The 72,089-nt window shown below is 33.9% G+C and overlaps 1 protein-coding gene and 1 long non-coding RNA gene across 2 annotated transcripts; one reads left to right on the forward strand and one right to left on the reverse strand.

Moving 5' to 3' along the window:
- Positions 1–17,611: 17,611 nt before the first annotated feature.
- On the reverse strand, positions 17,612–21,383 carry LOC140955116 (uncharacterized). The gene is made up of 2 exons (XR_012168850.1): positions 19,498–21,383; positions 17,612–17,811 (listed from the first exon to the last, which is right to left on the reverse strand). It is a non-coding gene; the product is annotated as an uncharacterized lncRNA (long non-coding RNA).
- Positions 21,384–50,910: 29,527 nt separating this feature from the next.
- Positions 50,911–55,166, forward strand: LOC118037021 (protein VASCULATURE COMPLEXITY AND CONNECTIVITY). Its single transcript, XM_035042899.2, has 3 exons — positions 50,911–51,172; positions 52,089–52,291; positions 54,578–55,166. Exons 1-3 carry the CDS (start codon positions 51,077–51,079, stop codon positions 54,909–54,911), a joined length of 633 nt encoding a protein of 210 aa, XP_034898790.1. The 5' UTR covers positions 50,911–51,076; the 3' UTR covers positions 54,912–55,166.
- The last annotated feature ends 16,923 nt before the right edge of the window (positions 55,167–72,089 follow it).

A 72,089-nucleotide genomic window follows, 5' to 3' on the forward strand; every position in this document is an offset into this window, starting at 1 on the left:
AAGCTGGTTAATATTGACATTACCAGTACGTGGGAAGAGAAATATAAACCTTGATTAACTATTCAGGTTCAAAATAGTTAATGATATCGGTGGGTGACGTCAATATCAGCAAAATTTATAGACTTGATTATCTTTCCAAGGTGAAAGCTAATGATGTCAAGAATTCTTGACATCAGCATACTTGAGAACCTCCCAAGGTAATATGGAACAATGATTAACTATTTTAGTTTTAAAAATAGTTAATGACACGAACAGTTATGTTCGTGTCGGCATTTTCATGAAACAAATTAATTGTTCCCAGGACGGGCAACTAAAGACACTAATGGAGGTCATTGGTGTTGACAATAGTCTTTCCGATGTGGAGGGGGAGAAGTAGTCAACAGAAACAAAAAATTTTATAAAACCATTAAAAGGGGTTTATGGTTGTATTTAGAATCTCATATGATTTAAGTAGATAGATATATTGTTTAATTTTTCTTCTATAAATTGCTTGTATTTTAATCATTTGTTTTTAATTATATGGAAAATTTATATTTTGCAGGTCCCTCCCATTCATGTCAGGAATAGATTTTAAGTTCTTTGATCCCTTTTTGTATAAGTTAGGAACTTAGGGATTTGTGGTGTAATTTTGTCATGCAGTAAACATGTAACCTATATAGAATATATATTCGTAATATTTTGTTTCAGAAATATTAAATGTATCAACTTGTTCTTGGGATATTAGAATGTACTAGATTATGTCCTATCCACAATATTAAATGGTGGCCCAAATTGCTACAAGTGGCAGCCTTTGGTTGCTTTGGATGTCTTATCCACCAAATTGTTTCAATTCAGTTTGTGGTATCTGGACATTTGGCTTTTCTGGTTGTGGTTGCTACTCTATCTTTGTTGTGGAGTAGGGATGCTTATTGTTTTGTGGTTGTTCCTCTGAAGGAAATTAAAATTGTATTGTTGGTCTCCAGCTTAGTTTAATATCTCTAGGGAGCCTGTTCCCTAGTCACTAGATTCTGTATTTATGTAAATTCTCTGTACTCTGCTGGTTTTTCCAGCTTGTAGTGCAAGCTTGCCTTGCTTTTTTTTATCTATATATATTTCTTATATTTGATCAAAAAAAAAAAAGAAAAAGAATGTACTAGATTATGTTAGAATATTAAACTGTGATGTGTTATATATATATATATATATATATATATATATATATATATATATATATATATATATGAAATCTTCGTGCTCGAATTGGGTCTTTTAATTATTAACTTATGCGTGTGATGTAAGATGGAGTTTGAGAATTAATATGGTCCTCGGCATAATCTGGAATGAATTATGCAGTTAATTGTACTAAACATGGATGTGATTGTGGATGAGATGTAATTCTAAATGTGTGCAGGGTACATTGTCAATAACTTGGGATCTCTCGGTATAGGGGAGACTTTGCTGAAATTTCGTTAGAAATTTTGGCGAGTAAAAAAAAAAATGCTCCATCTACCCTTTATAGGTGGAAAGATTAACGGATAAACTAATAGTAAAATTGGGGTTGTATAATGTATATCATAAATATTATGGTTGATATATATGATGATGTTTGTGGGATTGAGACCTAGGATGATTGGATCGGGATCAAGTCAGGAGATGCAGGTTATTGGAAGTATAAATGACACAACTAAAAACTTGATGTCTTCTCCCAAGTGCAGGAATGTCGAAGTAATAAATAACTCGGCAAGACCAGGGTCGAACCACAGGGAAGTTAACTATATAAATTATAAATAACAACAACAACAATACTAATACTAATATTAATACTAATAATAACAATAATAGTAATAATAGTAATAGTAGTAGTAGTAGTAGTAGTAGTAGTAGTAATGATATTAATAATAGTAATAATATTAATAAAGAGAGCTTTGAGATGTAAGATTGATGTAAGGATTAAACAATAATAAAAATAAATGTCAAGGTTAGAGGATCCACTAATGGTACTTCAAACAAGTATAGTATAAACTCTTATTATTCAATTGGAGATCACACATAAAGGAGGTTCCAATCAGATTATAAATTGTTAACATGATTACATTAGTTATCTTATTCGAATAATGCTAATAGTTGTAAATGTTGTCAGGCACTCATGATTATAACTTATGTTAACAACAAATCAAGTTCCTTTCATAGCTCAGGTGTCAGTTATACCATATAGTATGGGCTATGAAAGTGTCAAGTATTTGTTGTACCAAGTGTTATACAATATAAATCTAGATTAACCATTTAACAAGCAAAGTATTAAAAGTGAACAAGATAACAAATATAAAACATGTTAGTATCCAACATTAAGGTCCATGTTAGTTTATATTATACTTATTTTTACACCATTAATGTACCCTTTTCACGTTGACATAATTAACTTAGCTAAACATAATGAAAGAAAGAAACATAAATGAACTAGATAAGAATATAAATGAGAAAGAAGTTAACTAAGTAAATGAAAGGAAAGGAAATGAAATGCATAAAATTGATATTAATGAAAGCAAAACATAAGCAATACAAAGAGAGAAAGCAAGAGCATGATCTTGATCTAGAAACCAAGATGTCTCAATACATGGTACATGCCTCCTTTTATAAGCCAAAATTTGGAACTATTGATTTGTTAACTAATTGATGAGTGGGTGGCCACATCTTGACTTGGTGACAATTCTTTTCTTGTCTAAACAAGATGTCATTGCTAACATCATAATTTGCACAGAATCCTCAGGAAAGTTCTAGGAAATTATCTCAGCTTTGCAACAAAAAAAAAGATGAGGTCATTTGGACTTCTAGAACTCGAGATATGGGCTGAACACTGAACAATGTCTAGCCTGCAGGATAGATTCAGACTTCTTTGTTGTTCCTACAATTTGGACTTCAAAATAGCCTTTTTAAATCCTGGGCTCCCATGAAAGTTATAAGCTTGTGTCTTACCTTTCCATCCATATAAAGTGGACCTAAATCTAAGATCTAGAGCTCCAAATATAATCCAATTACCAAGCAATGTTCCGGTTTGGACTGCACCAGCATCTCTTTTCTAAGTTTGGCCATATCTTTGTCCTTTCACTTTCAATACTTCAACTCATCAATCAATCCTTTCATTTATGTGATAGGCCTGCATTTAAGATGAGCATTTACCATAAATTAAGGTATCTTATAGTATCAAACTTGTTATTATAAAACATGCTTTAGTTAAGGAGTTATTGATACTTCAAGTGCAAAATGATGATATAAAACCTTGATAATCATGTACTTTTAAGTACTAATCACACCCCCCCCCAACCAACTTATAACTAGTCCCTAGTAATCAAAGCGTTAAAATAGAGAAACAATTTGCAAGTTCCACAAATCAAGTTTCATCATTCAACTTCCATTAATTTATCCAGATAAACAAACTCTCATTAAATTTATATTCATGTTTCATATTTCTTAAACAAGATATTAATAAACCTTTTTTTTATGTGCTCAATATATGAAAACATAGATGATGAGGCTTTTGTTGGAAGAAAACAATATTATGTTCAAATGTTTAAGGTTAACTTCCTTGGGTTGGGATTATTATTATTTTTTCTTTTTTTCTTTTTCTTTTTTCTTTTTCTTTTTATTTTTATTTTTATTTATTTATATGCACATACAACATAAAAGACAATGTATTTTTAACCCATGTAACGAGTTTTCGGCTAATGACTCCCAGACCAGTTGGTCTTAGGGCATTAGGTGTTGAGACACCCCTACGAGCTTAGTAACTCGGGTTGCAGATACTGATACGTAGATAGTGCAATGTTTGATTTCCTTAAGCTTTTCTCCTTAACCCATATAATAAGCTTTGGGCCAATAGCTCCCAAGTCAGTTGACTTCAGGGTATTGGGTGTTTAAACACCCCTTCGGGCTTAATTGCTTAGGTTAAGGAGGCTACAAAACCAAACTTATCTACGTTTTTATTATCATCAATATTATCAAAAAAAAATTTAATAATATTTTTTTTTGCAAATTATATACTATCCATTTTTCTTAGTTGTTACCTTTAACAAAAGAACATAAATAATGTAATAATCCAACGTGTAACCCACAATCATATGTAATGTGTGTGTGTGAAAATGAAGGTTTAAGAATACTTGTTAAATGAGTATATAAGCAAGATCAAGTGATAACAATGTGAGAGTTTGTAAACCTGAATATTTCAAGAAGTATTCTGATAGACCTTGGTAATGATACTTACTAAAATACATCTCAAGAGTCAATAAAATTTCCTCCTTACTCTGCCATCCTAATAACAATTTTGTCAAATGGTTTTAATAATAGAAAAAACAGTTAGTAAGTTAGTTTTTTTTTTAATGTCAACTACTACCCTCTCCCCCCAACCAAAACGAGACATTGTCCTCAATGTCCTAAGGTAGAAAGATAGAGTATAGAAGACATCACCTGAAACAACAAACCATGACAAACCTGAAACACACTTAAACAAATATAAGAAGTAACAAAACAAAATAATATGATATTAATAAAACCAAAAGACACAAGGTTTCACAAATGAAGGCTCAAATCTAATCTAAGCTTTTTACGACTTTCCTTAGTTGACCAATTTAGGCGACTCATGCAAGGATCAATGACAGGGATGAAAGATTGTAGTTAGTCAATCAATTATTCAGCAGTAGTAGCAGAGATTATGATTTGTCATGTAGAAGATGTTAGAAATTCATGTTCTACAGCTTGATCAAGAAAAGACAACAATTTATCATAGAAACCATTAAGATTTAACAAACCTATAGGTTTATGGTGAATGTGCAGTTGGGCCCAAGAGGAAATATGAAAGATCTCTTCCAATGTGCCCAGACCACCTGGTAAGGCAATGAAGGCATCAGCATGGTTAAACATGGCATTTAGTCGATCAAACATTGTGGAGATCTGTAGTTCCTCTCCAATTGCTTTTCTAATGATGTCCCCATTTGCTAAAGCTTTGAGGACAACCCCCAAAACTTGATTGCCTCCTAAAAATGCAGCAATTGACACACCTTCCATTAACCCAAGGCTACCTCCCCCATACACTAAATGAATCTTTCTCTCAGCTAGTACCTGACCAAGATGATTTGCTGATTCTAAAAACTCTTTTTCTTTCACAGGACTGGATCCACCGAAAACACAAATATTTCTTATATGATGACTTGAGGAACCTGCCATTTCTGCACACTTCTATATTTGATGAATGTATGGGTTGAGTAGAAATAAAGGGAAGGAAGAGAAGAATTTATAGATGAGAAATTGAAAATGCAATCATACCACCTATATGTAGGCCAGCTGTAGTCTCACACACACATACACACACACACACTCTCTCTCTCTCTTTATTAATTATTTATTTTGAAAAAGCATGTGTATGTACAGGTAGTTATATTGTGGCTCACATCTTCCCTTGGTTTTACGTCCAAGAACGACTTAAACACCCTCTATGGGTTGGGGATAAGCTTCCTATCCAGTTTTCTTAAAAACTGGCAAACAGGGTCTTTTTTAATCAGATTTCCAAGACTAAGTCGAGCATGTTCTTTATGGAATTGTGGCCATAAATCACAGATTGCACAATGCACATCTCCATTAGGATGCGTCTCAAGGGTTAATAGAAAACTTTTTGACCAACATTGAATGTTTTTCTCGGCATTTTCTTGTCATGAAACTCTTTGATTCTTGCTTTATGAATTCTCGAATTGTCATATGCATCATTTCTTATTTCCTCAAGCTCATTTATTTGCAATTTTAGTAGCTGACTAGCATTATAAAGGTTTGAATTGAAAGCTTTAATAGCCCAATAAGCTTTATGTTCAATTTCCACAGGCAACTAACAAGGTTTTCCATAGACTAGTCTATAAGGTGACATACCTAATGATGTTTTATAAGCAGTTCGATAAGCCCAAAGTGCATCATTAGGTCTTAAAGACTAGTCTTTCCTATTAGGGTTCACTGTTTTCTCCAAGATCTGTTTGATCTCCATATTAGCAAGCTCTAATTGTCCACTTGTCTGAGGGTGATAAGGGGTGGCAACTTTGTGTGTGATTCCATATTTCTTCATTAAAGACTCAAATGGCTTATTGCATAAATGTGTTCCACCATCACTTATCATGGCTCGAGGGATTCCAAATCAACTCAAAATATTGTCTTTCAAAAACTTTATCACTGTTTTGTGATCATTATTTCGACTTGGAGTTGCCTCTATCCATTTTGAAACATAATCTATTGCGACTAATATGTACACGAAACCAAATGATGGAGGAAATGGACCCATGAAATCTATACCCCAACAATCAAAGATCTCAATTACAAGAATGGGATTTAAAGGCATCATGTGATGTTTTGAAATAGATCTCAACTTTTGACAATTTTCACAAGTCTTGCAGAATGCATGTGACTCCTTGAACATGGTGGGCCAGTAAAATCCACTTTGTAAGATTTTTGCAGTTGTCTTTTTTGACGAGAAATGACCACCACATGCCTCTGAATGACAAAATTTAATGACACTACTTACCTCGTTGTCAGGAATGCATCTTCAAAATATTTGATTAGGACAATATTTAAATAGATACGGGTCATCTCAATAAAAGTTCTTTACTTCGTTCAAGAACTTTCTTTTATCTTGGGTACTCTAATGAGCTGGCAATTGTCCTGAAACAAGAAAATTAATAATATTAGCAAACCAAGGCATCGTAGAAATGGAAAGTAAAGATTCATCAGGAAAGTAGTCATCGATTGGTGTGATGTCAGATTTTGAATCTGTTGTCAATCCTGACAAATGATCTGCAACAATATTTTTGATGCCTTTCTTGTCTTTAATTGTGATATCAAATTCTTGAAGCAAAAAAATCCACCGCACCAATCTAGCCTTAGAATCCTTTTTAAAAAGAAGATATTTCAATGCTACATGATCACTAAAAACAACAACAGGTAAGCCAACAAGATAAGACTTGAATTTATCACATGCAAATACTACTGCAAGTAATTCTTTTTCAGTGGTGGTGTAATTCATTTGAGTACTATTTAAAGTTTTACTTGCATAGTAAATCACATAAGGTTTCTTATCTTTTCTTTATCCCAAGACAGCACCCACGACATAATCACTAGCGTCACACATTATTTCAAAAGGTAATGACCAATCAAAAGGTTGAATGACAGGAGCAGAAGTAAGCAAGTTTTTAAGTTTAACAAAGGCTTCTTCACAATGTTTAGTCCATTCAAAAATATTATCCTTTGTTAGAAGGTTACTCAAGGGCTTAGATATTACACTAAAATCTTTGATGAACCTTTTGTAAAAACTAGCATGTCCTAAGAATGATCTAACATCTTTAACAGATTTTAGTGTTGGTAAGTTGGCAATTAACTCGATTTTAGATTTGTCAACCTTAATTCCTTTCGATGAAACAATGTGACCAAGTATAATGCCGTTTGTTACCATAAAGTGACATTTTTCCCAATTCAATACAAGATTCTTCTCTTCACACCTGCTCAAAAACTTTTCTAAGTTAGTCAAACAATTGTCAAATGAATCACCAAAAACAGAAAAATCATCCATAAAAATCTCAAGAAAACGTTCAACCATATCACTGAATATGCTAAGCATGCATCTTTGAAACATGGCTGGTGCATTACATAATCCAAAAGGCATCCTTCGATATGCAAAAGTACCAAATGGACATGTGAAAGTAGTCTTCTCTTGATCTTCCAATGCAATTTGAATTTGATTATAACCTGAATAGCCATCTAGGAAACAATAAAATTCATGACCTGCAACTCTTTCTAGGATTTGATCCATGAAAGGTAAAGGAAAATGATCTCTTCTAGTCATTGAATTAAGTTTTCTATAGTCAATGCACATGCGCCAATCAATAACAGTCCTAGTTGGAATTAACTCATTTTTCTAATTTGTTATCACAGTGACTTCAGACTTTTTAGGTACAACTTGGGTGGGACTTACCCATTTGCTGTCAGAAATAGGATAAATGATTCCATTATCTAGAAGCTTAATGACTTCATTTTTCACTACTTCTTTCATATTAGGATTAAGCTTTTGTTGCATTTCTCTAAAGGGTTTAGCATTTTCCTCCAAATAAATCCTGTGTGTGCAAATCAAAGGGTTAATTCCTTTTATGTCAGCTATGGTCCATCCTAATGCATTTTTGTGCATTTTCAGAGTCTGTAATAACTTACCTTCTTGATGTGCATTAAGTTTGGAAGAGATTATTACTGAAAAAGTTTCATTTTCACCCAAAAATGAGTATTTGAGATTAAATGGTAATGGCTTCAAATCAGGTTTTGGTGGTTGAACACTTGAAGGTATGGACTTAATTGATCGCGGTGGCGATTCTTCAATATGTGGTCTCCAATTGCATGCCTTTGATTATTCCTAAAAGTAGACCATTTGCAAATCATCAGATTCATCAATCTCAGTTTCACTGGAAGTGGTTTGAAATTGATCATGAACTAATTTTTCACTAAAGTCCACTTCTTGTAAATCATTATCATCTCGAGGTTGCTTGTAAATGTTGAAAATATTCATCTCCAATGTCATGTTTCCAAATGATAGCTTCATCAGTCCATTCCTACAATTAATCAATGCATTAGAAGTGGCAAGAAATGGACATTCTAATATGACAGGAATTGAATTACATGTTTCAACAAGTTGTGTATCCAAGACAAAAAAATCTACAGGGTAAATGAATTTATCAACTTGTACTAACACATCCTCAACTATTCCTCTAGGCACTTTTACAGATCTATCAGCAAGTAAAAGAGTTATAGAAGTTGGTTTTAACTCACCTAGATTGAGACTTTGAAAAACCGAATATGGAAGTAAATTCACACTAGCTCCAAGATCAAGTAAAGCTCTTTCAATTTTATGTTCTCCAATAAAGCAAGAAATTGTAGGACAACCAGGGTCTTTATATTTCAAAGCATTATTGTTATGAAGAATGGCACTTACTTGTTCGGCTAAAAAGGCTTTCTTTTTCATTTTTTCAGTTTTCTCTTCACAGTGCACAAATCTTTCAAAAATTTAGCATAGGAAGGAACTTGTTTAATAGCATCCAACAAAGGTATATTGATCCTTACCTGTTTGAAAGTTTCAAAGATTTCAGAGTTGTGATTGACTTTCCTTTGTTTGGTCATGGCATGAGGAAATGGAAGTGCTGGCGGGGAATCAGCCTTTTCTTTGCAATGTTCAGGTTTAACCCCTTCCTTACCCTCAGAGATAGACTCATCATCTTTCTCACAAGGTTTAAGAATGGGTTTTTCAATAACCTTACCACTACGAAGAGTGATGACTGATTTGACTTGATCCATGTGTTGGCTTCCAGAACCTTGCATTTGCATTGTATTGCCCCTTTGAATCTTGCTGGGGTTGAGATGGAAACTTACCTTTCTCTTGGAAACTGAGAATAGATGTAAACTCTGTAAGAGTATCCTTAAAATCTATAATGCCTTAAGCAAGTTGAGTGTTGATTGCCTCTTGCTTTTCAATGAATGCATGTAATGTTTCCTTAAGATTTCTTCTAGGAGGTGCATATCCATGAGAATTTTGAAAATTATGGTGTGCTTGAAACGATGGCTGTGAAGTTTGTGCATTGTTTCCATCACTCTTCCAACTGAAATTTAGGTGATTTCTCCAACCAGGATTATACGTTTGTGAGTATGGGTTATGGTTGGGCCTTTGGAAACTGTTTAAAGCATGGGCTTATTCATGGAGGGATTCCCTAAAAGAAGGCAAAGTTGGACAATCATTCATTGAGTGTTCATGGGTTTCACAGATTTGACACACAATGTCTTGAATAGATTTTAATTGACCTGTCTTTTTCAATTCAAGTGCTTCGACTTTTCTAGCTAAAGAGGCAAACTTGACTTAGAGGTCATGATCTTCCCTAAGGTTGTGCATACCTCCACTAGATGTATGAGGTTGAGTTTTACTTGGTGCCTCATAAGTACCTGTGGTGTCCTAATTTTGAGCATTTTCGGTTAGCAAGTTTAGGTAATCCATTGCTTCATTAGGGTATTTATCTTAAAAAGTTCCATTGCACATCAATTCAACCATTTGCCTATCTCTAGGTGTTAAACCTTCATAAAAATGTGAAACCAAACTCCATGTTTCAGAATCATGATAAGGGCAAGTATTAAGCAAATCTCGATACCTATCCCAACATTCGTAAAATGTTTCTCCTAGCTTTTGAGTGAAAGTGATGATTTGCCTTTTGAAAGAGTTTGTTCTGTGAGACGGAAAAAACTTCTTTAAAAATTATTGTTGCATTTCATCCCAAGCACAAATAGATCCTGGTCTCAAATTTTGTAGCCATGTTTTGGCTTTATCTTTTAATGAAAAAGGAAAAAGCTTTAATCTAATGGTGCTCATGCTACAATTTGAGTCATTATAGGTATTACAGACCTCCTCAAATTCCCTTAAATGCAAGTATGGATTTTCTATGTCTAAGCCATGAAAAGAAGGTAAAAGTTGAATAATGCATGGTTTTAAATTAAAATGAGATGCATCAGGAGGGAAAACTATGCATGAGGGTGCACTTGTTCATGTGGGATTCATGTGGTCTCTAAGTGTTCTCATACGGTTATTCTCATTATGAAGCGATTGATTATCTTCTTCAGCCATATTTTCTGAAAATGATGAGTGTTGCTACCTAATTTTTGACTCATATTTTTGATAAATTTTCAGAAAAATCAAAAATAGCAAAAAAAACAAAGAAAAACCCAAAAAATGTATTTTTGATGTATTTGCATTGTTTTTAGCATTTTCAACGTCATTTCAAAAGAATTTAAATTTTCAAAGGTTTTTAACGTGTTCAACTTTTAACGCGTTAATTTTACAATCATTGATTTTTCTTGTTGAGTCGATGTTGATATTGCTCGCTTTCAAAAATACCAAAAAAAATAAGAAAAATCAAAATTTACAAAAAAGAAAAGAAAAGAAAAGTTGGGGGACTAGTTTGAAGACCTAGCAACAATTCTCCTATAAATACTAAGCTACAGTAATAACCTAAAAAGGGGGGGCAAAAAAATTTGGGGGAAAAAATTTTACACGGGAAGAAAAAGAAAGAAAACCTTAAAAAACCTAAATCACCCCTATCTCCCACCAGGCAGCCGCCGGCCCTCCGGGGCCTCTAATTTTTCAACTTTCAAGACAGCCCTCGGCCAAAGAGAAACCAGAAACCGGTCACCCAGCTCTTCCCTCTCCCTGCACAAAAGAAAACTAAAGCTTTCCCCTTCCCTTGGCTTTGGGAAAACAAAACCGGAGAGAATCCCACGAAGATATCCCCTTCTCCTCAGCTAGAAAACCAAGCCATAGCTGTCGTTCCCCCCATTTTTCCCCTCTCCCTCATAAAACCCAGCAGCCGCTGCACCTTTTCCTAAGCCAAAAAAACTTGGCTAGTCGCTCACCCTCCTTCCCCCAAAGAAGGAGAACCAGTCGCCCCTCCCATCTCCTATTGGTCTCTCCATCTTCTTGGCAGAGGAAAGAACCAACCGGATCGGCCTCCACCGAAACCCTTTAGCAACCGGCCCGCCTCCGACTAAAACTCGTGTAGCAGATCTGGACCGAGATCCAGCTGCAACAGCTCCGTCCGAAGATCTAGCAACCAGCAGAGCCACGCCCCCCTGCGCCTCTGTCATCCAACCACAGATGCCCTGAACTCAGAGCCATCGACCACCTGTAAAGTAGGAGATCTGCAGTGGAAACAAATCTGAATGGAAGGCAGAAGGGAGCCGATCTGAAAACAAAATTAAGACAGATTTGCTTGTTGCGTTTTTGGGGTGATTTGCAGGTAACGGCGCTGCTCACAGCCGTTGGAGGGTGAAGAGGGAAGGAAGCCATTACGGATCTCCCCATGCCCTCTGGATTTCATGGCGATGCATGAACCCACGCACCGCCAGTGGTGGCGGCGCGTGGAGGGGATGCGCCGCCTGTGCTTTTGGTGGTCCAGAAGCCTTCCCAGCAGTTTCCTGGATTTTTAGGGGCTATTATGTAATTTTTTATTTGTGTAATGTCTTTTCTGTAATTTTGAAACAGTTAAGGCCTTGTTTGGGTAAATTTTGAATTCTTACTATTTTGTAATATGTAAATATGGGTGTATGAGAAAAATATAATAAAAAGAGATGTGTGTCTATGTGTTTGTATTTTTATTTATGTTATTGAATTATAAAAATAAAAAAAGGACAAAAAGAATTATTTGTTTAATTTGAATATGGTTAAATATCTAAGGACAAATAAAATTATGTTATATTTTCCATAAAAGTGTAAGAACATGTTTCTACACATATTATGAGATTTAATAACTGATTTATTAAAGCCTTAAGAATTTGATTAATATTTTAAATTTTCAAATTGCATTAAACGCAAAGCAGCTTACCTCAGGTAGGGTGTGCTAGGGGTGCTAATACCTTCCCTAGCCACAACCAGTCCTTTACCCACGAATCTCTAGCAACGACCAGTAAATCCAAGTTTTCTAATAACCCTTAATAAATACTAGGTGGCGACTCCTAAGACTCTAAATCATGCAAAGACAACGAAAAAAAGCTGAATCACCGTGCAGGTGACATGCGACAGAATGGCGACTCCACTGGGGATAGGTATTGTTTTCAACTTTTACTAGACTAAGCTTTATGTTTTGATGTGTTCAAGTTTTTTGTGTTTTGTTTTATTTTATTTATGTTTTATTCATGCATCACAAGTCTTAATTTTTAGTGCACACACTTTAGGTTAGGTGGGGGACTAATAGCTTACCTTACGACTTTTAGTCAAGGTTTAAGTTTGTGTAAACCACAACTCTTTGTTGAGTGCTTAGACTGGTAAATATTGGTACACGTGCCAACTCATTACCTACTGGGTCCCTATATTGCCTTTATGAGGGTAATCACTGGGACAACAAGAGACCCTTTTTAGAGACCAAGTAGCAAACCTACCCTTTGCCTCACGTAAAAAGAATAGAACCTGCCTTTAGGATGTATGCTCCGTAAATATTTTTTTTGCATCTGAGCAAACCCTTCTTGAAGTATCTTGAATTCAGGACTTACGGGGGATATAATGGTCATCACTTGAGAAGTTTCTATTATAGAGTTTGAATAAGAATAAAAATTCTTCTTTCATTATGCAAAAGTTATGACCATATGTCACCCCTTGAAGGGCAAATTCATCATTTAGATTACATGTCATACATTTATCATGCATGTACCAGGATGAAAAATAGGTTCCCCCATCCGAGTTCTACCACATTGGACTGGAAAAGACAGATAATAAAAAAGGGGGTCAGAGCGAGGCTCATTGTCAAAAGAAAATGGAGATCATTAAAGGTGCAGTGGCTAGACGCACATCTGTTTAAGCAAGCGATGAGCTATAAGAAATAAAAAGGGAATGTCTGCACAGTTTTCTGTGGGAACACTGTGTGTCCACGTCCTATTAAAGTTGCACCTCTCTTTTTCAGTCATGAACGGCAGCAATGCCTTCAGTCATCAACTTATGACAACCTGGTGCATTGGCCTTCTTTGAAATCACCCCCACTGTGAGCTCAATTCCAATTCAGCAGCACAAGATTTTGTTAAGAAATCATTGAACAAGTAATGGATAGGGGGAAGATTGATGGTTTTGCCGTGGATTCCAGAACTGTGAAGAGAGTTTGAATCAGAAGATGACTCTCAATTGAGAAACCTCAATTATTTTGCCTAGTCAGGTCTTGCCATAGCATCAACTGCTCAAGTCCCTTTGCCAAGATTGACATCCCTCTGCCCTCGAGCTCATCGACTAGCATCTGCCAGATTCCAGAATTTTGCCATGACTTCAACAAATCCTGTGCAACCACCATTTTCTAGGTGGTTCAATCCAGACAAGAGATGCGTCATCCTGGTGGGTTCATCGACCATTTTAGTTGAACAGACGCAGGAGTTTCAAGAATCGAGCTCAATTGGTGAAAGATGATGTCATCGATCATTTTGTCACTAGAACTTTCTCAGAATGACAAGTGATTAAAATTGACTAAGCAAAACATAGATATTGCCAGAGAAGCTAATCCAAGAAGGAGTTAAACTGTTAATCATCTTTGTTATGGATTTTGGCCATTTTGCATTTTTGTTTTGGGGTCACATCTCATCTTTGAACGAAACATGTCTTTCCTTTGTCTTCTTGTTGTTTTGAAATCAAGAGATACTTTTTTCAAAGGTTATTTTGATAAAATATTTTGATCAAACTCCAACATGCAAAATTAAGGCTAGTCAATCCTTAAGATCAAAAGTGTTTGGATTACAGAAATGACTCGATACTTGAAAATGACATAAGGTGACCAAACAATTTTGAACTCATACCTCCTGAAACTGAACCACACATCATATAGCTAAATTTTAATAGTATGCATAATGAAATGCAGTGGATTCAGGTAGCTATGGACTCGTGAATCATTGACTCTTACAAGTCCCAATCATTACACTGGATGGGGTCAAAATTTATCAGATTCTAACCGACCTTGCTTGAAATGAGAAAAGGCCATCTTTGTTATCATTTCACATTTCTTGAAAAATTATCCCTTGCAGTCCCATTTTGAGCCTGGTAAAATATTTTCTTTAAAAAAGAAACCCTAACTAGGATCACACCCCACATTGGGGGCAAATGAGAGATATTTTGAAGACATTGATAAAATTAATGGATAAAAGAAAGGCTTAGAACAAAAGTCCAATGTTTGAGAAAGGGCTAGAAGAAAAAGCCTTAGATTGAGGGCCATCAAAGAAAAACTTTGAAGATGGCTATGCAAAAAAAAAAAAAAGAGTAAAAAAATGGAAAGGAAGGAGAATGCCTATCAATTCTAAGAAGGGCAAAAGAAGTTTCAATTGAAGAAAGACACAACAAATGCCAAAAGTCAACACCAAAAAAACCAAGTTTCATGTCTTTTGGTGTGTCTAAGATAAAGCCTTTAGTGTCTTCAAAAAAAAAAAATTAGATTGATTATTCATCAAAGAAAAAAGTTGGATTTGCATTGTAACCTATGTTAAGAGAATTATGATATTTAAGATTAACAAGGTTATATGTCACTTTCTCTACAATGAAAACAAGAGAAAGAGAGTGGATGAATAGTTAATGTTGATCCTAGGTCGTTGAAACCCTCAAACACCTTTTGAGCCTATGAAAATCCTTTCTTTCATAAGCCATGAACCATAGCCTGCATTACGTGCTTCAAAAAGCCCTTTTTGATTAAGTAAGCAATCTGAACCGATAAATGACGAACTCGAAACTTGAAGAGCTTTTTCATAATAGTCGTGGCTTCATGGATTAAGCTACTGGTTATTATGCATGCTGATAAAATTGTTGCTAAAAAAGAAAACAATTTTTCTTGATGAATCCTCAAGTTTTGACTTGAGCCTGTTGTTTTCCTTGAAATTCAAAGAAGGTCACCTCATTGCAGACCATCAAAAGATATACCCAAGATCAAAGATTAAAATTGACACAAAGAACCATGAAAAAAGTCATTTTAATCTTACAACGGGTCATTTCTGTTTTCAAAATACAAGAAATCAAAGGACTACATTGAATAGTGTATGTTGGGTCTTTGACCAACAAAGCTTGATTTTTGAAAAGACTTTCAAAAAACCAACATCTTTGATTTCATTTCAACAATTAGACTTGAATAGACATGATCTTTGAAATATGAGATTTGATTCCAGAACAAGAAAGATTTTCAAACAAGAACATCGATTGAGTTTGCAAAATCCTTGACAAAAATGACATCAACATTTCCCGACACTCCTTGAAATGTTGGCCACCTAGGGGTAATATAGTGGACCCTTAGAAGAAAAACAAACAGCATTCAAATCAGCTGGGGGGCAAAGAAAGAATCACATGATGAGTAATTAAAGTCCATCAAAGTTATGTTTAGCATCTGATAATGACAAAGAAAAACCTTCTTGAGTATAAATAGATGAACGAGCATTCATATCATTGCTGGGGGCAATGTTGTTCAAAGACAATCCAAGCAGCAATTGATGTTATCACATAGTTGCATTTGAATAAGCGTGGAAGGATGCACCCACCAAGACTGACTGTGGAATGATCTGTTTTGAAGCTCGAAGGTGCACTTCACCGCATGAATATGGGTGATAAAATGAACATAATTGATGATGCCAATGCATTTCTTTTCACGATCTGATTTGACAAGCTAAGAAGAACTCATTGAGGAGAGCATCGGGAATGCAACAAAGAGCCTTTTATGACAAAGTATGAGATGCATGTCGAAATGACGTAGCGATTCCATGATTGTGGATGCCCACATATACTTGAATGGTGTTTCAACCGAAGGCAAGTTCATGACTAACAATCTTGATGAGTGTTGGCATGATGCACACAACCAATCAGAGGATAATTCTCAAAAGAGTCTAGGAGAGAAAATCCTCCACGATGAATCAAGCAACACCCAGAGTCAAGCTTGATGAACAATGAGAGCAGTAATTGTTGAAGATAGCCCGGGATGGGCACTACATTTACAACTGAGTGATGGCTAGCACATGAATGAGCCAATGCATCGAAATAACAAAGAAGGCTTTGGAATGCAAACAAAGGCACCCTATGACGATGGAGCATCAAAGAGGGGGGGGACCTATATTTCAAATCAAGTAAGGATGCATGCATGTCATCTAACCTCAAAGAATTGCACATACTTGTGATTTATTACAGGAAGATCCTCAATGAAGTCCAGCAAGATTATGGATAGAAAGAATCATTGAGTCGATAATAACAAAGAAATTGGTTTAGATCCTGAAATGAGAGAGGAATGAGATGAACCCTGCCGGTAGGAAAATCTCAAAGAAATGAGGAAATCAACCCTATCATCAAGAGGAGTCTTCAAGTCAACCCTGCAATCAGGAAGCGCCATTTGTCAGCCTTATCCTGGCAGGACTTCGCCTGCCACATCTTTTTGTCAGGTAAGTCATATTTTTCCATCTAGGTAGGTCACCCATAACAATGAGACCATTTCTTTTGAAAAAAAATCTTTGCATTTTCTTGGGTAGGTCACCCATTATAATGAGACCGTTTTTCATCAAATTTCATCTAGGTAGGTCACCCATCATAATGAGACCATCTTTCTTTTTTGGGTAGGTCACCCATCATAACAAGACCATCATCTTTTCCATTTGGGTAGGTCACCCATCATAATGAGACCATCAATTTTGCATCTGGGTAGGTCACCCATCATAATGAGACCATCATCATTTTTTCTCCGAGTAGGTCACCCGTCATAGTGAGACCATCAATTTTCAGTTGGGTAGGTCACCCATCACAATGAGACCATCATTTTTCACTTGGGTAGGTCACTCGTTGTAACAACCCCGATTTTCGCGATACATTGGAAATTTTCAGGTAAATTTTTTTTTTTTATATACCGGTTCCACCAAATTTCTACTAAAATTTCGGCAGAGTCTCCTCTATAATAGGAGGTCCCAAGTTATCGACAAAACCATATTACACTTCCAATTTTAATTCACATCCTGATCCAATCATCCTGGATCTCAACCCAACTCAACATCATCAACACAGCACATGTTATTTAATAACGTCATATAATGTAATTCAAGTTAAAGATTCGATTTCCAACTCTAAACATGCATGGTTAAATAGGTACTTAAAGTTACAAACATTAAATTAAAGTCATACATTCAAATTTACAAATTAATATTACATTTCAAGTTTTAGGATATAAGACTCTTAATTTACAAATAATTACATGGTCAAAAGCAAAAGGTAACTAAACCAATATCATTCTGGACGCAACCTTGATAGACCTGAAAATACAAATTAACGTGTACACATAAATATAAAAAGGTAGTAACAAACAATAACAATGATAGGTAATAATCTTCACTTTTGAGACATAAAATTAGGTATAAACCTCTTTTACAACATGCATTTTCAATCTATTACCAATATCCATCTAATATCCTTTCCCATTTGTTGAGAATAATTTCATCTTGGAAATCTCAACACAACTTAATGATTTTCGAACACCATCTCCTTATAAATCAATCCTCTCTTTATACCAAGACATTTCTCTCTTGATATCATTAGCTTATCTCATTCCTTTGGAATAACTAATTACTATTTTCCCTTTTATTTTCTAGAAAGTAATCGCCGACACTAATAAATGTCATTAGTACATTAGTCTTTTAATATTGGGATAGACTAATCACTTACATTCACATACCGATATTAACACAACCGATTAGTATCATTAACTATTCTTTTCTGGAGTATCAAATCTTATTCATATCTGATTTACCATCAAAGTTGTCGATGTCAAGAACCCTTGACACTGTCAGCCTCCTTACCTGGAGTAGCTAATCACACCAGAAATGGTTGCCGATACCAATGTAACCCATTGATATCATTAACTATTCTCGACCCAGAATAGTTAATAAACCTATCTTTTTCACTGAACTAGGAGTAACCATGTCGATGTTAGTAATCTTTACTAACATCATTTGTCACCCAATTGCTCGGGATCGACTAATCAATTTAAGAAATGCCGGCACCAATGAAACCTCATTGATACCATTAGCAATCCAAACCCGAATTGCTAATCAATGTTGTCTGAAATGCCGATACCAATGAAACCTCATTGATACCATTAGCTATCCAAACCCGGATAGCTAATCAATGTCACCCTAAATGTCGGTACCAATGAAACCTTATTGATACCATTAGCTATCCAAACCCGGATAGCTAATCAATGTCACCCTAATTGCCGGTACCAATGAAACCTCATTGATACCATTAGCTATCCAAACCCGGATAGCTAATCAATGTCACTTGAAATTTCCATTCGTATCAATCCCCCTTTTTTTCTTTTCTTCTTCTTCTTTTTGTTTTGTTCTTTTTTTCTTTTAACATCATATGCATTATAATAATTGTTGCTAAGCATCATTCCCACACAAACTTAGTTATCAACACTACGACCATAATGACATAATTAATTCGATACATAACAACACACGCAAGTCACTCCTATTCGTTCAAACATTATCCTAACCAATAGAGGTATACTGTTGCACATAAGGTACTCTTACTCATTTCAATATCATCGAAGCAATAAAACAATAAATTCTAAAATTTACCAATAAGTTTACTCAACTTAAAAAGACAAGGTGCGATACACGTGCTGCCTTCATATAAATTATTTAAACACAACGCATCATCAGTATACATATATAAATCGAGCATCAATAATTTAATCATAATATACCATTAATTTATCACCCTAAAGTCGGTACACTTCATTTTTGTTATTATACATCTAACTCAGCAGTCAATACAGTAGTGCCACTAACTCTATTCAAACCAGCTAGTCCACTATATTTTCCTTGACATAAACATTCACAATTACACAAGCACAAGTACATTTATAGAAAATATCATTTATTTAACTCTAACAAGTATTGTAAAAACAAAAGTTTGAGGTGTAAGACACCTACCTCATGCTTTAACTCGCGCAAAAGTCCCATGCTACTGAACAGATTCTACAATCTCTCATGTATCATTAAAGATACATATCAAATGTGGCTCCACCATAATTGAAAATTCCATTCTAAAATTCATTTAAATTTAGAATCGCATGACACATGCATTCGCATATTTATTTATTTATTTCCTTTCTTTTCATGACTTGTTTTTCCAGGCTGAATATCTTTAAACATGACCTAACAATCTTAATTTATTTTATTTTATTTTATTTTTGTCTACACAATCCATCATGCACAGACTTAGTAACATCACACCCTTGCATTTATTCATACCATTGAAACTAATTCATTTTCCTTATCAAACCAACTCTTGGCCGAATGACCTTATTTTTTATTTATTTATTTTCATGATGAGTTTTTCAATTCTTTTTCATAAGTCCACTTTACTTCATCTTAAGTAAATTTAACAACATATTTTCATCATAATTCCATGTACGCCTTAATTTAACCTTTTCCTCCCCTTTTATTATCCATTTGGACAACGTTAAAATTCCATAAAATGAAATTTTCCTCACATTAATCTATTATTTCAAACATAACACAATTCATTTGGCATTCAACAAACCACAATCCCATAAAAATCCCCATAACATTAGGTCAAATAAACTCAAGTTCAAGATTTCCATTTTTGGTTGGATTCCATATTATGATGAGAATTTGTATCTTTTTAAAATTCTTCCAATGACACTCTACCTAATTTTCTTTATACAAATATATGCATCCATACCTAATTTTCATAGAAAATAAATCAAAGTCTTATCTCCTTATTTCTTCTTCATTTGGCCGAATGCCTTTATTCATGATGAGGGATGATTCCCTTTTTAATTATTCCAGATAAACGTTTACCAATTCATTTCATATCTATTCTAACCTCATTCAACTCAAATTCCATAGCAATTAAAACAATTAAGCTCATCCTCTCATTTATATGTGTAGGCTGAATCTTTGCATTAAATAGAGGATAAAGTTTTCTTCAAGTTTTCTTTCAATTACCACTAGACCCAATCCTTTTTAATGCCTAAAAACATATATCCATTAAATCAACAAACTCAATGTCCCTTCATCCAAATTTCAAAACTTCCCTAACACATTTTACAACACAATTAATCTATAACAACACTAATAACAAGAACACATTTTACCATTACATCTTACATAAACTTTACACCCACACAATTCTAATTTCATCAAAACATGTAATTAAATCAAGCTTCCTAAATGTTTTACTAAGACTAGCAATAGATTCAAATAGCAACAACTCATCCACCTTTGATTATTTCCTTGAACCCAACGGTCAGAATATATATCATTGTGTTGTGTACAATATATCTCAAAATCCGAATAATCCAACGGTTGGATCTCCACAGATCTGAATAAAACCGAACTAACCTGAAAATGGACGAGCTACTGTTCAACACCAACCAAACCTTGCCAGAGAGTGGGTTTCCGATCTCCACCGACCAGAATGAAGGCCACCTCTAGGCGCACCACATATCCAAAAATAGGCACGATCCAACAGTGGAAGAGAGAGAAATCGGCCGGCGACCAAAACTGCCCTGCAGGTATATTCCCTTTTGTTTTCCAGGACCCTTCCGATGATGATTGCTGCTCAATGGATTATGTTCCTTCAAATCCCTCCGGTCAGTTAATAGAGGAGTGTGAGAAGAAAAATATATCCAAAAATCAACATGATCCAACGGTGGATTCCATAGATATGGCCACCGAAGCATTATGGGTTCATCCAAATCTGCACCTCTCTCTAACCGAATTCTCTATTGTCTCTCACCCCTTTTCGTTTTTCTTTCTCTTTTTTTTTTTTTCTTATTTAATCTGGTGGCCTTTTGCTGTTTTTAAAGGCACCATTGTTTTCCTAATTACATTTATGTCCCTCATTTATGTATTTATATATTATTTCTTTTCTCTCTCTTTTTTTTTTTTTCATGGAAACCATCCAGATTGTTTCTGTTTAAATCGTTAGTCTTTACCAAACTCCTATTGGGATAATATCTTTCACCAATGTAGGAAAACATATTAATAGACTTCATGCAAAATTTCATCCCAATCTGACGATTGGCTTGAGAGCTCTGCTTTCTAATGTAAAATTGGTCAGTTTATGACTTTTCATCAACTATCCAAATTTTCTTGTTCAATCTTCACATAAAATAATATCAATTATCCTTCTAAACTTTTAAGGTCATTTTATTATTTTGGAATATATTCATTTTGTCATTTCTCTCATTATTTTATTCATCAAAACACGTTACCAGTTTCTCTATCTTTATGAATTCTAAAACAAAATTCATTTTATGGAGGTCATCCCCTCCATTATATATCACTTTCAGTCTTACGTTTACATGGCAGGTTATACATCCGCATATTTAAATCATAAATTTTCTAGGGTTTCACACCCGTCATAATAAGACCATCATAAATTTTTTCATCTGGGTAGGTCACCCATCATAATGAGACCATCATCTTCCATTTGGGTAGGTCACCCATAATAATGAGACCAATTCACATGTTGATCATCTCTTCTATTTGGGTAGGTCACCCATCATAATGAGACCATCATCTTCCATTTGGGCAGGTCACCCATTATAATGAGACCACATTTCATCTTCCATTTGGGCAGGTCACCCATTATAATGAGACCACATTTCATCTTCCATTTGGGTAGGTCACCCATAACAATGAGACCAGTTCATATTTTATTACATTTTTCATTTGGGTAGGTCGCCCATAACAATGAGACCAATTCACATTTTGATCATCATTCCATTTAGGTAGGTCACCCGTCATAATGAGACCATTATTTTTTTCCATTTGGGTAGGTCACCCATCATAATGAGACCATCATCTTCCATTTGGGTAGGTCACCCATAATAATGAGACCAATTCACATGTTGATCATCTCTTCTATTTGGGTAGGTCACCCATCATAATGAGATCATCATCTTCCATTTGGGCAGGTCACCCATTATAATGAGACCACATTTCATCTTCCATTTGGGTAGGTCACCCATTATAATGAGACCACATTTCATCTTCCATTTGGGTAGGTCACCCATAACAATGAGACCAGTTCATATTTTATTACATCTTTCATTTGGGTAGGTCGCCCATAACAATGAGACCAATTCACATTTTGATCATCATTCCATTTAGGTAGGTCACCCGTCATAATGAGACCATTATTTTTTTCCATTTGGGTAGGTCACCCATCATAATGAGACCATCACTTTTTCTGGGTAGGTCACCCATTACAATGAGACCACACACACATCTTTGTATCGGTTCTAGTTAAAGGAGATCGCCAGATGGGATCTCAGGTTAACCCAACCACACACAGAATTTAGCTTCGGTTAAAGGGAATCGCCAGATGGGATTTCAGGTTAACCAAGCTACACACCGATTTTGGTTAAAGGAGATCGCCAGATGGGATCTCAGGTTAACCCAATCAAAAGGGCAGGTCGCCCGTGAAAATAGACCAATGTGAGTATGTGTGGGCAGGTCGCCCGTGAAAACAGACCACTATGAGTGTGTGGGCAAGTCGCCCGTGAAAATAAACCATGTGAGTATATGTGGGCAGGTCGCCCCTGAAAATAGACCACAATGAGTATGTGTGGGCAGGTCGTCCGTGAAAACAGACCCCAATGAGTATGTGTGGGCAGGTCGCCAGTGAAAATAGACCAACGTGAGTACGTGTGGGTAGGTCGCCCATGAAAATAGACCACAATGAGCATGTGTGGGCAGGTCGCCCGTGAAAATAGACCAGCGTGCGTAAGTGTGGGCAGATCGCCCCTGAAAATAGACTAGTGTGAGTGTGTGTGGGCAGGTCGCCCATGAAAATAGACCAATTTTCTTCAAAATGGGTAGGTCACCCAAGATAATGAGACCGTTTTCTTTTGAAAAGCAAAGTCCTTGAGTGAATCACTCAATAAACCAAGAAGATCTTTTGTTTTCTTTACAAGCTTATTATGCAAAACATTGAGGAATTTTGGCTTCGTAAGCATTGTAAAGAGAGGGCATCTGTTGCTACCCAATTTTTGACTCATATTTTTGATAAATTTTTAGAAAAATCAAAAATAGAAAAAAAAACAAAGAAAAACCCAAAAAATGTATTTTTGATGTATTTGCATTGTTTTTAGCATTTTCAACGTCATTTCAAAATAATTTAAATTTTCAAAGGTTTTGAACGTGTTCAACTTTTAACGCGTTAATTTTACAATCATTGATTTTTCTTGTTGAGTCGATGTTGATATTGCTCGCTTTAAAAAATACCAAAAAAAATAAGAAAAATCAAAATTTACAAAAAAAGAAAAGAAAAGAAAAGTTGGGGGACTAGTTTGAAGACCTAGCAACAATTCTCCTATAAATACTAAGCTACAGTAATAACCTAAAAAGGGGGGCAGAAAAATTTGGGGGAAAAAATTTTACACGGGGTGAAAAAGAAAGAAAACCTTAAAAAACCTAAATCACCCCTATCTCCCACCAGGCAGCCGCCGGCACCCCGGGGCCTCTGATTTTTCAACTTTCAAGACAGCCCTCGGCCAAAGAGAAACCAGAAACCGGTCACCCAGCTCTTCCCTCTCCCTGCACAAAAGAAAACTAAAGCTTTCCCCTTCCCTTGGCTTTGGGAAAACAAAACCGGAGAGAATCACACGAAGCCACACAGCAGCCGCTGCACCTTTTCCTGAGCCAAAAAAACTTGGCCAGCCGCTCACCCTCCTTGCCCCAAAGAAGGAGAATCAGTCGCCCCTCCCATCTCCTATTGGTCTCTCCATCTTCTTGGCAGAGGAAAGAACCAACCGGACCGGCCTCCACCGAAACCCTTTAGCAACTGGCCCGCCTCCGACTCAAACTCGTGTAGCAGATCTGGACCAAGATTTTTGTGTGTGTGTGTGTTTGTATTTTTATTTATGTTATTGAATTATAAAAATAAAAAAAGGACAAAAAGAATTATTTGTTTAATTTGAATATGGTTAAATATCTAAGGACAAATAAAATTATGTTATATTTTCCATGAAAGTGTAAGAACATGTTTCTACACATATTCTGGGATTTAATAACTGATTTATTAACACCTTAAGAATTTGATTAATATTTTAAATTTTCAAATTGCATTAAACGCAAAGCAACTTACCTCGGGTAGGGTGTGCTATGGGTGCTAATACCTTCCCTAGCCACAACTAATCCTTTACCCACGAATCTCTAGCAACGACCAGTAAATCCGGGTTTCCTAGTAACCCTCAATAAATACTAGGTGGCGACTCCCAAGACTCTAAATCAGGCAAAGACAACGAAAAAAAAGCCGAATCGTCGCGCGGGTGACGTGCTACAATGAGGATACCCTACAAAGTCTACCACTTAATGTACGTGACCAAACTCTCATGCACTCCCCAACAACGACGCCAAAAACTTGACACAACTAAAAGCTTGATGTCTTCTCCCAAGTGCAGGAGTGTCGAAGTAATAAATAACCTAGCAAGACTGGGGTCGAACCACAGGGAGGTTAACTATATAAATTATAAATAACAACAACAACAACAACAACAACAATACTAATACTAATACTAATAATAACAATAATAGTAATAATAGTAGTAGTAGTAGTAATGATATTAATAATAGTAATAGTAATAATAAAGAGAGCTTTGAGATGTGAGATTGATGTAAGGATTAAACAATAATAAAAACAAATGTCAAGGTTAGAGGATCCACTAATGGTACTTCAAACAAGTATAGTATAAACTCTTATTACTCAATTGGAAACCATACATAAAGGAGGTTCCAATCAGATTATAAATTGTTAACATAATTACATTAGTTATCTTATTTGAATAATGCTAATACTTGTAAATGTTGTCAGGCACTCATGATTATAACTTATGTTAAAAACAAATCAAGTTCCTTTCATAGCACAGGTGTAGGTTATACCATACGGTTGGGCTATGAAAGTGCCACGCATTTGTTGTACCAAGGGTTATTCAACACAAATCTAGATTAACCATTTAACAAGCAAGGTATTAAGAGTGAGCAAGATAATAAATATAAAACATGTTAGTATCAAGCATTAAAGTCCATGTTGAGTTTATACTATACTTATTCTTACACCATTAGTGTACCCTTTTCACCTTGACATAATTAACTTAGCTAAACATAATGAAAGAAAGAAACATAAATGAACTAGATAAGAACATAAATGAGAAAGAAGTTAACTAAGTAAAGAAAATGAAAGGAAATGAAATGCATAAACTTGATATTAATGAAAGCAAAACATAAGCAATACAAAGAGAGAAAGCAAGAGCATGATCTTGATCTAGAAACCAAGATGCCTCAATACATGGTAAAAGCCTCCTTTTATAGGCTAAAATTTGGAACTATTGATTTGTTGACTAATTGATGAGTGGGTGGCAACATCTTGACTTGGTGACAATCCTTACCTTCTTGTCTGAACAAGATGTCATTGTTAACATCATAATTTGCACAGAATCCTCATGAAAGTTCTAGGAAATTGTCTTAGCTTTCCAACAAAAAAAAAAAGATGAGGTCATTTGGACTTCTAGAACTCGAGATATGGGCTGAACACTGAATAATATCTGGGCTGCAGGACAGATTCAGATTTCTTTGTTGTTCCTACAATTTGGACTTCAAAACTGCTTTTTTAAATCCTGGGCTCCCAAGAAAGTTATAGGCCTATGTCTTACCTTTCCATCCATATAAAGTGGACCTAAATCCGAGATCTAGAGCTCTAGATATGATCCAATTACCGAGCAATGTTCCAGTTTGGACTGCACCAGCATCTCTTTTCTAAGTTTAACCATCTCTTTGTCCTTTCACTTTCAATACTTAAACTCATCAATCAATCCTTTCATTTATGTGATAGGCCTGCATTTAAGATGAGCATTTACCATAAATTAAGGTATCTTATAGTATCAAACTTGTTATTATAAAACATGCTTTAGTTAAGGAGTTATTGATACTTCAAGTGCAAAATGATGATATAAAACCTTGATAAACATGCACTTTTAAGTGTTAATCAATAAACAAGTTAAATGTTGATAACTTGGGACCTTCCGGTATAGGGGAAACTCTGTCAAAATTTTGGTAGACTTTAATATGAACACCATGAATACACGCACACACACACACACTTTGTTTTTCGGTTGACATCAAATTGTTGTTTTATCCCGGAACAGAGGATGTTACATTTTGGTATTAGAGCTCAAGTTGCTATTCTAGGGACATGAATAATTATATAATTTTGAAATGTGTTTCAAGATGGTGAGAACAAGGCAAGGAGCCAGGACTGATCCATCCCCAGTTCAGGGAAGTGATTAGAGTTTTCATATAGAAAGTGATCCAGACTAGGATCCCTTGGCAGACACCTACTCTCATATACCTTCAACATTAGTGTACTATGAAAGGGGCGAGTTAGTGAGACTTTGAGATGACTCGTTGTCCCATCAGGTAGATGTATCAATGCCCGATGTATCAGATAGGCAGGGGGAGATAATATACCTCCACCGGTGGCACCGATAGCTAAGTCAAACCCTTTTTCAAATCCTACTTTTATGAAACATATAGTGAGAGCTATAGCAGCAGGAATGGCAGCGGGAGCCTCCGGTACAGCTCCTAGATCAGGGGGAGTAGTCACCATAATGCAGTAGGTGAAAGGTATGAGAGAGATGGGTTGTATGACTTACCGTGGCAAAGAGGACGCTAAGGTTACTGGGCATTGGTTGAGGAAAGTGGAAAGAGTTATAAATCAGATGCAGGTGCCAGAGGAGCTACGAGTGGATTGTGTGACTCAGCTATTGATTGAAAGTGTCCACTCTTGGTGGGAGACCATTAGAGAGAGGAGATCAAGTGAGGTATTGAGATGGAGGGACTTTCGTGAAGAGTTTGAGGAGAGGTACTATTCTTGGGAGCATAGGAGGGAGAAAGAACATGAGTTTTTGGATTTGATGCAGGGAGATTTGATAGTTCTGGAGTATGAGAAAAGATTTCAGGACTTAGTAGCTTTTTCCTCCACTTACCTTCCCACAAAGTGCTACAGGGTGGATAGGTTCTACGATGGACTGAGGCAGGAACTGAGGATGATATTGATAGCCACGCAATTTCAATATGTGCGGGAATTGGTACGAGCTGCTCAAGGTATGGAGAGGGTAATAAAGGATACCTCGAAGCCAATGGTTGAGCTGAGTTGGGCAACTGGAGCTAAGAGAAGAGATTTTAAGGTTTTTTACTAGGAGGCCTCCTCTCTCAAAAAAAAGGAAGAGCGGGCAATCATCAGAACAATTCCAAAGGAAAGGTGGGAGTTTCACCCAAGGAGGTAGCTCAAGAGGATATAGACAGGTCAGTGGAAAAGGATATTGGGGAGGACAGGCTAGACAGGGAGTCAAAACTATTGGAGGGTCTACAGAGTAGAAAGGACCAATATATCCATTCTGTTAGAGGTGTGAGCAGCGACACCCTAGAGATTGCTTTGCGATCCTGGGGAGATGTTATGTTTATAGAGGAGAGGGGCATTGATGGAGAGAGTTCCCGCATGTAGGCAGAGGCTGTTACTATTATAGGGACATGAGTCATAGGAAGAAGGATTGTCCTTGTAGAACTACTAAGGGAGCTCATGGTCAGAGGAATGAGGTTCAAAGCCATTAGTGATCAATTATAGTCGATCATCCTATTAGGCCTACCCAATCAGGGACGAGTGCTACTCGTGGGAGGCCCATAAATCAGGAGGGGAGGTCCTCACTCAGTGTCGAGTATATCATATGACCTATGAGGATGTGAGAGCTATACTGATGTGGTGGCAGGTACTTTATAGTTAGATACAATGCAAGTGTATGCTTTAATTGATCTTGGAGCTAGTCAATCATTTGTATCTTATAGAATTGTGAATAACTTGCATGAGTCATCTAGTAAATTGTAGTAGTGACAGTTAGTACACCTCTAGGAGAGAATATACATATTAATGATATTTATAGAGGGATGAAACTATATATTAGAGGGTTAAAATTGAGGGTGGATCTTATGTCGTTAGAGCTATATAATTTTGACTTGATTATGAGCATGGATTGGCTAAGTAAACATAAGGCACAAGTGGATTGTTTCACCAAGAAGGAGACAATCCAAGGAATAGGTGATAAAAAAGTAGTGTTTCAAGGGGAAAGAAAAGTAATTCCAAGTTGTGTAATCTTAGTCTTGGTGGCTAGAAAGTTACTAAAGAAGGGATGTTGTACTTGGTTAGCCCATGTAAGAGAGATGGAAAAGGGTAGCATAGATTTGGCTAGTATTCCTGTTGTGAGAGAGTTTCAAGATGTATTCCTATAAAAGTTGCATGGGTTACCTCTAGTTAGAGAAATTGAAGTTTCCATATAAACCATTATAGGAATTTCTCCTATAACCCAGTCTCCTTATAGGATGGCCCCTATAGAATTGGCTAAACTGAAGTCCAACTTCAAGAATTGATAGATAAAGGCTTCATCCAGCCTAGTAACTAGCCTTGGGGAGCTCTGGTATTGTTTGTAAAGAAGAAGGATGGCACAGTTCGTTTGTGCATTGATTATCATTAATTGAATAAAGTGACGGTAAAGAATAAGTAATCACTCCCACAAATAGATTATTTGTTTGATCAGTTGAGGGGATCTAAGGTGTTCTTTAAGATAGATTTGAGATCTGGATACCACCAGTTGATAATCAAGGAAAAAGACATACTTGAGAAATCAAGAGAGAAACACTAAAATTTCAAGAACTCATCCAAGATTAAGAGTTTATAGATGGGATAAACACTTGAGAGCAAAGCATTACCAAGAAATTAAACAAGAAGAAAAGAAAGGAGGGAGTTGAAAATCTTCAACTAGTTGAAGATCAAAATCTTAATTTGTACCGGGTAAGGTGTTCTAAATATGATCTTAAAAAAATTCATTTTAAATTCGATAACCTTGATATTAAATCATAGGTTAGGGTTCTTAGACAAAAGTTGGGGAAAAGGTGCTTATTATTGAGATTAAGTTAATTCATGTATGTGGTATGTAGTTTATGAAAGTATTGTGTGAAGGGGAGGGGGAGACAAATCTAAACAGACTTGTCTCCTAACTTTCGATGAGATTTCAGATAGGAGGATGAGGGAATTAAGATCATGTTCCTCATAAAAATTGTAGATTTGAATGTTAGCTAACCAAGGAAACTGGTCTTGCTCAATTTAGAGATGTAAAACTCCAGTTAAGGGTTACCAACTGAGACCGAGTCATAACTGATTATATAGGGCAGTAGGACTAATTAGTTAATGAGCAATTTTGACTATCTTGGAGGCAAAACTGGGTTCTCCTCCCTCAGATAACTTGTAGCCTTGTGTCTTAGCTTTCTAACGAGATCAATCTCACTTAAAATAGAGTTTTAGAACTTTAGATATAGTTAAAAATCTGATGAGTGTTCAGACAGTAATAGTTGAAAATTGGATAGTAACAATTAAAAATTAGACAGTAACAATTCAATGTCTAGACAATAACGGTTGGAACAATTGAAAATTGGACAGTAACAGTTCAATATCTAGACAGTAACGGTTGGAACAGTTGAAAATCGAACAGTAACGGTTGGAACAGTTGAAAATTAGATAGTAACAGTTGAAACTTGGACAATAACAATTCAATGTCTAGACAGTAACAATACACTTTCACGTGAATACTATATATAAGAATATAAAAGAATTGAGTCATACGAACACTTGCACATTGAGATACTAACTCTGAAAATATACATGATATATGTATGTATGTTATTATGAGGAAATGAACATGTATACAAAGTAACATATGAGTAATGGATGACTATGGATTCTCTATAATATCGTCTTGAAGGAGCAACCAGGATTGGATCTTCTGTTTGGGGAGGTCGTGAGACAGGCGAAGCATGTGCGTGATTTTCCTCCTATTTGCAATTATACAATTTAAAATTCTTCTGGTGAATGCAATTACAATAAATGGTGTGTCCAATGTAAATACAGTCTAGCATAAATACAAGATTAGCTTCGGCTAATGGCGTCCGTGATAGGATTGCTAGGAGATGATTTACAAGATAAGTTTTGGCTAATGGCATCCGTGATAGGATTTCTGAGACATGAATGGCATGCATGATAGGATTGTTGGGAGATGATTTACAGGATTAGCTTTGGCTAATGGCATCCGTGATAGGATTGCCGGGATATGAATTATGAGATTAGCTTCGGCTAACGACATCTGGCTAATGACATCCGTGATAGGATTGCCGCGAGATGAATTACAGGTTTAGCTTCAACTAATGGCATTCGTGATAGGATTGCCGAGAAATGAATTACAAGATTAAACTTTACAATGTCACCCAGATCATGCAAGTAAATAAGAGTATTCAAATTAAGAATATACAAATGAGTGTTAATTGGGTTTAAAAGATTTACAAGCAAAAAATAAGTTCTATATTAGAATTCTTATGGATTCGATAAAAAGTTAATACTTCATTCATATTCATTATATGAGCATATAAATATTCTTTATCAACATAATGGTATGTTTATTTATGTAACAGGTCCATCAAATATCCAGGGAGATCATTAGTTTAGGACTCTACTTGTGAAGCTTATGTAAATATTTAACTTAAACAAAAAAGAATTAACACGTTTATGTAGTATACTTTTGTGTAAACCTTGATGTATTTATAAAAGTTCAGCTTAGCATGTAGTATTTTAGTTATCTTGTAATTAACCCTTTTGAAATATTTAAGAACACTTACTATGTTGTAAATGCTTTCTTCGCATGTTAATATTCCTTTTCTTTTAAATTTTATGATATGATGTTTGGACTATTTTCATATTGAACTTACTCGTTAAATATATATATTGTGTGGATTGTATAAGGTGTGGAATTATGAGGTTTGATATAAGGTCCGGAATTATGGGATCTTATGATGATGGCTTGATTGAGTAAATTGATAGTAGTCAATAACTTGGGATGTCCTAAATGTAAACAAAACTCTGTCGAACTTTTGATAAAAAAAAAAAAAAAAACAATTACCCTCAAAGAGAGAGGATATGTTGGGATCTTTTAACATTGATCGAGTCGTATAGTTGGGTTGTTACAGGTTACCAATTCATCTATTCTATATAATCGTTGGTCAAGTCTCTCTATCACTACTTTAATCACTAACTAACTTATCTCTCCCAAGTATTGTATCCACCTCATGCATATAATTTGCATTTAATTATTCTTTACTTAAATATTTTACATTTCCAAGACATATCAATAATGGTTCAACTATCACCATTCTATCGTATCTTTATTCATTCATTTAACATCAGACACACATTGTATTTTAATCCTTCCTTCCTTGAGAGATGTGTGTGTGGGTGTGTATAAAATCATTTTCTCAAAATATAACAATGATCCCTCACAACATAAATCAATTTATGATGAAATTTACACACTAATTTCATCATCATTTCATATAATTTCCAATACATAACTTCAACTCAAAATGTAAACTGTAACATCTCCCACCTTTTTCCCAACATAAAGGGGTACGACACTTTTGGCCATACAATGCTTCAAAAGGAGCCATTCCTATGGTGGCCTGATAACTATTGCTATACATGAATTCCACCAGAGGCAAGTATTCTTTATAGCTACCCCCTGAAGTTTAGTATACATGTCATCAACAAATCCTCTAAAGTCTAAATGGTCCTTTGAGTCTGCTCGTCTGTCTGTGAATGGAATGTAGTGCTCAACTTCAATTCCATCCCTACAACATTTTAAATCCTTGGCCATAATCTAGATGTGAACATTGGGTCACATTCACACATAATAGATACCGGTACCCCATGCAACCTTACAACCTCTTTAACATACAATTTGATCAATTTCTCTACTAGGTCAGTCATCCTTAGTGGTAGGAGAAGGGCTGACTTAGTTAAATGGTCCACAACCACCCATATTGCATCATCTCCCCCTCCTCTCCATGTTTTTTTTTTTTTTAACCTTTAGGGTTTTACCTTTACACCGTAAAGAACTAGTTTAAATTGTTCCATTATATATTGTCTAGCAGTAACCTTTTATGTAGAATCCCACCATTAAAACTATTACTTATGCATACAATTATATTAGCAAAATTCACCCACCATTCTTACACCATCAGGATGTTGTTATAACCTTTAATCGTGTATCATTAAGTTATCCAACATGACCTTTGTTTGTCCGTAACTGATTTATCAAAACAACAATTTCGTCTCCCCCTTTAAGGCCTTCACTTTAGTTCTCATTCATGGGATTTTAAACTATGTTCACTACCCTTGGTTCTTCAGACTTATATAAATTTTAAATTCATCCACGCTCCCTTTACTTTCATTGTACCATGATTTTCTTAGTTTCATTTATATGAATTATCTTAAACCATTCTCATCACATGACTTCCAGGTGTACTCCATCATCCTCATCGATCATATCACAGGATGTGTATCATCTTGTGCTACACATGCAACATCCATTTCTATGCACAACTTTCATTTATCCCAAACATTATCGGTAAGAATACTATTAGGTATAGTACTTCATGTGCTATTTTGCTGAAAATGGTTCGGCCATCATCATTTTTTTGTAATAAAATGTTCAAAACAAGTACAAAACGAGCATTTCATTACAATTCATGTGCAAAACCCCATTTCACCATTTCCTCCTTTTATTTCCTATTTAACTAGAATTTTCATTTAAGAAAATCATACAAAATCCTTTACATTTTCTTATCAACTTTCTACACATTTACATTGAGTCTACACACATTTTAAACCTTTTCAAAACATGACTTCCAGAATTCTCCATACTATAGATATTCAGCTTCCATATATTTCTACATTTCCTAGCTAATTTCTACAAATTCAAAAGAATCAAGGGAAAGATAACTTTTCCATCGTTTTGGAACCATTTTGAAAAGGATCATGTGCTCCTCCACTTTTTCTTCACTCTCTCATGGGCTCTTTCAATTTGTTACTGGCAATTATGTTCAATATTTTACCAATATAAAATCATACATGTCATCATAGTGTTGGTCACATAACCGTTCAACTTTCAAAACGTGTCCAACCTTTGTTGATTCATCCATCTCCTTAAAGTTCTCCTTATAATCCATCAAAATCATAAGGTTTCATCCCTAGCTCTTATAAGTTAAGGGATCAAGAACCACATAGTCATTGATATCTTTATCTTGATTTGTCTAAACCATACAGGCAACTTAATCTCTCACAAATCTGAAAAGCTTTATTATTATTTTATTACCACCACATAAAGCTTATCAATACAACAATTTTTATTGCATTACCTCCTCCATCTTTTGCATTTCATAATAAACCCATTGAACCTTATCCAGTAACTTTGATACCAATTGTAACGCCCCACACTTTCATATGTGATTATAGTTACTTTCCTATGATTTGGTACATAAAAATATGAGTAATGTTTTTTTCCAGTTCTCATATACAAGTCTACCAAAATTTCAGCAAAATATCCCCTATACTAGAAGGTCCCAAGTTATCGATATATGTCATGTTTACACTTCTAATATCTTACATTTACATCTCATAACTCAATCACGACCCAATTATCCTGGGTCTCAATCCCACAAACATCATCATCAACATCACAACCACAACATATATATCATATGTTAAACAACAAATATCATTATAGGGAAATAAATGAGATAAACACGCATATATGAAGCATGATTATATGGATTTCATAATTAAGTTCATCTATTCAAGTTTAAACATCAATTATACAAATTAAGTTATATAAAAGTTGTAATATTACAACATACAAGGGTATACTCCTTAGAACCTAGACTACAAAAAGTGAACATATGCTAAGATCTACTCCTGTCATGCATGCGATGGTCCTGGAACAAAATACATATTATTGAAAAATTAAATCATAATAATATAGCAACACAAATATCCAACAATTTAAAAAAACAATAATGCGTTCATATTTTATTCACTTCTCCATTCCGGTTTTCATTGGAAACTTTTTCTCCTTCAATTACTAAAAATTGTTTCCTCTTCCATTATCAACCTCCATTCAAGATTTCACTGGTATCATCTTCACCCCATAGGAGTCGATGCAAGGTGATCCCTTTACCTGGGATCTTATATACACTAAATGTATGCTAGCCAATACATGTTGATCCCGTTACCTGGGATCCTAACATACACTAAATGTATGTTACTCGAAACACATATTACACTTCTCATATTTTCTTTGTTAGTGGTTCTCCCATCACTTGGCAATGCACACAAGGGTAGTTCCCTTTAAACACAGACATACATTTAGAATATTACACCAACTTCCATCACTTCACATAATATCCAACATTGCAAATTTACATCTCACATTAATAACATATTAAATTATTGAATTTAACTAAAAAGCTTAGGTGAGGATCACCAACCTGCAATAGAAGCTCTACTTGGGCTCCCCTACTGCTGTTGTTGCACCATGCTTATGGTCCCTCCTACTGACATGATCAAAGAGTTGATGTCTTATCCCAAGTGCAGGAGTGTCGAAGTAATAAATAACTTGACAAGACCGGGGTTGAACCACAAGGAGGTGAACTATATAAATTACAAATAATAAAATGATATTGATGTTAAAGAGAACTTTGAGATGTGATAATGATGAAAAGATTAAACAATGATAAAATAATTGTCAAGGTTAAAAGATCCACTAATGGTATTTCAAACAAGTATAGTATAAACTATTTTTATTACTTGATTGGAAACCACACACAAAGGAGGTTCCACTCCGATTATAAATTGTTAACATGATTAGATTAATTATCTTATTCGAGTAATGCCAATACTTGTAAATATTATCAAGTATTCATGGTGATAACTTTGTTAACAACAAATCAAGTTCCTTTCATAGCACAGGTGTTGGTTAAAGCATATAGTTGGGCTATGAAAGTGCCAAGTATTTGTTGTACCAAGTGTTGTTCAACACAAGTCTAGATTAACCATTTAACAAGCAAGGATTAAGAGTGAGCAATATAATAAATATAAAACATGTTAGTATCAAACATTAAAGTCCATGTTGAGTTTATACTATACTTATTCTTACACCATTAGTGTAACCTTTTCACCTTGACATATTAAACTTAGCTGAACATTATGAATAAGAGAAACATAGATAAACAAAATAAAAACATAATTATATAAGTATAGTAAAGGAAATGAAAAGCATAAACAAGAGATTAAGGAAAATATAACATGGAATAAAACTTAAACATTACAAAATACAAAGAAAGAGAGCAAGAGCAAGATCTTGATCTGAACACCAAGATGCCTACATGTGTGGTAAATACATCCTTTTATAGGCCAAAATTCAGAATTATTGATTTTATGACTAATTGTTGAGTGGGTGGGCCACCTCTTAACTTGATAACAATCCTTATCTTTTTGTATGCAGAAAACGTCATTCCTAACATAAGAATTGGAACAGATAGTCTTCATGAAAGTTCTGGAAAATTGTCTTAGCTTTCCAACAAAACAAGAATGAGGTCATTTTGACTTCTAGAACTCAAGATATAGTTTGAACACTGAACAGTGTGTGGGCTGCAAGACAGATTTGGACTTCTCCGTTGTTGCTACAATGTGAACTTTAAAATGGTCCTTTTGAATCTTGGATTCTTCAAGAAAAATTTAGGCCTATGTCTTAGCTTTCCATCCATATAAACCAGACCTAAATCCAAGTTCTATGGCTCCAGTTATAATCCAATAACCGAATGGTGTTCCAGTTTGGACTAAACTAGCATCTCTTTTCTAAGCTTAGCCCTCTCTTTTTCTTTTCAATTTTAGTAGTTAAACTAATCAATCAATCCTTTGATTTATGTGATAGGCCTGCATTTAAAATTAGCATTTACCATAAATTAAAGGTATTTTATGTTATCAAACTTGTTATTATAAAACATGCTCTAGTTAAGGAGTTATTGACACTTCAAGTGCAAAATGATGATTTAAAACCTTGATAAAAATGCACTTTTAAGTACTAATTACCTGCAAATAATAGGTTTATCTCATAAATTTTCCTCACTCAAGGATATGATTTATAATAACCATATCAACAATCAATAAGTCTTTCTTTCAGTCATTTCTTAATATTTGAATTGTTACTATCTAAACCTCGAACTGTTACTGTCCGACCTCTTCTTAGATTTTTAATTATATCTAGAGTTATAGAACTCCATTTCAAGTGAGATTGATCTCGTTGGAAAGCTAAGGCATGAGGCTAGAAGTTCTGTGAAGGAAGGAGAACCCAGTTCTACCTCTAAAATAGTCAAAATTTCTCATCAATAAACATTGGACTGTTATTGTCCAACTGTTGCTGTCTTGATATTGAATTGTTATTGTCCGACCTCTCCTCTAATTATTAACTATATCTAAAGTCATAGAACTTCATTTCAAGCAAGATTGGTCTCATTGGAAAGCTAAGACACGAGGCTAGAAGTTCTCTAAGGAAGGAGAACCCAATTCTTCCTCTAAGACAGTCAAAATTTCTCATCAACAAACATTGTATTGTTATTGTCCAACTGTTACTGTTCAATATCTCCTCAGATTTTTAACTATATCTAGAGTTACAGAATGCCATTTCAAGTGAAATTAGTCTCATTGGAAAGCTAAGACACGAGGCTACAAGTTCTTTGAAGGAAGGAGAACCTAGTTCTGTCTCTAAGCTAGTCAAAATTGCTCATCAACAAACATTGGATTGTTATTGTCCAACAGTTATTGTCTTGATATTGAATTATTACTGTCCAACCTCTCCTAAGAGTTTTAACTATATCTAGAGTTATAAAATTCAATTTCAAGCAAGATTGGTCTCGTTGGAAAGCTTAGACACGAGGCTACAAGTTCTTTGAAGGAACAAAACCCATTTTTGCCTCTAATATAGTCCAAATCACTCATCAACAAACATTACATACTGCCTTAAAGGGTATGTCATGACCCATCTTAGTTGGTGACCCATAGCTAGAGTTCTATAGCTCCAAATTAAACAAGACCAATTTCCTTAGTTAGCTAACATCCAAAACTATAGTTACTATGAGAAACTTGATCCTAATTCTCTCATCCTCATACTCGAATTGTCACCAAAAGTTAAGAGATGAATTTGTCCAGATTCATCAACCTTTCAATTTACACACAAAATCCACAATTTAACTTTTTCTCTTTTATCTCAACCCCTAGCCATATCACATATCATTTAAAAGTGTCAAAAAATATATTTTTAAGAGCCTATTTATATGATTTACTTTAATTTTCCCTCTTAACATTAAAATAAAACATTCTTATTAATTTTACAAACTTTCCGAACAATATTCTTCTAAACAAAATCCTTGAGAATAGTTTCAATTAACCATAAATAACAAATGAATAATATTCCAAACAATCCATATGGTGAACTTATAATGCATTATTATGAGTATAACATATCCAAATATCAACTTCATCAAATGGTGAAATTTCCAAAAATATGGCTTTAACCGAACCAACCTCAAACTTGCAGACCTATTATGCAAGAAGCACAACTTCTATACTGAGTGTTTGTTTCTAATCTCCATCATTCATAATCCAGACAACATCAAGAAGAACAACATATGCAAATTATAATCTGATCCAATGGTGCTGGAGGAGAAAACAATTAGCGAAGAAGACTGTCCAGAAGTGTATTTTGCCAAAAATGTTCCCCCCATAATATCTCTCAAATGGGGACTGATATAAAAAATCCTTCTAGTGACAATGTACACGATATGGAGGAAAGCAACATATCTAAATATCATTCCGATCTAACGATGGAAGGTGGACTTATAACTATTGGATGTTTTGCTATCAATATGTCTTCTCTCCATCCTCTCTATAAACTCTCTCATGCTCTTGCAAGTCACTCCAAGAAAGAAAATAGAATGATATTTATAGTTCTATCATCTTATTAATTGCACATTTATCCCCACCCCTTTTTATCATTTGTACATAAACTCCCAACCTTCTGTTATTTGAATATTGACCTCTCTTCGTCTTACGTATTTATTTTGTCCTCACAAATGTTTTTCTTTTTAGCAATTTAGTACTATATTCACTTTTCATTTCACTATTTTTATCTAGATTTAGGTTTCTTTAATTTAATTTAACCCATTTTACTATTGGTTAAATTTCTCATATTTTAATAACCTAAAAAAATTATAACTAGGGTTTACACTCAAGGCCGCTGAAATTCGTAGAAAGGAAAACATTATATAGTCCTAATATAAGTAACCTTAATGGACCCATATTAGGTTGCAAATCATTGGGATTTCAGTTAATAGAAGCCTAATGCCTAAAACACTTAATCTGAGCCAAAACAAACCAAATTGAACTTAAGAACCTAAACTAAGATGTTATGGTTCAAATAATGCTTAAAGCAACATAAAAACCAAGTAAAATATTTAGAATAATACAATGAAAAAATCAACCATTAAAAATATCCCTATCTGATTAATGTTTTTGTGTAGTCTGGTCTGACTTGCATAGGAATAATGTGTGGTTTTCATCCCTTTTAAACATCTTTTCATGCTTGGAACATGTTGCCTTGAATGCTTGATCTTCTTCCATGGTTTGGTAGAATTAATGCTCTAAAAAATAAGAAAGAGAGTTGTTGAATTCTTCCTTTTTAAAAGCCTTCCATAATCTCCTTTTAAAGTAAAGAAATCCTGCAAGAGAAATGAAAGAAAACAATAAGGAAAATCCTTTAAATTTGGTCGCCTCTTGTTCTTATTATAAGGATAGGAATCCTTGCTTGTAATAGAAAAATAAATAGGGGAATTTACTTATATATGCTGCCAGCTTTTGGTTTCCATGTTAGATATGTAATTCTTGTCTAATATAGATACATAACAATGCCTTTCTAATTCAGCCTTGTAACCACCCATCATCAACCTACACTTAGCTAGGATTTTTTACAAATCCTTATAGGAAAAAGGACCCTAACACCCTAATTAATCCTAGCCACTTTTGGACTCCATGTAGCCTAAGCCCATGCACATTCGCAATGCTCAAACCCGATCTGATCGAAACCAACTCCTTCATAGTTGCACCGAACCCATCAATGCCAACAAACCTAATTTGGTCAAATATATCCCAAGGTGAAAACCCTACATGTATGAATGAATACAAGCTAAAATCCAAGGAAAAACCTTATTTGATTGTCTAGTCTTCCCCTCAAACTTAAGCTCCCAACTGAATCCTCATCATAAGTAACCCAGGGCCAAATTATAGGCTAAACTGTATCATCCTCCCCTTCTTTTGAAGGATTGAACCTCAAATATAAAACATGAAAATCATCAACTAAAAGCACATCATCATTACAAGGTCAAAACAATTTGTAATCATCAAAACCCTGTGAACAAAGAATATGTTTTGAATAACCCTCTCATTCAAATACAAACTCTCTTTTTCAGCCCTTTTATCCTCTCCAAGTTTCAACTGATCCTCATAAATCTAATTAGGAGATAAAGAAACAATTATAGATTTCCTATCCTTCACAAATGAAAACATGTTCTGAAATCCATCATGCATAGCTTTCCTATCAAGACGAGGTGCAAACACAACATGAATAGAGTTTACAATACAAAAACATTAATTTAAACCAAATCTGGACCCTAGAACAAACAACTTCCAATTTAAAAACTGATATTTAATGAGTTTTCAACTCAAATAAACATAACATAAATTTCAATACAATTACAATAACTTTAGATATGTTGACGCGAAAGAAAAAAGTAACAACCCCTTTCTAATCCGAATCTAGAACCTAAAAAAATTGGTGCCTAACCAAGTTGAGAATTTGTAAGTGGTGTATTTCCACCCTAAATAACCAGAATGTGAAATTTCAGTCAATTTTGAGGTGTTTTGATAGGCTGAAGCGAAATAGATGTAATCAAACTAGACTAACCTAACTATTATTTTTGGTGTGCTATTATTATTTTTACGCTAAGAAGAACAATAATAATGAAAACAAGAAATCACATAGGAAAGAAAACAAATATGATCAAAACTTACCCTTAGGATTCTGACTAGAAAAAAATACAAGGATAAAGACGAAACTGACACTAAGAAAAACAATGAAACGAAAATGCAAGAAATAAAAGATAAAACTTGATTTTAGAGTTTAGCTCTAATACCAACTGATGTGGACCTCTTGATCATGTGGTCATGATACTTCCTTAAGAAAGCTAAAAGTTAGGTTTGAGAACCTTGACCAAGAGTTAACCTATAACTAAGAGCCAGAGGTGTTAGAATTTGTAAATTGACACCACAAGATCAGTTATACCTTGATAAGTTAGGTTCTCTTCTTTGTCACAACACAGAACACATTTGCTTCAAGAAAAACACAATAATATTATTAATCTCAAGGCTATTGAAATTCGCAACAAGGAAAACATTATATAGTCTTAAGATAATTAATCATAATGGACTCATATTGGGTTCCAAGCCATTGGAAAAAGCTAACACAAGCTTAATTTTGAAAACAGATCTAAAACACTTAATTTAAGCCAAAACAAACCCATCTAAACTTTAAAAACTATACCAAAATATTATGATTCAAATAATACTTGAAACAATATAAAAACTAGGTAAAATATGCAGTATAATACAAGAAAATAATCAGCCTCCAAAACCATTCGTAGCTTGATTAATTCCATGTGTGGTTAGGTATGACTTGCATAGGAATAATGTGTGCTTGCATGGGCTTTCACCTAACACATGCCTAATTCCTAAAACAGATCTAAAATAATTAATTTGGGCTAAAACAAACCCATCTTAAATTAAAAATCTAAATTGAATTGTGATTCAAATAATACTTGAAATAATATAAAAACCAGGTAAAATATTCAGAATAATACAAGGAAATAATTAGCCCCCAAAACCATCCTTAGCTTGATTAATTCCTTGTGTGGTCAAGTCTGACTTACTTAGGAACAATGTGTGCTTGCCAAGGATTTTAGACCTTTTTCCATGCTTGAAACATGATGCCTTGAATGCTTGATCTTCTTTCTTTGTTTGGTCAAATTAATGCTCTAAAAAATAGGAAAGAGAGTTGTTGCGTTCTTCCCTTTGAAAAGCCTTCCACAATCTCCCTTTTGAGTAAGGAAATCCTGCAAGAGAAAGGAAAGAAAACAATAAAGAAAGTAATCAAAATTTGGTTGCCTCTTGTTCTACTTGTAAGCAAGGGAATCCTTGCTTATAATGAACAAATGAATGGGGGAATTGACTCTTATATATTGTCGCCCCTTGGTTTCCATGTTATATATGGAATCCTTGTCCAATATAGAGACACAATATTCCCTCTCCAATTTAGCCTTGTAACCGCCTATATTGAACCCAAACTTAGCTAGGATGTTTGACAAATCCTTGTAGGAAAAGAAACCTAACACCCTAATTAATTCTAGCCATTTTTGGACCCCATGTAGCCCAAGCCCATGCACATTCACAAGGCTCAAACTAGATCTGGCCGAAACCAATTCCTCTATAATGGGGTTGAACCAATCAACATCAACAAACCCAATCTGACCACAGGCATTCCAAGGTGTAAACTCAACATGGTTGAATGGAATAAAAGCTAAAACCCAAGGAAAAACCCTACTTGGCTAAATTGTCCCCCCTCAAACCTAAGCTCCCAACCAAATCCCAATCATTAGTAACTCAAGGTCAAACCATAGGCCGAACCATATCAAACCTAGTAGAGTTCAAGAATATAGATAGTCTCATCTAGTCAATTCTTAACATTATCCAACTCACTTAGGGGTTATATTAGTGTCACTATACAATAAACACATCTTAAGTACTTGGCTTGATTATAGATTCATCGATCCATTTAATACATTTAATCTTGCTTGAATCAATCAACCACATTTAATCTTTTCAAAATGTAAGATACATTATTTTCGATCATTTGATTTCTAGTGGTTCTTTCAAGGCCTATTGTATTAATAATGGTGCATCAATATCATTCTTAAATTTTAGCCTCCAATTATATCAATTACGACTTGTCTATAACATTTTTCAATCTCAATAAGTTTATAGCTCATTTATGATATTACATCATCCTTGAATCCACAATACCATTTACCACTTCATAAAAATTTTACACTATTATACATTTTGTATTACCATTAGTCATTCAAAGTAAGATTTACATCTATTTAACTCATTGGCATTTTCTATCAATTCAACCTATAAGTTTTTAGCTAATTCCTTCCATTATTTATGACTTGTTATTCAAGATTAATCATATATCCATCAATCTGGTTTTGATAACAACAATTTACACTTGAACCTGTATAACAAACTCTTTCATTACAATCCATTTGATATGCCATTCCATGTAACACTACATGATTTTATATTTAGTTAAGTCAATAATCTCACATAACCTCTTTAGTGTTTATCTCATCCTTACTTATGAGAGTAAGTTCTCGTACTGACCTTCCTTTAGGTAACTTGTAGCCTCATGTTTTATCTTTCCAACAAGACTAATCTCGCTTGAATCAAAGTTCTATAACTCTAGATAGTGTTAAAAATCTGAGAAGAGGTCAGACAGTAACAGTTCAAAAACAAGACAGTAACAGTTGGACAATAATAGTCCAAATGTTTGTTGATGAGCAATTTTGATTGTCTTATAGGCAGAACTAGGTTCTTCTTCCTTCAGGTAACTTGTAGCCTCATGTCTTAGCTTTCCAACGAGACTAATCTCGCTTGAATCAGAGTTCTATAACTCCAAATATAGTTAAAAATCTGAGGAGAGGTCAGACAGTAACAGTTCAAAAACAAGACAGTAATAGTTGGACAGTAACAGTCCAAATGTTTGTTGATGAGCGATTTTGACTGTCTTAAAGGCCGAACTGGGTTCTCCTTCCTTCAAAGAACTTGTAGCCTCATGTCATAGCTTTCTAGCAAGACTAATCTCGTTTGAATCGGAGTTCTATAACTCCAGATATAGTTAAAAATCTGAGGAGAGGTCAGATAGTAACATTCAAAAACGAGACAGTAACAGTCCAAATGTTTGTTGATGAGCGATTTTGACTATCTTGGAGGCAGAACTGGGTTCTCCTTCCTTTAGGGAATTTGTAGCCTCATGTCTTAGATTTCCAATGAGACCGATCTCACTTGAAACAGAGTTCTATAACTCTAGATATAGTTAAAAATATAAGGAGAGGTCGGACAATAACAGTTCAAAAACAAGACAGTAATAGTTGGACAGTAACAGTCCAAATGTTTGTTGATGAGCGATTTTGACTGTCTTAAAGGCCGAACTGGGTTCTCCTTCCTTCAAAGAACTTGTAGCCTCATGTCATAGCTTTCTAGCAAGACTAATCTCGTTTGAATCGGAGTTCTATAACTCCAGATATAGTTAAAAATCTGAGGAGAGGTCAGATAGTAACATTCAAAAACAAGACAGTAACAGTCCAAATGTTTGTTGATGAGCGATTTTGACTATCTTGGAGGCAGAATTGGGTTCTCCTTCCTTTAGGGAATTTGTAGCCTCATGTCTTAGATTTCCAATGAGACCGATCTCACTTGAAACAGAGTTCTATAACTCTAGATATAGTTAAAAATATAAGGAGAGGTCGGACAATAACAGTTCAATGTCTAGACAATGATAGTTCGGGATTTAAACAGAAACGGTTCAAATATAAAGAAAGGAATGATAACTGTGGTTGGACAAAGAACGACAATATTAATGGGTGAAATGAGAAAAACATAAAATATTAAGAAATGACTAAAAGAAATACTTATTGGTTGTTGATATGGTTATTATAAAACATATCCTTGAGTGAGGAAAATTTATGAGATAAACTTGTGATTTGTAGGAAGGACCACAGGCGTGGTGCAACAACAGCAACAGAGGAGCACAAGTAGAGCTTCTATTGCAGGTAGGTGATTTGCACCTATACTTTCTAGTTAAATTCTATGATTTAATTTGTTATTGATGTGAGATGTGAATTACTGAACGTTGAATATTAGGATAAATGATGAAAGTTTGTGTAATGATGCCAATATTTTAGATAGTATTTTGAATGTGTGTGTACTCAAGGTGAACGGTTGTCGTGTGAATTGCCAAGTGATGAAATTATCGTTGACAAAGGAATTATGAGAAGTGTGATTTAGGGCGTGAACTAGCATACATTTAGTATACGTTAGGATCTCGAGTAAGGGGATCAATCATGTATTGGCTAGCATACATTTAGTGTATGTTAGGATCCCAGGTAAGGTGATGCGAACCTCGTGATCACGTGGTCACGCAACCCACAATCAAGATTGAGATCTGATCCCGGAAAGCCGAAAGAGGTCTGATAGGAGTGTGACACAATGGAAACCTGCCCCAAGGCACCAACACTATTGGAATGAGTAGAATGACGCCACGAAGCCAGTTAATCTTCGATAAGTCAGATTCAGTTCGTTCAAGAACTGAAGAATGCAAGAATCACTCTCACACGTTAAAACTGAAAAATTCAGAATAATAATCATCAAAAGCTGCCGAAATTGTGGCTTACATGAGTTTAAATAGTTCTTGAAAAATTAACCCTAATGGACCTCTTATGTGGACTTATATGAGGTCCACTCAAAACTGGCCCAAGACCCTAAACTAAAAGGCCCATAACCTGATCCAAACAAGCCTTGGTTCCTAGCTGAAAACAAACTATTAATTAAGCCCAAACATGAAAGAAAATAATAAAAATAAAAAATTCAGCATAATAATCATCAAAGCTGCCGAAATTTTGGCCTACATGAGTTTAAATAGTTCTTGAAAAGTTAACCCTAATGGACCCTTTATGTGGACTTATATGAGGTCCACTCAAAACTGGCCCAAAACCCTAAAATGAAAAGCCCATAACCCAAAAAATGAAAAGCCCATAACTTAATCCAAACATCCTAGTACATCTTATCCATGTGGAAGAGGGGTCCAATACAACCTTATTTGGGCCATGAGATAAGGGCTTTATTTTATTTTGTTAGCTACAGCCCAAGGCTTGTTTGGGCTTAATTCATACTTTGTTTTAAGCTAGGATCCAAGGCTTGTTTGGATTAAGTTATGGGCTTTTCATTTTTGGGTTATGGGCTTTTTCTTCCAAAAGTAACTAAGGAACTTAACATCACGATCTGACACTATACTCTTAGGAATGCCATGCAAACGTACAATCTCTCTAAAGAACAAGTCTGCGATATGAGATGCATCATCTGTTTTATGGCATGCAATGAAATGCGCCATTTTAGAAAACCTATCTACCACAACAAAGATAGAGTCTCTACCTTTCTTTGACCTAGGTAAACCTAAAACAAAGTCCATAGAGATATCTACCCAAGGTTCAGTAGGCACAGGTAGTGGTGTATATAGTCCATGCGGTTGTACTCTAGATTTTGCCTTTCTACAAGCAAGGTTGTATTGGACCCCTCTTCCACATGGATAAGATGTACTAGGATCTCCTCTTGATACTCCAATGGACCTTCCAATTCTGACTTGGTGGAAACCTTCAAAACCAATGCATTCAATGCGTCTTTCAATGTCTTTGTCTTGGACCGAGTCATTGGTCCATTTGGAACATGTAATGGGTCCTTGCTGGTGTTTCTGGGTTGGTCCGCATCATAAGGGGATCAAGATGTATTGCCTAGCATACATTTAGTGTATTTTAGGATCCCAGGTAAGGGGATCAAGATGTATTGCCTAGCATACATTTAGTGTATATTAGGATCCCGGGTAAGGGGATCACCATGTATTGACTAGAATACATTTAGTGTAATGTTAGGATCCCGAGTAAAGGGATCACCATGTATTTGACCAACATACATTTAGTGTATGTTAGGATCTGGGGTAAGGGGATCACTTTGCATCGACTCTTACGTGGTGATGATGATAACAGTGAAATTGGTATCGGATGTATTAAGCGGAAATATCATGGGTGGTCTTATGAGATCTTAAATAGAGGTTGATAATGGAAGAGAAAAAGGCTTTTAGTAGTTGAAGGAGAAAGAGTTTCCAATGAAAACCAAAATGGAGAAGTGAATAAAATAAGAATGCATGTTTGCCTTTTTAAATTGCCGGATATTTGTATTGCTATACTATTGTGATATTCATATTTCAGTAATATGTATTTTGTTTTTAGGGTCATCGCATACACGATAGGAGTAGATTCTAGCTTGGGTTCACTTTTTTTGTAATTTAGGTTCTAAGGAATATACCCTTGTATTTGATAATATTATAACTTTTATATAACTCAATTTTTATAATTGATGTTTAAACTTGAATAGAAGAATTTAATTCTGTAGTTTGTATAACCATATTCCATGTATGCATGTTTATATCTTTATCCATCCATAATGATAATTGTTGTACAATGTATATCATCAACATTGTGGTTGATATGAATGATGATGTTTGTGGGATTGAGACTCGGATGATAGAGTTCAATTGAGTTAGGAGATGCAGTATATTAGATGTGTAAACATGTTGTATGTCGATAACTTGGGACCTGCCGGTATAGGGGAGACTCCGTCAAAATTTCAGTACACTTTAATATAAACACCATGAATAGATATAAGAAAAAAAAAATCACTTTGTTTGTCAATTAACATGAGATCATTGCTTTATCCCGGATATGGGGATGTTACACACAATGTTGAATTGTTGTAATTACCTTATCACTGTCATTCTTCTTGTGGGACATTTCTAAGCTCATATTCGCATTAAATTTTAACCTAACATAAAATAATATGTCAGTAGATCTCTCATAAAATTTTAGTCCAATCCAACAATTGAATTGAGATATATGCTCAATATCATAAAACTAGACCGTTAGTAATTATAAGCCAAAACTCTGAGTTCACATACCATTTTATTTACTTAAATAGTTATAATTTTTAGACTAGTCCATTAGAGACTCCCATTATATTTATCATAAAATTCATTCAGAGTTTTTACCATTGTCAATCAAGATAATATGATTGTATGCAAGGTGATTAATGCTTTTCACACAAAAAATCATATTATTTAATTTAAAATTTCACTCCATTATTATTCTTGTATAAATATTTTCCACCCCAATTAGTAAATTTTTTCCTTTATTTACTTATTTTACCTGATTTTTATATTAGGGGTTTACAAGTAGTTGGAAAGAAATTAAGACTTATTTTTATTATCACTTTTATAAAACTAAACCAAAGATAACATTGGCTGACTTAAATAAGATAGTACAAGATCTACGAGAATCTATAAAAAGTTATGCTTTTTTATTTAGTATTTTAAAAATTAAATGCACTATAGTTATAACAAAGTAATAGTGCATGAAATTGTTTTTAGAAATGATATAGTGGAATATCAATGAAAGGTCTATGAGATCCAAGTACTTGGATATCTATATCCTTATAAATGATGTTATTTATTATGAAAGATGTTATCAAAACAAACTCGAAAAAAATATATATGAGAGGGGCATGCTTAATTGGTTATTTGAATGATGTTGTAAATATACATTTAATGATCGACTCAAACTTTGAATAAGGGTTTGAAGAAATCCACTAGCAACTTATATTGATCGAAAAGCTTAAAGTAGGAACACCATTTCAAATTACAATGTTGCAGAAGTAAAAAGTGGATAACAAACTTGGTTGTAAAGAAACAAAAACTTACCAAAGTAGTCAATTAAGGTAAATAATGCTTTTTGACATTAAAAAAAATTGATGAAATTTTTGTGGCAAATCAAGCTCCTTGGTAACCATACAACCCCTACTACCTATCAAATCATGAGGAGGAATTGTTGTAAGTTGCACTACTTATAAAAACATGACATTAATGATTATGTCATCTTCAAGAAGTAGATCTAGAAGGCATTAGAGGTTGGTTTCGTTCTCTTTTTATAAAAAGAAAATTAAGGTAGAGAATGATTGTTTCCATTAAGTCATAACAAAAATAACCACCTCAAGCTAGAACGACAAATTGATAAGGAAATATAAAAAGTAACATTTGATCAACCCCTACAAAGGCTAAAATTGGTCATATATGCTAGAACCGGAAAGAGATACATCAATAATGGCAAAGATAAAAAAGTGATAAAAGAATATAAAAATATGCCTTTGGTATACATGTATGTTATATGCTATACCATCCTTTCTAAAAGAGAAAACTTGGGAGGAATAGCTGAGTGAGTTATGACTCAAAATTGGACTGAGATATTTAAGCCTTTTTCACCATTTCTTAAGTTGATTTTCAACTTTATTATTGTAATGTTTAAATGGCAAAGATAAAAAAGTGATAAAAGAATATAAAAATATGCCTTTGGTATACATGTATGTTATATGCTATACCATCCTTTCTAAAAGAGAAAACTTGGGAGGAATAGCTGAGTGAGTTATGACTCAAAATTGGACTGAGATATTTAAGCCTTTTCCACCATTTCTTAAGTTGATTTTCAACTTTATTATTGTAATGTTTAAATGTTCCACAATTTTTATATTTGTTTCCAAGTAAATAGGTATAATAATTTTTTATGCAATTATTTATAGAAGTAATGTAATACTTTTTTTCATCTCTTAGTTTATATAATTTTTAAATAACTAATATCCAAGATAATTAAATTTCGAGGTTCACTAATTTTTTGAATTGCTTGAAAAAATGTTTTTGTGAGCTTTAATTCTACACAAATCTCATACTCATGATTTTTCTTAAAAAAAACATGCCTAGTAATTCAAGATTAATTAATCTTTGTATAGAATTATAATTCACATGTCTTAATTTCCATGCCACATATCATAAAACTCATGTAAGAAGAACAAAAATTATTATTTTTTATCTCATCCTTTGTTATAATGGCATTACATTTATTTTGAAGAGGCTATCACAACGATATTTATTTCCTACATACATCTCACTTTTAGTGAGTATAAAATTGTCATTGTCAAAACCCATCTTAAGACTATTTTTAATCAATAATAAGTCAGACAGTAAATTCTCTCTAATATCAACAACATAAAGAAAATAATTGTTGAGGGGGAGAAGCTTTTTGAAAGTCATCTTTAGTGTGACTTTTTCAATGCCAAGTACCATGGGGGTTGATGAATTCTTCTTGTATAAGCATTCACCATCCATTTCTTTGTAAGTGAAAAAAAATTATCTTTTTAACATATACATGGCTTGTTATATCAACCTATCACTACTCAGGATTGATCAACAAGTTCATTTCCAAAACTTCATTTATAAAGTGATTGATCTTGGTGATTTTGGTTTGAACAGTCCTTTCTTTTTTAGGATTTCTTTGTTGAGCTCTATTTCTTTAATTCTTGGCTTGGTGTCAGTTTCATTGCATATGAAGCATTTTTCATTAAACTTCTTAACAATTTCCTTCCCTTTCAAAATAAGCTTTTCTTTTAGTTTTTGTCGTAGGTCTTCATCATTTACTCAATAATGTTTGCTTTGGGGGATATATTGAATGAGTTGGCTTTTTTTTAGACAATTTATTTCCCTTTTCTTTTCTCAACCTCAAAATAAGGTCTTGAACTCTCATTTTTTTTATATTTATGCTTTATATAGTTTTTGAAATCTTTCTAAAATGATGATAATTTTTTAATAATTGTAATCACCTAAAAGGATTCACTAAGAACAATTCTTTTAGCATGAATATCATGCAAGGTTAGCTTAAACTATTAAACTTGACTTATCATAGTTCTTGAATTGAATATCTTGAAATTCAAAAATTTACTAACTATTAGCTTTTTAATATCAACATCTTCAACCTTGCATTTTTTATTCCTCATAGTGACTTTGCACTATTGATTGAATTATACATAGCATATAATATGTTGTTCAATCCATTTAAGATGTAGTTTTTGCATATAAATTATTATAATTTCATGCATTCATAGTTGTTATAATGATAAGATCAAATTCTTTGTTTTATAGTTTTTTCTATAATTATTGAGGAATATTTTTACTTTGAATGATGCAAAATGCTTTATGTTCTATGGTTTGTTTTTATATTTTATTTTAGATTATATAAAAAATAATAACAAAATAATAAAAAGGTAAGAAGAAAAATGATGATATTACCTTTGATGTTGAATGCATCTATCCTCCCCGTACCTAAAAAATGATAATACAAAATAAAAAAAGGAAAAAGAAAACATATATAGATGTAATAGATTTCTATTTATACATAAGAATTAATAACTGTATAATAAAAAATAATTATTTAATTAAATATTGTTCACCTGTTTATGAGCAAAAGATTGTTTTAATGTATTCCATTACACACGCGCGCACACACATAACCCCTCCTGTACTTTGACAACACGGTTCGTTCACAAAAGACGCCCTCACAGTACTCCACCAACTTTACGCTTCCTCAGACAAAGGAACACAGGCACCTTTATCTTTATCTTGTGGTTCTTTAGGAAGGGGGAGAGAGAGAGAGGGAGAGGGAGAGAGAGAGAGAGATGGAAAGAAAGGCCCTGGTGTTATGCAGTGTTGTGGGTCTGTTGGGGCTATTATCAGTTGCTACAGGCTTTGGTGCAGAAGCAACAAGGATTAAGGTAATATGTTTTTTTTTTTTTCATTTCAACTGTTCATCTTGCTCTTTGCAGGTTTTCTTTCTAATATTAGGACTCCTGCTGGGATAGTGTTGTTTAAGTCTATTTATAAATACAATTGACAGTGTTCATATTGATTTTCAATCACCGTGATTGGTTTTTGTATCTATTCGCTTGGTTTTATAGAATCACCGCTTATTCTGTATTGACCACTTGTGTGTCAATCCTGAAGTTCTGTAGTTGTAGATTATACCATTAAGTATGATGACATGACAACCATGATTTGAGAGGAAGAGGAACTTTTTGCTGATAACAATAAACACTGGCATCGTGAAAGGGGAGAGAAATATTACTTCACTTAGACAGTTTTCCTGGATAATGCTATTCCTTCTCCCCCCTGATTCCTCTTACTATATTCAGTCTCCATCAATTATCGATCTGTATCAGCCAGATATAAACAAGGATGGACCTACATGATTCCTTTTGTATCCCAGTCTTGTGGGGTATCATTGTAGTGAATTCTCTCATCTCCAATGTCATGTTTATATACAACATCTCTTTTATTATTATGTGCAGCTTATGCTAATTTTGGTTGGTAATGTTGAATTGTGAATTTGTGACAAAAAAATTAGATTTTTCAGTTTATTCTGCCATCTCGACATAACCAGAAACAACGAGACCTATCTCTGTCATTCGGTTTTGCAGAAATTACTGCTCTAGAGTGCCAATTTTATTATCTTTTGCTATAGATTTTTTTTTTATTATTTTCATATTCTTTTTGTGGATTTTCCTATTGCTCGTCAGGACCTTTATGTTTTCCGCAACATGAATCTTTACTTCTGTACTCCGAGGAATTGTTGGAGTTATACAACCTCAATTGTAAAATGGTTTCTAATGTAATCATTTTCTATTCCTGCAGGGTTCTGAGGTTCAGTTCACATCTGCAACACAATGTACCTATCCTCGGAGTCCAGCACTGGGTCTTGGTTTGACTGCAGCTGTGGCTCTTACTATTGCTCAAGTAATTATTAATGTTGCAACTGGGTGTGTTTGTTGCAAAAGAAGCCAACACAGCTCAAACTCAAATTGGACAACAGCTTTTGTCTGCTTTGTTATTTCCTGGTAATTCTCAATGGGCATTTGTGTTTAAAACTCTAATTCAGCTTAACTTATTCCATTATTGAGGTTAACAGTTGATTGTTCATTCCTTTGTCAACATCTTTAGCTCTTCACCAACGTGTTTAGCCCCCCTCTAGCAGCTTATCCTATTTTGATGCTTTAGATGTAATACCAATGAGCTAGAATGTGTCATCTAAATGTTAGATCATTATCAGCACCTGAGTTCCTGCGAATGCATCAACAAAAACATACTTTTGACTTAATGCTTAGTGGCATTGGCCACTTCTAATAATCATATTTTTTTGATATCCTTTTTTTTTTTTTAACATACTTCACTATCTTTGTAGAGCATGTTTACTTGAAATTTCTAAGACCTAAATGCACTGTCATATCTTCTTGAATTGATAAACAACATGACTTGAAGACTATTCATAATGACTGGAAAAAACCCTGTTTTTATATACCCTTACACATGATCATAACTATTACTATAATTTAATTTGTTTCTTATTTTTAATCAATCTTTGTGCTGATATTGTATTGATGTAGATCATGTCATGGAATACTTATTGAGACCAAATTGACCTGGTCTTTGATTGTCATGGTACATTAGGATTTTATATTCGAAGGATGATTTAGTAATAGTAACAATGTACTAAATGTCAGAGAGATGTGGTTTTGCTATAATTTAATTTGTTTTTAACCCTTTTGTGCTTTTATATTTTATTGATGTAGATCATGGTTGAAATGCTTAATTAAGGTCTAATTGAACTGGAATTTGATGTTCGTGATACATTAAGATATTAAATTCAAAGGATGATTTAGTAATCATTAGCAATACACTTATAGTTAAGAGTGATGTGGGTACTTGTATACAAAATACTTGTGTTAGCGGATCCTTTTCTATATAATGAAATTATCAACACAAAATGATACATGATATTTATTGAATTTCAAACTTCTTTCCAGAAAATTTACTGCTAATATACCTCAAATCATGTAAAGCATGTAATTATCCTATTGTTTTATGTTACAATGCCGCAATATGTTTTGAATTGAAAATTTTCTATGCTACCAATCTTGATGACTTCTTTGAATGGCCTAAAATGATCCTGATAGAGGACAGCTTGAACTGAAGACCTTCAAATTCTCATTTTCTTAAAGTCCTCATGCTTGAATCTAGAAAACCAAACCAATTACTATATCACCTGTTAATCAATTTATAGTTTGTTTGGAAAGCTAAGAATTGTGTAGTATTCTATTCAATTCATCACTATTGACATTTCTCATGTCTGGAGGTGATTTTTCTTGTTGAAATTAATTGAATATGCTTAGATGTAGAGTTTTCTATTAGGTCAATTTTTATAAATTAGCTGTGGGAGTGGTGAGACCGACCTCTACATATGACTGTGTTTAAACCTATAAATTTACCTTTTAGTCCCTTGTAAAATTGAATGCAATGATAAAAAAGACAAGTATATTTAGGATATTTATCTCAATTAAATTAATTCAATTTTACTAAGAGCAGCTTGGAATTGTTGTGTTGTACTTTGGCTATTTTTCTCTGTACTGTGTTGTGTTGCAAGTTGGAATTATAATAATACAAATAGGGTTCCCATTTGCTGCAGAGCTCTTGACAAATTATATTTTTTTCTGAAGAACATAATGGTACCCTATTTGATTAAAGAATAAAGCAGTTTCCTTTTAAAATATCACATGCTTTGATTTCAAAACTAAAATGGTCAAAATCAAACACTGATTTTAGATGAAAAGTAGGTAAAAACAGTTGTGCTTTAAAGACAGAACAATGCCAAACAAGCACCAATTGTAAATTATAACTAACATTTATATGCAATATATAATTCCCTTCAACCAAATTCAATCCAGTTCTCTGTGAATAAAAAGTTAACACCACAATTAAATCCATGATCTTATCTTTTAACCCATGCAATGCATTAGGCTTCAAGGGGACTCGCAAGCATTGGCAAAAGCATTCCTTACTTGAACGCTTGAGATCCTCCAAGCATGCAGATGAATGAGCATAAACACACCCGCATAGAATATGTAACTTTGATATGAATAAAAAAAAATTGTCGGGCTAGATGAAAAAAGAGAAACATGAGAATTAAGCTCTCAGCAAAAGGGAACACTTGAAAATGGAAATCTTTTGTTTAATTGGGAAATGACCATGGGCCAACATGCATATCCATGCATGTATGTTATCTTTATACATAAGCTTAATTTGAAACTATGTTCCGTTCATAATGATCGATTTGGCAATACATGCAGGTTCACATTTGTAATATCATTTCTTCTTTTGTTGACTGGTGCTGCCCTCAACAATCAGCATGGTGAAGAAACAATGTACTTTGGCAATTACTATTGCTATGTTGTAAAACCTGGGGTCTTTGCAGGTGGTGCTGTCTTGGCCTTTGCAAGCGTGGCCCTTGGGATTCTTTGCTATCTCACCTTAAATTCTGCTAAGGACAGTAACGATCCATGGCCAAATCCTCCTCTTTCTAATCAAAGTGGCATAGCCATGGGGCAGCCCCAGTTTGCACTACACACTCAAGACCCTGTTTTTGTACACGAAGATACATATATAAGACGACAGTTCACTTAAGTGGTAATTTCTCGGCCCACCCGTTGTATTGTACTGCAAATGTCTTGGAAAATGTGCTGGTATTGGGCTTCAAAGTTTATCCTGACTGCAGCGCATCCTTGAGAAGGGTCGGTTTTTTTTGGGATGCGTCCTATTTCCTGTGCTTGCAGTGGTGTAATATTGACCTTTATATCTTGTATTTTCGTGGGTTGACTGTCTCAAATTGTTTATATGTATACTTACCTTATGGAAAGTGGGCCTCTATGATTCTGGTTCTCTATATACTAGATAGAGTTTTAAGATAGAACTACTTATTTGACTCACCTACGCCATGCTGAATATTGTTTTTTAAACAAAAAAAAAAAATTAAACATGTATTTTTACGTAAAAACCATCGAGTGTAAATCAAAAAATTTATATACATATTTAATTAAATAAATCAAGAATTATTTATCAATAAATAAATAAATAAATTATTAATGATAACTAAATATATATCTGGAAAAGTTAAAAAACAGATATAAATTAAGATGTTTAATCTTGTGATACAATCCAAACAAAGTTACATTTAGATTTTGTTGTAAAATCTTGTATTGTCTAGTTTTATTTTAATGAGCATAACTTTCAATTTTATTGTTAGATCGAGATGAAATTTTTATACGAGTTTTTAGATATGATGTTATATATTGGCTTAAAATTTAAAGTAAATCGGAGTTTGGTAAGAGATTATTTTATAGGGTCAAAGTTATTGGATCATGTCAAATTTGTCTATTTGAACCTTCATCTATTGTATAGACTATCTAGAGCTACATAAGGAATTTAGCTAAGATTCCAATTGGGTTGGAAATTATACATTCATACCTTCTCGGTGCTATATGGTAGGCCTGCTAATTCATCTAGACAAGGAAGTACGACATGTTTGAAATCAGAATTAAAATCTATCAAGAATGTGTGAAAATTAGAGAAATATAGTTTCCATATGTATTATGAATTTCAGTCAATACAAGGATTTCTTAATGTTTTTGGAAGCATGTGTGGCGGCTATTAGCTCCTATTCTACAAGAATTCCAAGTCAAACGAGGAGACATTTATGTCAACAACTAATATTTATAGTTTGTAAGGATTTCATATCCATTATAGAATGTATGTAGTGGCAAATAGGCTTAAGATTCTTTTGTTGTTTTTTATTTTTTCTTATTTCAAAGGGTTTTCTTATTCAAAAAGGAGATTATAGAAGGTTGTTTAAAGAAGATATTTCTGTCACTTTTCTTTCTTTTTTTGAGAGCATACTTTCGACTAAACAAGGGGAGAAACTTCAGCACCCAAGATAATTTCTTTCAAGCAAGGAAAGAGGATTAATGGATGACACAAAGGGACACTCTTTCATCTATAAGTTTCAGATTTGACTACTAGGGATCCAATGAAAAGAGATGATTTTAGAGCTATTTTGATAACTTGTAAAATATATCTTAAGGTTTATTTATTGTTTTAATTAATATTTGAGATAATTATATTTTAGGGTTTGGGCTTTTATTTCTATTGAGTTGTTTTAGTCAAAAAATCAATGTTTAGGCTTGTTTTAGACATTAGGCTTGTACTTGGTTGAGTTTTAGTTAAGGCTCATTGGTTTGCACTTCAATATGGGACCATTAGGGCTATTATTTTAGGACTATATTATGTTTTGTTTTGTTGCAAAATAAGGGAAAACCTTTAGACATTAATGAAATTCAGTTTTGAAGTGCAAACCAAACCAATACCTTTGGTTTTTAGTTACCAGTTAACTCTGGGTCAAGGTTCAACCAACCTTAATTATTCAATTTTCTTGGGGAAGTTATCATATTTGTTGTGGGTTGTGTGACCATATAAACACGAGATTTGCATCATATTGCAACAAGATCCATTTATCCAATTGTGTTTAATGACTCTATTTAATAAGAAAGTAAATAAAGTAAGAAGGAAATAGATTGCTTATTAAAAAAAAGCAATGAAGGAAAATAAATAAATTGCTTGCATAAAGAAATTGTGTATATAAAGTTGACCATCATTTATAGTAAATGAATGACTTTTTATATTGTTAGAAAAATGAAATCCTACATGAACTATAATTCTCAATCCTATATAAACTATTCATAGTAGATTAGAAGCTCACAACATGAATCATAATATAATTTATATTCCTATAAACACATATCCTACATGGTAATCATATATTTCCTAAATAATTTGGAATTTCGCTAGTGTAATACTACATTCTTACTAAGAGGAGCACTTGATGTTCTGGTCAATCGTACAAACTCTTTATCTATGTGATTGATTGACTTTTCCTAGTCGATCATGTGATATGGCATCGAAAGTGAGCATCTAGATTTAGGGCTTGATGAGTATTGTTGGTCGCTGACCTGTTGTACATGTTTTGGGGTGTTAGGCTCAGAAGTGGGCTCGCATCACCAGCAACAAAATCGTGAGGGCGGTAAGGACCAAAGTGGATAATATACGGCAGGTTGGCCTGGGCTATTACAATTGGTATCAAAGCCGAGGATGACTCATCTTAAGGTGGGGGATTGTGATATCTCATATCGGAAGTGAGCATCCAAAGCCAGGGCTTTGTGAGTAGTGTTGGTCGCTGACCTGTTGTATGGGTTTTGGGGCGTTAGGCTCAGAAGTGAACTCGCGTCACTAAGAACAAAACCGTGAGGGTGGTAAGACCCAAAGCGGACAATATATGGTAGGTTGGGCTTGGCTATTATAGATCATGTCTTCTAACTCTCATGATTGATCATCACTATCATAACCTAATTTTAGGTTCCCCCAAAAATTGTCGTTTTCTTTTAAAATAATAATAATAATAAAAGACTAGTAACTTGGTAAAAATAGGCTGATAAGGGTTTTAAATACATGAAAGAATGAAACTAAGATTTGTATAAAAATCAAGAACCCAATTGTGCCTAAAATTGGAAGACAATGTAGATTCAAGGTAAAAAAAAATGATTATTGGATGAATTTGCATAAAAATTAAGTTTGAGAACTTGATTACTCTTAATAGGTCAATTTGATTTAATCATAGGCCTAATTAAAGGTTTAATTAAGTTTAAGAATTCATTTGGTTCAATTAAACTATCTCATTAAGTGCAAGGACTTAATTAGAATTTTAATGGGTCAAATTAATTTTATTAGGGACTTACTTTGTAAAAAATCAAGTTTGGAAGTTTAATATGGCCTTAATTAAGAAGAATGGAATTTTAAAGGACTAGATTTTTTTTAAAAGCTTAATTGGGCCAATAAAATTATAAGAAAATCATAGTTTAGGGGTTAATTAAGGGTATAATTAAAGAAATTCTAGACTAGGGACCTTTTTGCAAATGGCACATGAATTCAAAGGCTAAATTTTGTTGAAAATAGGGATGAAATTGAGGATAAAATTGAAAATATCCAAGATTAAAGACCAAGTTGAAAAATTCATAAAAATTAAGGGATGTTTTTCAATCTTGATAGGGGCAAAATTGAATTGATTTTTAAAATCAAATTTGAATCGAGGAATTAATTGAACAAATTGAAAGATTGAGGTATGAAATTCAAAGAGAAAATTTAAAACCTAAATTAACCCTAAACTCCAAAACGACGTCATTTCATTTAAATGAAACAATGTGTTTTGGTGTTGTTTTGACCAAAATAACATTGTTTTGGTCAATAGAAGTAAAAAACAATCAATAGTGTCAGACAACATATCATTCAAAACATTTTGATCACATCAATTTTGAAAAATTCCCTTTGCCAAAATAATCTTGAAAAATTGAATTTGCTTTTTTATTTTAGAAATAATTCGATATTTTAAGAAAACATCGTTTAGAGATCCTTTTGTAAGGTGACAAATGAATCATTCAAGGAATTCTCATCTTAAGGTGACCAAATAATTTTGAAATAAGGCATGAAAGATGAAAAATGCACAAAAAGCTTGCACCCCATGTCTCATGAGCCATATTTTAGATGTATGCATAATCGTTTGCAGTTCAAATGGCTAGTTATCGATTCACAAAAACATGTCTTTATGCAAAACCTTAATGAATGTCGCACATCAACCGCACGACGTCGTTGATGATTTTTGTTTCGCTTGTTTGATTGGTTCTTTTGAGAGTCGCCACCTAGTATTTCATTAAGGGTTGCTAGGAAACCCGAATGTACTGGTCTTGTCAGAGATTCACGGGTAAGCGACTAGTTGTGGTTAGGGAAGGTTTAGCACCCATAACGCACCCTACCAAAGGTAAGCTGCTTCGTAATTTGATGTGATTTAAAAAAATAAAATATTAGCCAAATTCTAAGGCTTTAATAAATCAGTTATTAAATCCCAAAATATATGTAGAAACATGTTCTTACATTTTCATGGAAAATACAACATGATTTTATTTGTCCTTTAGATACTTGACCGTATACAAATTAAAACATTAAATTCATTTTTTTGTCCTTTTGATTTGATAATTCAATAACACACATAAAAAAAATACAAACACATGCACATCTCTTTTTCATTATTATTATTTTTTTCACCCCCATTTAATTGTTACAAGTCATAGAAATTCAAAATAAATCAAACCACACATTACACAAATTAAAAATTACAAAATCATCCCTAAAAATCTAGGAAAACTGCTGGGAAGTCTTCTGAACCACTGGAACAGTGGCGGGGCATCTTCTCCGCGCGCCGCTGGGGGCACAACCTGAGAGATGGGTGGGAAGTAACGTCACCTGCAAAGCCAAGAAAACACAACAAGTAGTGGTTTTTATTTTTTTTTCTCCTTCTTAGATCTGCTCTCGGTCTTCTTTCTTCCCCTTGGTTCTCTATTCTTTCCTTCTTCAGGTGGCAAACCTAGTGGCTGAGGAAGGAGTGTTGAGGACTAAAGGCTGGAGCTGCAGGTGCAGCCATGCATGGGGGAGGAGCTATTGTGGGGCCAGCTTTGCTACGGGAGGCCGAAGACGGGCAAATCTGTGGTGTACAGAGGGGCAGTCTTGGTCGGCAGTTTATGCGAGTTTAGGAGGTGGCTGGCTAAGGAAAAGGGAAGACTTTGGGTGGCGGCTTGGTTTTTAGAGGGAGGGATCCGACCGTTGGTCTGTGGGGGCTAAGATTGGAGTGGCTGAGAGAGGAGAAGATTGGTGAGGGAGATGACAGTGTAAAGGGGGGACCAGCCGTGGCTTTCGTTTTTGTAAAGGCTGGGGGTCACCAGCTGGGAGTTGGGTTCTCCAGAGATGGTTTTCAAGGGAAGGTCTATGTGTTTTTGTGGGGTTCTGTCCTTTTGGAGGGAAGATGGAGAGCCCAACTTTTTTTTTGTTCTGGGACCTAATTAGTACTTAAAAGTGCATGTTTATCAAGGTTTTATATCATCATTTTGCACTTGAAGTATCAATAACTCCTTAACTAAAGCATCTTTTATAATAACAAGTCTGATACTATAAGATACCTTAATATATGGTAAATGGTCATCTTAAATGCAGACCTATCACATAAATCAAAGGATTGATTGATGAATTTAACTACTGAAATTGTGAAGATAAAGAGAGGATGAAGCTTAAAAAAGTGATGTTGGTTTAGTCCAAACTGGAACATTGTTTGGTAATTGGGTCATATCTGGAGCTGTAGATCTCCGATTTAGGTCTGCTTTATTTGGATGGAAAACTAAGACATAAGCCTAAAACTTTCATGTGGAGTCCAAGATTTATAAAGGCTGTTTTCAAGTCCAAATTATAGCAACAATGGAGAAATCTGAATCTGTCCTGCAGCTCAGACATTGTTCAGTGTTCAGCCTATATCTTGAGTTCTAGAAGTCCAAATAACCTCAATTTTTTTTCCTGGAAAGGTGAGACAATTTCCTAGAACTTTCATGAGTAAAGGTGGTTCCAACTCTGACATTAGCAATATCGTTTTGTTCATACAAGAAGATAAGAATTGTTAGCAAGTCAAGATGTGGCCACCCACTCAACAATTATTTATCAAATCAATAATTCCAAATTTTAGCCTATAAAAGGAGGCATTTGCCATGCATTTAGACATCTTGGTGTTCAGATCAAGACCATGCTCTTGCTCTCTTTCTTTGTATTTTGTAATGTTTAAGTTTTATTTTATGTTATATTAATCTCTTGTTTATGCTTTTCATTTCCTTTCCTTTATTTATATAATTATGTTCTTATCTTGTTTATTTATGTTTCTTTCTTTCATTATGTTTAGCTAAATCTATTATGTCAAGGTGAAAAGGTTACACTAATGGTGTAAGAATCAGTATAGTATAAACTCAACATGGACTTTAATGCTTGTTACTAACATGTTTTATATTTATTATGTTGCCCACTCTTAATACTTTGCTTGTTAAATGGTTAATCTAGATTTGTGTTGAACAACCTTTGGTACAACAAATGCTTGGCACTTTTATAGCCCAATCGTATGGTATAACCTACACCTGTGTTATGAAAAGAACTTGATTTGTTGTTAACATAAGTTATCACTATGAATATCTGATAATATTTACAAGTATTGGCATTGCTCGAATAAGATAATTAATGTAATCATGTTAATAATTATAATCTGATTGGAACCTTCTTTGTGTGTGGTTTCCAGTTGAGTAATAAAAGTTTATATTATACTTGTTTGAAGTACCATTAGTGGATCCTCTAACCTTGACATTTGTTTTTATTATTGTTTAATCCTCACATTAATCTTACATCTCAAAGTCCTCTTTATTATTACTATTACTATTATTAATATCATTACTACTACTACTACTACTACTACTATTGTTATTATTAGTATTATTATTGTTGTTGTTGTTGTGTTGTTGTTGTTGTTGTTGTTGTTGTGTTGTTGTTGTTATTTATAATTTATATAGTTAACCTCCTTGTGGTTCGACCCCGGTCTTGCTGGGTTATTTATTACTTCGACACTCCTGCACTTGGGAGAAGACATCAATCTTTTAGTCGTGTTAAGTTTTTGGCGCCATTACCGGGGAGGTAAATTCTTGTATAAATTATAATATTTATTTTATTTTCTCTTTTCACTTTTATTTTATCTAACATTTATTTCTTTTGTTTCTTTTTCTTTTCTTTTCTTCCTTTATTCTCCTTATACACGTGCATGAGAGTTTGTTCACGTATATTAAGTGGTAGGCTTTGTAGGGTATCCTCATCATTTTTAGAAAATATGGCAGAAGAAGATAATCAATCGCTTCATAATGAGAATAATGAGAATAATCGTAGGAGAACACTTAGAGACCACATGAATCCCATAAGAAAAAGTGCACCCTCATGCATAGTTTTCCCTCCTGATGCTTCTAATTTTAATTTAAGTCAGACATTATTCAACTTTTACCTAATTTTCATGGCTTAGACCTAGAAAATCCATACATGCATTTAAGGGAATTTAAGGAGGTTTGTAACATCTATAATGACTCAAATTGTAGCATGACACCATTAGATTAAAGTGTTTTAATTTTTCATTAAAAGATAAAGCTAAAACATGGCTATAAAATTTGAGACCAGGATCTATTCGTGCTTGGGATGAAATGTAATAACAATTTTTAAAGAAGTTTTTTCTGTCTCACAGAATAAACTCTTTCAAAAGACAAATAATCACTTTCACTTAAAAGCTAGGAGAAACATTTTATCAATGTTAGGATAGGTATCGAGACTTGCTAAATACATGCCCTCATTATGGTTTTGAAACATGGAGATTGGTTTCACATTTTTATGAAGGGTTAACACCTAGAGATATGCAAATAGTTGAATTGATGTGCAATGAAACTTTTGAAGATAAAGACCCTAATAAAGTAATGGAGTACCTAGACTTGCTAGCCGAAAATGCTTAAAGTTAGGACACCACAGGTACTTATAAGGGACTAAGTAAAACTCAACCTCATACATCTAGTGGAGGTATGCACAACCTTATGTTAGATCATGACCTCCAAGCTAAGTTTGCATCTTTAGCTAGAAAAGTCGAAGCACTTGAATTGAAAAGGAGTGGTCAATTAAATTCTATTCAAGACATTATGTGTCAAACTTGTGAAACCAATGAACACTTAACAAATGATTGTCCAATTTTGTCTTCTTTTAGGGAATGTCTCCATGAACAAGCTCATACTTTAAATAGTTTCCAAAGGCCCAATCATAACCCATACTCACAAACGTATAACCCTAGTTGTAGAAATCACTCAAATTTTAGTTGGAAGAGTGATAGCAATAATACACAAACTTCACAACCATCATTTCAAGCACACCATAATTTCCAAAATTCTCATGGCTATGTACCTCCTTATGCTCCACCTCCTAGAAGAAATCTTGAGGAAACATTGCATGCATTCATTGAAAAGCAAGAGACAATCAACACTCAACTTGCTCAAGGCATGATAGATTTTAAAGATACTCTTGCAAAGTTAACATCTGCCCTTAGTTTCCAAGAGAAAGGTAAGTTTCCATCTCAACCATAGCAAAATCTAAAAGGGCAATACAATGCAAATGCAAGTAGTTCCGGAAGCCAACACATATATCAAGTCAAATTAGTCATCACTCTTTGTAGTGGTAAGGTTATTGAAAAACCCACTCTTGAACATTGTGAGAAAGATGATGAGTCTATCTCTAAGGGTAAGGAAAGGGGTTGAATCTGAACATTGCAAACAAAATGTTGATTCCCCGCCAACACTCTCATTTCCTCATGCTATGACCAAACAAAGGAAAGTCAACCACAACTCTGAAATCTTTGAAACTTTCAAACAGGTAAGGAACAATATACCTTTGTTGGATGCTATTAAACATGTTCCTTTCTATGCTAAATTTTTAAAAGATCTGTGCACTGTGAAGAGAAAACTAAATGTGAAAAAGAAAGCATTTTTAGCCGAACAAGTAAGTGCTATTCTTGAGAACCATAATGCTTTGAAATATAAAGACCCTGGTTGTCCTATAATTTCTTGCTTTATTGGAGAACATAAAATTGAAAGAGCCTTACTTGATCTTGGAGCTAGTGTGAATTTACTTCCATATTCAGTCTTTCAAAGTCTCAATCTAGGTGAGTTAAAACCAATCTCTGTAACTCATTTACTTGCTGATAGAACTATAAAAGTGCCTAGAGGAATAGTTAGGATGTGTTAGTACAAGTTGATAAATTCATTTACCCTGTAGATTTTGTTATCTTGGATACACAACCTGTTGAAGCATGTAATTCAATTCCTGTCATTTTAGGACATCCATTTCTTGCCACTTCTAATGCATTGATTAATGGTAGGAATGGACTGATGAAGCTATCATTTAGAAACATGACATTGAAGATGAATATTTTCAACATTTGCAAGCAACCTGGAGATGATAGTGATTTACAGGAAGTGGAATTTATTGAAAAATTAGTTCATGATCAATTTCAAACCACTTTCAGTGAAACTAAGATTGATGTACCTGACAATTTGCAAATGGTTTATTTTCAGAAAGAATCAAAGTCAAAGAATTGGAGACCATAAATTGAAGAATTGTCACCACAATCAATTGATTCCATACCTTTAAGTGTTCAACCACCAAAACCTGATTTGAATCCGTTACCATTCAATCTTAAATACTCATTTTTAGGAGAAAATGAAACCTTTCTGGTAATAATCTCTTCCAAACTTAATGCACATCAAGAAGGTAAGTTATTACAGACTTTGAAAATGCACAAAAATGCATTAGGATGGACCATAGCTGACATAAAAGGAATTAGCCCTTTGATGTGCGCACACAAGATTTATTTGGAGGAAAATGCTAAACCCTCTAGAGAAATGCAACAAAGGCTTAATCCTAATATGAAAGAAGTAGTGAAAAATGAAGTCATTAAGCTTCTAGATAATGGAATCATTTATCCTATTTTTGACAGCAAATGGGTAAGTCCTACCCAAGTTGTACCCAAGAAGTCTGAAGTCATTGTGATAACAAATGAGAAAAATGAGTTAATTCCAACTCGGACAGTTAGTGGTTAGCGCATGTGCATTGATTATAGGAAACTTAATTCAATGACTAGAAAAGAGCATTTCCATTTACCTTTCATGGATCAAATCCTAGAAAGAGTTACAGGTCATGAATTTTATTATTTCCTAGATGGCTATTCAGGTTACAACCAAATTGAAATTGCATTGGAAGATCAAGAGAAGACTACTTTCACATGTCCATTTGGTACTTTTGCATATCGAAGAATGCTTTTTGGATTATGTAATACACCAGCCACATTTCAAAGATGCATGCTTAGCATATTCAGTGATATGGTTGAATGTTTCTTTGAGATTTTTATGGATGATTTTTCTATTTTTGGTGATTCATTTGATAATTGTTTAACTAACTTGGAAAAGGTTTTGAACATGTGTGAGGAGAAGAATCTTGTACTGAATTGGGAAAAATGTCACTTTATGGTAACAAACGACATTGCACTTGGTCATATTGTTTCATTAAAAGGAATTGAGGTTGACAAATCTAAAATCGAGTTAATTGTTAACTTGCCAACACCAAAATCTATTAAAGTTGTTAGATCATTCTTAGGACATGCTGGTTTTTACAAAAGGTTCATCAAAGATTTTAGTGTAATATCTAAATGTAATCTTCTAACAAAGGAAAATGTTTATGAATGGACACTAAACAATGTGAAAAAGCTTTTGTTAAACTTAAAAGCTTGCTTACTTCTGCTCCTGTCATTCAACCTCCTAATTGGTCACTACTTTTTGAAATAATGTGTGGCGCTAGTGATTATGTCGTGGGTGCTGTCTTGGGATAAAGAAAAGATAAGAAACCTTATATGATTTACTATGCAAGTAAAACTTTAAATAGTGCTCAAATGAATTACACTACCACTAAAAAAGAATTACTTGCAGTAGTATTTACATGTGACAAGTTCAGGTCTTATCTTGTTGGCTCACTTGTTATTGTTTTTAGTGATCATGCAGCATTGAAATATCTTCTTTCTAAGAAAGATTCTAAGGCTAGATTGGTGCAGTGGATTTTGTTACTTCAAGAATTTGATATCACAATTAAAGACAAGAAAGGCACTGAAAATGTTGTCGCAGATCATTTATCAAGATTGACAACCGATTCGAGATCTGACATCACACTAATCGATAACTACTTTCCTAATGAATCTTTATTTTTTTGTCTCTACAATGCCTTGGTTTGCTAATATTGTTAATTTTTCTTGTTTCAGGACAATTGCCAGCTCATTGGAGTACCCAAGACAAAAAAAAGTTCTTGAACAAAGTGAAGAACCTTTATTGGGATGACTCTTATTTATTCAAATATTATCCTGATCAAATATTTCATAGATGCATTCCTGACAATGAGGTAAGTAGTGTCATTAATTTTTGTTATTCTGAGGCATGTGGGGGTCATTTCTCATCAAGAAAGACAATTGCAAAAATCTTACAGAGTGGATTTTACTAGCCCATCATGTTCAACTACTCACATGCATTCTACAAGACTTGTGAAAATTGTCAAAAGTTGGGATTTATTTCAAACGTCACATGATGCCTTTAAATCCTATTCTTGTCATTGAGATCTTTGACTGTTGGGGTATAGATTTCATGGGTCCATTTCCTCCATCATTTGGTTTCTTGTACATAGTAGTCGCAGTAGATTATATTTCAAAATGGATAGAAGCAATTCCAAGTCGAAACAATGATCACAAAACAGTGATAAAGTTTTTAAAAGAAAATATTTTAAGTCGATTTGGAATCCCTCAAGTTATGATAAGTGATGGTGGAACACATTTTTTCTACAACAAGTCATTTGAGTCTTTAATGAAGAATTATGGAATCACACATAAAGTTGCCACCCCTTATCACCCTCAGACAAGTGGACAGGTAGAACTTGCTAGTAGGGAGATCAAACAGATCTTGGAGAAAACAGTGAACCCTAATCGAAAAGACTAGTCTTTAAGACTTAATGATGCACTTTGGGCTTATCGAACTGCTTATAAAACATCATTAGGTATGTCACCTTATAGACTAGTCTAGGAAAAACCTTGTCACTTACCTGTAGAACTTGAACATAAAGCTTATTGGGCTATTAAAGCTTTCAAATCAAATCAATAGTTCCAAAATTTAGCCTATAAAAGGAGGCATTTTCCATACATTTAGGCATCTTGGTGTTCAAATCAAGACCATGCTCTTGCTCTCTTTCTTTGTATTTTGTAATGTTTAAGTTTTATTTTATGTTATATTAATCTCTTGTTTGTGTTTTTCATTTCCTTTCCTTTACTTATATAATTATGTTCTTATCTTGTTTATTTATGTTTCTTTCTTTCATTATGTATGTCAAGGTGAAAAGGTTACCCTAATGGTGTAAAAATAAGTATAGTATAAACTGAACATGGACTTTAATGCTTGATACTAACATGTTTTATATTTATTATGTTGCTCACTCTTAATACCTTGCTTGTTAAATGGTTAATCTAGATTTGTGTTGAACAACCCTTGGTACAACAAATACTTAGCACTTTCATAGCCCAACCGTATGGTATAACCTACACCTGTGCTATGAAAGGAACTTGATTTGTTGTTACCATAAGCTATCACCATGAAGACACACTTGTTTGAAATACTATTAGTGGATCCTCTAACCTTGACATTTGTTTTTATCATTATTTAATCCTCACATTAATCTTACATCTCCAAGTTCTCTTTATTATTACTATTACTATTACTATTACTATTACTATTACTATTATTACTACTACTACTACTAGTATTACTATTATTATTATTATTATTATTACTACTACTACTACTAATTATTATTGTTGTTGTTGTTTTTATTGTTGTTATCATTATTATTTTTATTGTTGTGTTATTGTTATTTATAATGTATATAGTTAACCTCCCTGTGGTTCGATCCCGGTCTTGCTGAGTTATTTATTACTTCGACATTCCTACACTTGGGAGAAGACATCAATCTTTTGGTCGTGTCAACTTTTTGGCGCCGTTGCTGGAGAGGTAAATTCTTGTATAAATTATAATATTTATTTTAATTTCTCTTTTCACTTTTCATTTTATCTAACTTTTGTTTCCTTTATTTTGTTTTGTTTCTTTTTCTACTCTTTTGTTTTCTTCCTTTTATTCTCTTCTTATACGTGCGTGAGAGTTTGGTCACGTACATTAAGTGGTAGACTTTGTAGGGTATCCTTGTCATTTTTAGAAAACATGGCCAAAGAAGATAATCAATCGCTTTATAATGAGAATAACCATGTGAGAACACTTAGAGACCACATGAATCCCACAAGAACAAGTGCACCCTCATGCATAGTTTTCCCTCCTGATGCATCTCATTTTAATTTTAAACCAGACATTATTCAACTTTTACCTTCTTTTCATGGCTTAGACCTAGAAAATCCATACGTGCATTTAAGGGAATTTGAGGAGGTCTGTAACACCTATAATGACTCAAATTGTAATATGAACACCATTAGATTAAAGCTTTTTTTTCTTTTTCATTAAAAGATAAAGCTAAAACATGGCTATAAAATTTGAGACCAGGATCTATTCGTGCTTGGGATGAAATGCAACAATAATTTTTAAAAAAGATTTTTTCCGTCTCACAGAACAAACTCTTTCAAAAGACAAATCATCATGTTCACTCAAAATCCAGGAGAAACATTTTACCAATATTCAAAATATTTTATTTTTTGACAAACATCATCTTTTTCTTTACAAATCCTATCTATTTTCTTTTTAGTGTGCTTTTTAACCCTCACACATCGAATAATGTGTTTTTTTCCCTATCTATTTTCTTCTGAGCACGTTTTCTAGGTCTCTCAGATCGGATTGTGCATTATTTTGCCCTATATTTTTCTTTCTAAGTGTGCTTTCTATTTGTATCCATTTTCTTTTGAGTGCACTTTCTAGCCCTCAACTGTCAAATAGTGTGCCTGCAAGCCCTGTGTATTTATTTTTTTAGTTTAGTTTTTCAGCCCTCATATCCTAAATAGTGCACTTTCTAGCCATATCTTTTTCATTTTTAGTGTGCTTCCAAGCCCTCACTTCTGACACTTTTGGAAGGATTGATCATTTATTGATATGAAAAATCCACAATCTTCCATCTTTTCTTCTCTACAAGCTTACTATATAAAGTTTCTTTCGAGACCTTTTGTCGTAAGCTTGTAAAGAGGGGGAAACTATCATAACCTAAATTTGAGTTTCCCTTAAAATTGTCTTTTTCTTTTAAAAAAACCAAGAAAATGAGAATAAAAAAGACTAGCAACTTGGCAAAAACAGGCTAAGAAGAGTTTCAAAAGCATGGAGGAATTGAACTAAGATTTTGAACAAAAATCAAGAATCCAATTGTACCCAAGATCAGAAGACAATGTAAATTCAAGGTCAAATTAAATAATTATTGGATGAATTTGCATAAAAGTTAAGTCTAAGGACTTGATTAGACTCTTATTAGGCCAATTTTATTTAATCATGGCCCAATTAAAAGTTTAATTAAGTTTAAGAATTCAATTAAATTAAAAGATTTAGTTAAGTGTTAGGACTTAATTAGATTTTTAATGGGTCAAATTAATTTTATTAGGGGCTTAATTGGTGAGAAATTAAGTTTGAAAGCTTAATTTGGGTTTAATTGAGAAGATTTGAATTTTAAAGGACCAGATTTTTTTAAAACTCAATTGGGTGAAATTAGAGATAAAATTATTGAAAATCAAAAGTTAGGGGGGTCAATTAAGGGTCTAATTAAACAAATTCAACACCAAGGACCTTTTTGCAGAAGACATAAATTTAGGTGCCAAATTATGTTCAAAATAGTGGTGAAATTAAAGAAATTAGAAGTTTGAAGAATAAAATTGAAAATATCTAAGACCAAAGATCAAGTTGAAAAACATGTTGAAATTAGGAGATGTTTTTTAAACTTGACAGAGGTGAAATTAAATTGATTCTTAAAATTAAAATTTGATTGAGGACTTAATTAAACAAATTGAAAGATTAAGGGCTAAAATTCAAAGAGGAAGTTTGAAACCTAAATTAAATGAAATGGTGCGTTTTGGCTTTTTCTTTTTCTTTTTTACCAAAATTATAAGTTTTGGATTAAAAAAACGTTGTTTTGGTCAATAAAAAAAAATCAGTGTCAGACGACATGTCATCTGTCACTGTTCATTATCTTTTTCAAAAGACCCATGAAAAACTGCCCATGTAGCCACTTTTCAGGGTCATTTAATGCCTCGTTTCTCTCCCGAATAAGACAAGAAACACACCACCCTCATGACCTGACATTATACTACACCCTCAGTCCTTGTTCGATCGATTTGCTACCCAAAAAATCACTAAAAAGTTAACCCAAAGTCACTAACCCGACTAGCCTTTGCAACCTATGATGGTGACTTTTGACCAGCAGTTAGGATCCTTCTTGTTTGAATCAAGGGCCAAGATTCATGCCCAATAAAGATCAAATTTTTTTTTTCATCCCTTATAAATATGATGAAATTTGTGCAAAACGAAGGGAGAAAGGGGGGGGAGGGACAACTACAAATCATCATTTTTTTTTAATTGTCCAACTAGCAATGTTTCTCCTCCTCCAACAACTACCATGGGCCATCACTAGCACTTATTGTGCCACCAACCAACAACCACCTCTCGCCTAGGTAAGCTTCTTCCTCCTCCTGATTCATTACATTGTATTTTTTTATGGCTTCAACATAGTATGACAACCATGTTTGCTAGTATTCTTGCCAACAAAACCTTGTCACTAGGTTGGGCTAGTGACAAGGTAAATGGGTTGGACTCAAGCCCATCCTATATCTGGGCTCGGTCCACTCCATGTTTATTTTAAAAAAAATGAGAGAATAAGGTTTGTTGGACTAGCTGCTTGCCCAATAAAAATCAGGTTGGGCTGGGCCTTAGCCTAACTTTTGTGCATTCCTTAGGCCTAATAGACCTGACTCATATAGTTGGGCCAAGCCTAGCCCAAAAGTTAAGGGCGTGTTTGGCTCGCCCCATTTTTTCTCAAGAAATAAGACCAGTTTGACCCCTACAAGTGTTTTTGCTAAAAACACCCTAAGCCTTTCCTTTGAGCTTTCAATTTATTTATATTTGTGTGTCTAGCTAGACAAACTTTTAAAATTTTCAAAAAAAATCTGAAAAAAATTTGGGATCATTTCAAAATTATTTGTGAGTCGCTCGTATGCTTTTCTAGTAATTTTTCTTGATATCAGATTGTAGACTTATATTATAAATACAAACCCGATATTAAAAATACCTAATGTTTCTAAAAAAAAGTTCAAAAAAATTAGAAAATTAAAAAAAAATTATTTATTTCAAAACATAAAAAATATATTTTTTTTTCAAGAATTTCATTGGGTTGTAGACTTACACTATAAAATACAAACTCAATATTAAAAATACCTAATTTTCTCTGAAATTTTAAAAAAACAATCTAAAAGGTTCAAAAACAATTCCCCATTTCAAAAACACAAAAAAAATATGATTTTTCTTAATGCATAAGGACAAATTCTAAAGTTTTTCATGCATATTAAAAAAAAAAAAAAAAAATCGCATTTTATCTTGCAAAATAAATATTATAACCAGTTTATACTTATCCATTAGGATTGGTAAAAATACCAAAAATCCCTTAACAATTAATTTGCTTAAATGATATTTAGAGCATTAGGATTTCGTTGTAGACTTTAATATTTGGAAGTATAAAATTACACTATAAAGTATACCTTCAAGTTTTAAAGATGTTAAATATAAAATAAATGCATTGCTAAAACTTATGCTTTAGAATGGTTAGGATTTAAACCGATAAGGTAGAGATTTTCTCACAAAAAAATATCTATCTTGAATCTTGATGAGACCCACAGATAAAAACATGTCTTAGATTAATAACCAATCAATGATGCAGTTTACTATAGGTAGGGTATACTCAGAGTGATACATCTTTTCATTGCACAACTAGTCCCCTTATCTAAACTCTCATAAATCAAAAGTTTTTCAATGACCATGATACTAGGTAGTGACTCACTTTAATCATAACTTTATGATTAACCCAAAACACTCCTCATTTCTAAAAGACAGCTCTGCCATTTAATGTCATGCACATCATGACATTGACTCCTAGTTTCCTTGGTGAATCACGTCCTATCTTTTCTTGGACAATTTGCACTCTTCTTAGATGTGGTTAACTGTATCCTTCTTATCCATGTTTGGTAGTGAACATTGTTCTTACTTAGTCAAT

This window comes from Populus alba, chromosome 19, assembly GCF_005239225.2.
Source record: "Populus alba chromosome 19, ASM523922v2, whole genome shotgun sequence".
In the NCBI taxonomy this organism is placed as follows: domain Eukaryota; kingdom Viridiplantae; phylum Streptophyta; class Magnoliopsida; order Malpighiales; family Salicaceae; genus Populus; species Populus alba.

Coding starts and splice junctions, on each gene's coding strand:
- LOC118037021 (XM_035042899.2), top strand. CDS start 51,077: ATGGAAAGAAAGGCCCTGGTGTTATGCAGTGTTGTGGGTCTGTTGGGG. Junction 51,173..52,088: donor CAGAAGCAACAAGGATTAAG/GTAATATGTTTT, acceptor CTATTCCTGCAG/GGTTCTGAGGTTCAGTTCAC. Junction 52,292..54,577: donor GTCTGCTTTGTTATTTCCTG/GTAATTCTCAAT, acceptor CAATACATGCAG/GTTCACATTTGTAATATCAT.